The 72,089-nt window shown below is 34.5% G+C and overlaps 1 pseudogene; it reads left to right on the top strand.

Annotated features, from left to right (window-relative positions):
- The first annotated feature begins 32,017 nt into the window (after window positions 1-32,017).
- On the top strand, window positions 32,018-58,589 carry LOC149558217 (ankyrin repeat-containing protein ITN1-like; annotated as a pseudogene).
- Window positions 58,590-72,089: the final 13,500 nt, after the last annotated feature.

Genomic DNA, 72,089 nt, shown 5'->3' with positions numbered 1-72,089 from the left:
CATGTGGTTGCACAAAGGTTGGGTCATTTCCTCGATTTGGTCATTTCCATGTTGTGTTGCTCTAATTGCTTGTAAAAAGTACAAAGTTGTGTCACCTTTTAGGCTGAGTTATCAGAATGACTAAATGTGAGTATTTCTATCTAAATATCAATTTGGTTCAAACATATGATCTAAATAAATTCATTCTAGCTAAGTTATATATGGTCTTATACTTTTTCAATTAGAAACGTCTATTAAATGCATGTTTGTATCCAATTATTAAATAAATAAAATTATTTGAGAAAAGTGGTGCTTCAATAACTCTTACTATTTGTGATGATATATATTTAATAATAAACACCATTTTGTATAACTCAGAGTAGGGACTATTCTCATATAGACTTTATAGTGTTTTCATTAGTTATAGTATATTATAGTTAAAAAATTCTATAACGATGCAATTTAACACTCAAAAAAATGTCAGATTTGAGAAAGAAAAAAATATTAAATCATATTAAAAAAATTTAAAAAATTATATGACATTCTAGAGGAGAGAGTTCTCTTCTAGAATGTATAACTTTTCTCCCTGTTAGAATAGATTTATTTTGAAAAACGTGGTAGGAGATGAAAACTACCAATTTTAAATGAGTTGAAATTTGAATTATTATAAAAGAGAAAATATAGGTGTAAAGCTGATTTTAACTTTTTGATTGTTCTAGCTATATATGTTATCCATAACATAGTTTGAGATCAAAGGGAAATCAGTTTATTTCCATATGGTTTTGTGGTAGGAACTAGACCCCTAATTTTTAGTATTTTTTAGCAGCAAAAAAATTATATATAAAAATTAAGAAAATATATCAATTCTTATTCCAAATAATTATTAAAAATTATAATACTAAACTTCCTCCATTTCTACACATTTCATTAGTTTACTTCATTTTCAAATTCAAAATAATAATACCAATTTTAAGTCATTCAATGTGAACAATTATACTTTTATTAGTCTTTTCCTTTACAAAAGGGTGACATAGGTTTGTGCTTTGACTTCACTATCTCTGACTATACCCTACTTAATTAATGTTTCCACACAAGCAACCAGCTAGAATAAGGTGCTCAAGAGCTCTTTGTTGCTATTCTTATTTAGTTCATTCCTCCAAGCAGTCCACAAAGATGTATATTTGGGACCAAAAGCCAAATTGTAGACAATTCCCTTGTGATCTGTGAAACTTAGATGGAATTGAGCAATTATTATTCAATTGAGAACTCCATTGTCTCACTTATTGTGCCACAAGTTTCTTACTTATTGTTTCTTGCATTAAGTAGGATTGAATTAAATTCTAGAAGTTTACTGGATCGCTTGGAGCACCACTTTCACTAGTCGACCAAATGAAACATATATGTTATGTTATGGCATGTGGTGGCATGCATGTTTGAATGGTCCTCTAGAAATTTATGTCTTTGACATTATTAAAATTACTTTTTGAATCACACATTGAGACTATAAATGTGTGTTCTTAAATTCATTCAAGCACATTGAGTACCTTAGTACCTAGGATTATTATTGTGATATAGTAAAACTATGTTATTTCAAATGAGTACTTACAAAATTATATTTGAAATGTGTTCTTGCACTGTGATATATTCTTTTTATTGAGAAAGGCATAATAGACACCTTTATCTATTGATATAGAACCTTAGATCTTTATGAGAGTAAATTTGTAAGTGTAAGTCTTGCTTTCATGACTATGTAGATTAATGGAGTGTCCTAGGTAAGAATTATATCCAAAATATGAAGTCATTATTTGTTTTAAATTGTAGGTTGGATCATAGGGATAGTAAAGACTCTCTGTTTTATGTTTCTTCCAACCTCTTAGTGGTCTCTAGAATTGGTGTTGCTAATGGTGCTACTACAATTTACTTATAAATTGAGAATATCTCAGTATCCATGTTTATTGTGTAATATGTTACTAGTACACATCACAATTATTTTACAGTGAGATTGTCTTAAAATGCATATTTTTATTGAATTCATGCATATGAGATAGCTTAGACAATACATGTTTAGTGGAACCATGCTCTATTATGGTAGACTTTCTTATGTGATTAAGAAAAGTAAATGAGATTACTTCATGGTGCATTTGAAATTCAAATATGACAAATGAAATTACTTTATTAAAGCTTCTTATTCTCTTAGTGATGTTAGAAGTAATCAAATGTAGTCTTTTTAGTCATTAATATTTTCATACATTCGATTATGTAGTCATTTTATCCTTCATTCTAGTTATCATATAGATTGCATATATGATTTGATGATGATATGTTTCGAAGAAGTAATTTGAGAGTCTTATACTAATTGAGTGATGGTTCTATATGATATGTTCAATGATGTCACATTTGAAATTACTCATGATGCTTATCTTCCATGTTTCACATGCATTTATGATGGTTATGATGTGAATTGGAAATAAGGATGATAAATTTATATTTGATTTTGTTAAGTTGGATACTGACTTAATTATGTGTTTTGTGAGTGTCTCAATGGTTTTAGAATATGACTTCCTTGACCACACAATTCAATTATCACTCTTGATTTTGCCTTCTTAGACTTTCTCATTTCCAGGCTGAGCATCTTTCATGTTAGGAAAGATTCTAAGGAAGCTTAATAGCTTTGTGGTAGGGTGGTAAAGCACTCATACAATATTCTTGTCCCTCGTGTTCTTAGATAGGGTCTAGAGCTCATTTCAACTTGGTCATAATGTTTAGACCATTTGGTATCTAGTATATGTATTCTTTTAAATTTGATGTTAATTAAATATTAATGTTGATTGGTAAATATTCAAATTACCTTGACTCTCTTTGACCTTTTGCATTTTATGGAGATCGTTGATGTGGCATTCTAGGAAGGTCAGAGACCCTCCTATTTCTCTATAGATATGAAAATGCTATAATTTAATTTCTTTTCCTTTTGGGGACAGCATGTCTATGACCAGACTTTAGTGTTGTGTAGAAAAATCATTTGTAGAATCAAATCTAGAATCATGCTTGACATACCTGCTCTATAAGGTTTTTGTTTGTGTCCATCAGTTTTCTCCATTATTAGGTCTTTCATTTGACCGTTGATTGAGGTAAGTGAAATTTCTTAGCAAACAAATAAAAGGTAGCTTTTATTTTTTCTTGGCTTCAAAATTATATATTAAGGTTTTATTATTAGACAAAAAATGTTAAATTGTAAAAAATGTCTTACCTTTTTTATACTCACATTTTGGAAAATTATAATAGGTTGCTATCTTGAAAATAACAACTTCCTACTTCTTTGTCCATTTATACTTTACAAAATTTTGACACTATTATATTATATAATGAATGGCTCGCATAGAAATAGGTTGCTATCTTGAAAATAACAACTTCCTACTTCTTTGTATATTTAGACTTATACAAAAAATTTGCACTATTACACTTTATAATTAATAGCTTTTTTAAACATCACATTAAAACTTTATTTCTGAATAAAATTATCAAATAGTCAAATATGTAATTTATAAAGGTAGCACCCACATAAAGGTATATTAATTCCAATCAAAAATTGGATGGAAAAAAATGTTTTCATTGGGTTAACTGGACGATTGTGTATATTTTGTTCTCAAATTAAAGAGAGGCTTAGTAGTTTTAAAATGTTCCCAACCTCACATCGTGATTGAATGGATGATGACTCCATCCTCTTGCATTGAATTCAAGCCTTGCTATTTCATACCTGAAAATATTGTACTTTGAATTTTGTTCTAGGTTTTTGTAGGCTGGATCAAACTATATTTGAGCATAAGAAGAGAAAATAAGATGAATAAGGAGCTCTTCCTTGCTCTAGAAATTGGAGATGTCACCAAAACTAAAGTGATAGATAGGCAAGTTCTTCTTGAAGTTACTTTTGAGGGAGATACTCCTCTACATATTACTGCGAGAGAAGGCCATCTGCATATTTTTGAATGGATTATTTTAGTGAAACTCTCTCTAGATTGAAAATTAAATTAGTTATCAATTGTATTTGGTTGGCACAGTTGAAGCGCTGGCCAATAAGCTCAATCGTCTTCATCGCCAATGTCAACCACTTATCATTAATATTTTTAGTGAACTTCATGACATAGTGAAATAGCATTTATTATGTAGCATTTATTATGTATTTTCCTATAAATATAATGAATGGGGCATGTGTTTAGTAGAGCCCATTGTTTGGGTTTCTCCTTTGGCTTCATCTATGTGATATTATAATTGGGTTTCTCTCCTATATTGTGTTATGGTTTTTAACTTCTGGCATAATCTTGAAATAAGATTTGGAATTTGTCATTGCATGAAGCTACTAAATACGGTAATCTAGATCTAATAAGATATCTCCTTTAGCAGAGGAAATATTTTGTGTACAATTACAATATGTTCGAAGAGACATCAATGTTAATAGCTTGCAAGTATGGTCTAAGATGATGGATAGGCAGAGGAAAAAAAAAATGCATAGAATAATATGATGTGATGCTGCACAATAAACTATGTTATATTTCATTCCACCGTAATATCAAATGAGTACATACAACCTTTTATAAGAAAGCATACAATATTCTAGAGAAATCTATTATTAGCCGAGAAGATGAAACATCTACAAAATTCTAGAAAAAATATTACAACTGACTCTTTGGAAAAACCCTAAACCTAAACCTAATGATGTAGAAGCATAGTTTAAAATGAGAGATCTAGAACTCTCGATGAGAAGAAGCAATAAATGAAGTAGTTGGAGTAGGTAAGGGCAGGTAAGATTAAACTGACAACTAGAAGCCTACATCACCAACACTCCCCCTTAATCTTCACTGCCATGTATGTCTATAATGCCAATACTTTCTCGAAGATGTTCAAAGACATTCTTTGCAAGAGGCTTTGTGAAAATGTCTGCTAGTTGTTCTTTGGACTTGCAAAACTTAAGACATATGTCACCATTGTTCACTAATTCATGAATATAATGATATCTTATATCTATATGTTTACTATGTTGATGAAAGACATGAGTTTTTGATAAAGCAATTGCAGAATTATTATCACAATATATTCTTGTAGGTTCTTCTTGTGGATGCTTCAAGTCTGAAAGTACTCTTCTCATCCATATTGCTTGACAGGCTGTTGATGTTGCTACAACATATTCTACTTTAGCTGATGATAAGTTCACAATTGGTTGCTTCTTTGAAGCCCAAGAAATAGCTCCTGACCTTAGGTGAAAGATATGTCCTGAAGTGCTTCTTTTGTCATCAAAGCTACCTACCCAGTCACTGTCTGTATAGCCAATCAGCTTGTAATGATTTGAATGTGCATATAATATCCCAAAGTTCTTTGTTCTAGCTATATACCTCAGAATCCTCTTTCCAGCTTTCCAATGAGTTTCTTTTGGTTTATCCATGAATCTTGAAATGAGACTAACTCCATGCATTATATCTGGTCTTGTAGCTGTCAAATATAAAAGGATGCCAACTAATATTTTGAATAAAGTTGATTCTACATTAGCACTTTCATCATTCTTGCTAAGTTTTATACCCAACGCAACTGGTGTAGGGGCTGAATTCACATTTGACATTTTAAATCTTTTCAACAAATCAGTAGCATACTTACTTTGACAAATGAAAATGCCTTAATCATTTTGATTTACTCGTATCCCAAGAAAATATCTCATGAGTCCCAAATCTATCATATCAAATTCATTTTTCATGGTTGCCTTGAAATTGTTAATTGACATATTACCTATGAATATCAAATCATCTACATATAAGCAAACTATTAATATTTCTCCTTCATTGTTCACTTTGACATACAAAGTTTCTTCATAGCCACACTTACTAAAACCATTATTCACAAAATAAGAGTCTATTTTGTTGTACCAAGCTCTAGGAGCTTACTTCAAGCCATATAGTGCCTTCTTCAGCTTGTACACCTTATGTTCTTCTCCCAAAATTTCATATCATGGTGGTTGTTTTATATACACTTATTCTTCTAAAATTCCATTCAAGAATGCTAATTTCACATCCATTTGATAAACTTTCCAATTATTTTGATCTGCAATGGATAAAATCATTCTAATAGTGTCTAATCTTGCCACAGGTGCAAATGTCTCATTGTAGTCTATACCTGGTTGTTGTGTGAAGCCTTTGGCTACTAGCCTTGCCTTGTGTTTCTCTACTTTTCCATCAGCATTATATTTTTTTTTATATACCCACTTAACTCCAATCACATCCTTGCCTTTAGGAAGATCTACTAAGTCCCAAGTATCATTCTTTTCTATTGACTGAATTTCTTCATCCATGGCTGAAATTCATTTGTCATCTTTAATAGCTTCTTCAAAATAAATTGGATCAACATGTGCTAAGAGTGCAAAATTAATGCTTAAGTCATCATTTTCAGCCTCTTGTAATTCATCATATATATCTCTAAGACTTCATGTCTTCCTTGAAGTATTTATAGTTCTTGATCTTAATGAAGCAAGTGTTGGATTAGATGATTCACTGCTATTAGTGCTTGCTGGAGTAGTAGTGTTTTGAGTGGTAGGTGCCCTTGTAGGTGTTTTAGTAACATTTGTTTGTGTTGTAGAGTGCACATCTTGAGTTTCATTTTCCTCATTTGCTTGTGGAACACTAGTTGCAACTGTAGTTGACTTATCCAAGCTACCATCCCATGCTTCTTCTTCTACAAACTCAACATCACGACTTATTATTAACTTCTTTGTGATAGGATTGTATAGCATATATGCCTTGGATTGTTCACTATATCCCACAAATATGCACTTGTCTCCTCTATCATCTAATTTTTGTCTCACTTCTTGAGGTACCAATGAGTATGCCACACAACCAAACACTCTCAAATGTGCTATATTGTGCTTCCTTCTGCTCCAAGCTTCTTCAGGTGTTTTATTTATTACTGCTTTTGTTGGAGATCTATTTAGTATGTATGTTGAACATGCAACTGCTTCAGCCCAATACTCATTTGGCAAGTGTTTTTCCTTTAACATACTCCTTTTCATCTCCATAATTGTTCTATTTTTTCTTTCTGCTACTCCATTTTGTTGTGGAGTGTACCTTGCTGTAAATTGTTTCCATATGCCATTTTCTTTGCAAAAATTCAAAAAATCATTTGATATGTATTCTCCACCTTGATCAGTTCTTAATGTTTTAATAGAGTATCCACTTTCTTTCTCAACTTTTGCCTTGAATTCTTTAAAGACAACAAATACATTTGATTTATACTTCACAAAATAAAACCAAACTTTTCTGCTGAAATCATCAATAAATGTCAAGAAATAAAGTTTTCCACTTAAGGATGGTGTTTACATTGGTCCACAAAGATCTGAATGGACTATCTCAAGTGGATGTTTTTCTCTATAAGACTTTCTAACTGAAAATTTTTCTCTATGTTGCTTTGCCAATTTACAACTCTCACATGTTGTCTTAAGTGGCTCTATTGATGGCAACCCATAGACCATTTGTTTCTTACATAAGAGTTGTAACCCTTTAAAGTTTAAATGACAAAACCTTAAATGCCATAGCCAAGATTCGTTTTTATGGAAAGCTTTGAATGCAGATTCAGTTACTTTTTACAATTCATTTGGCTCTAAGAATAATTCACTTTGGATTTTAAGTGGGAACATTCTATTTTGAGTCATTTCAACTTTTGCAATCAACCTATTGCTTGGTCTTTTATCTAGAATCACACATTCACCATTTTCAAAATTTATTCTATATGCCTTTTATACTAGTTGTCCAATGCTTATGAGATTGTGTTGCAATTCGGGAACATAATATACATCAGGAATTTCCTTTTCTTCACCTTTCTTAGTTCTTATGCTAATTGACCCTTTTCCCATGACTGAGATTTGATGATCATTCCCCAACTTAACCTCTGATTTTACTAATTCATCTATTGTTGAGAATATCTCCTTAGACCCACTCATATGGTTACTACAACTACTATCTAAGAGCCATACTTCTTTAGAACTCTCTTGTGCAACATTGCATGTTATCAAGATGGTGTTTTGCTCACTAGTGTTGGGCCGAATTTCATTTGTAAAATGTGCCTTTTGCCTATTCATGTCATATTGTCTTCTTCTACACTCAGATGCAAAATGTCCAAATTTATTACAGTAATGACATTGGATGTTAGATTTGTCATACCTTTCTCCTTGATGGTGGTTGCTCCCCCTTCCTCTTGTTGATGTGAAATTGGTTTGTGAGCTTGACGTTGGCCTTCTACTCTCAAACTGTGGATTTTCTCTTCCTCCTCTTGGTGTAAAACATCCTCTACCTCTATTGTGATATGATCTTCCTCTAGTTCTTCCAAATGAAAGTTGAGTCTTGAAAGCATTCTCCAATGATGAAGTTCCCGAATGATTCAACCTTTGTTCATGTGATAAGAGAGAAACCATTAACTCATCTATTGATGGCAAGGAGAGATCCTTAGATTCTTCAATGGCTGCAACTCTTGAATCAAACTTATTTGGTAGACTTCTAAGTATTTTCTCTACAACTTGTTGATATCCAAGGGTTTCTCCATATGATCTAATCTGATTTACTATCCCCATTGTTTGAGTGAAAAATGAGTCTATTGAATCTGAATCTTTCATTTGCAAATTTTCTTAATCTCTTCTAAGATTTTGTAACTTTGAAGTTTTTACCTTTCCTGTGCCCTGGTATGTTGATTGCAACTTGTCCCATGCTTTCTTTGAGCTTGTGGTAGAAGCTACCTTTGAAAATATTGCTTCCACCACTTCTTGCTGAATAAAGAATAGTGCCTTAGCATCCTTTTTCCTATTTTCTTTTAATAAATCCTTTTCAGCTTGTGAAAGAGCTTGATATGCTTGCTGGTCTGCTAGTTCAAGGAACCCACTTTCAACTAGATCCCAAACATCCTGAGAATGAAAAAGTGTTTTCATTTTGATGCTCTAATAATCATAATTTTTGCCATTAAAAGTAGGAATTTGTGGCTGTGAAATACTTCCACTAGTTCCTGCCATGATTTGACAGTAAAACTTTCTGACTTGTAACCACTACAAACCCTTTCTCTTCGTTCCTCACATAGAAACTATGATCTCCTCCTTAGATATTTTTGCTCTCATTTGCCCTTCACCCATAATGACATCTACCCATAAAAACAATGCCCAGAATTTCTACGGCTCTGATACCAATCTGATGGATAGGTAGAGGACAAAAAAATAAACGCACAGAACAATACGATGTGATGCCGCACAATAAACTATTTTATATTTCATTCCACCGTAATATCAAATGAGTACATACAACCTTTTATAAGAGAGCATACAATATTCTAGATAAATCTATTATTAGCGAGAAGATGAAACATCTGCAAACTTCTAGAAAAAATATTACAGCCGACTCTTTGAAAAAACCCTAAACCTAAACCTAACAATCTAGAAGCATAGTTTAAAATGAGAGATCTAGAACTCTCGATGAGAAGAAGCAATAAATGAAGTAGTTGGAGTAGGTAAGGGCAGGGAATATTAAATCGATAGCTGGAAGCCTACATCACCAACATAAGACTCGAAGGTTGCGTGGGATATTTAGGTTAGCATGCACCTTTTTGTTTAAAGTTATAGAAAATATTATGTATTTATATTATCTATGTAAGTTAGTGACCATTGGGCTATGTGATTCATATGAGGCATGTTGGAAGCATTCATTTCTCTACCAGCCCCTCCTTCCTCAGTTGTTTACAACCCATTTTATGTATTCAATGCAACAGAGAATCCAACTATTTTAGTCTTTCATCGCCACTTGACTTCTAGCCTCCCTATCAGCCCATAATAAATTCAATGCATTGATAGAATATTTTTAAATATTTTTCGATAGGCTTTCATTTGTGGGCGAGATCAGCCCCTTGAATTCCCTCACGCTACAGCTTCCAAACTAGAAATTTGTCGTTGAAATGTTTGTTGCCGAGCAGTGCTAGCAGATGCTCTGACTCACAACGTCCAAACAGGTTTGCAGAGGAAATATTGTTCTTTGTGAGACATGGAGATGCTTTCAAAATTCGTGGCGTAGTGAACAGATAGTGATCGCCATTGCGTTCTCCATCAGGGATAAAGGCAAAATCACTGCTTCCAACGTATTATCCTTGAAAATTTCTAGGTACATCGCAGTATGTATATTATTATTTCAAGTAAATTGTATGGCTATAGAGGTTTTTTTTCTACAATAGTACATCAATTCATTCCACAAGGCATGTTAATAGAATGTGGATGAAGCTACAGGATATGGTCTTTGCAAATAAATTAGTTGGTATTTGAATATGGAAACATCTTACACATCTTCACCTTTAGTTTCCCATGAAACAAATAAAAAAGAAAGATATGAAACCGCTAATGAAGAAGAAATAGGCCCACTAACCTCTAATTCAATAGGCATGTTTTTAGCTTTTGTTTCACCCATTCTATGTGAAACCGATCTTGGTCTTGCTACTGCTATGTTGGGGATGCCATTGAATTTATGGTGAACACATTACTACTTCACCACCACTACACCCATTACAAATTGTAGGAATCAATTTCAACAAAATGTCATTTCTCCATTAACTATTAGTTCATGATTAATTTATTGCGCTTTTAGGTTACTATTTTTTATTATTGTATTCCAGACCCAGTTAATACATACTTTCAGATCATACTGTAAATACGCTTGCAAATGTAATTTGGTCTCTTTCTTAACCTTCTTGGTTCACCAAGGTAAGGGCCACATGGGTGAGTTCGACATGGTAGTCCCAATTTATCAAAACTTGTATGCTACTTCAATGTCTGATTTCATTTAAACATGCAACTTGAATTTGTTTGTGTGATGATAGTTCAATGATTTTCCAAACACCGTTTTCAATTCAACACCAACAATTGCACTAATAATTGTAGTATTTCTAGACAATACACTACAAGTTCACAAAGCAAAGAAGGATAGGGGAATGGCTTGGTGGCTTAAATTTTGAACATTCAAAGAGGATGGCCATAGAGAGGAGTTCTACGCACTTCCATTCAATTTCAATACATTCTTCCCTCCTACATGTGAAAATATTTGTTATCTTTTATATATTTGAGTGTACAGAGAAAACTGGAATGATTTCATCGCAAACATGAGAGTAGATATGAGGTTGATATGAATTATGGTAGCTCATTGATCAGTGCTTGTGTTGTTGGCAATTAAAATGCATCTTTCCTCAATTGGACTTATGAGATGGGCTTAAATTGTTTTTTGGTTATTTTGTTCATCAAACTTACATCCATTTTTAATCAAAATGAGTATCTCATTTAAAATTGAATTACAATTGCAATATATCTACGATATTAAATTATTTTATGCGATTCTTTTCATCTATAGTATCTCAGTAGTAAAGCTTGGCATGCTTGCTTCAGTAAGTAAAAACTATTTTTTTCCAGCTCCTCTTGTTGCTTCATTTGTCATCACCCAATCATCTATCCCCGAACCCAGACTAGTACTTTACCTTAACCTAGCCAATGAACCCATTCCCTTAGTAGCAAAGAAAGCATAGGAATAATGGGATGGCAATCATAAGAACTCGAGGAATAGGGTTGTTGATGTGTTGACAGAGAAACAGATGGAGTAGTGCTCTTGCTAATTTTTACAAAACAAAATTGCCTCAAAGTCGCTGCAACTTTTTAAATTTATTTTGCCAATTTTCTATTGTTTCTTGCAATTCATGTTGATTTAGATTCTAGATATGGATGCCTATCGGCTATACTCTTGGACCGTCCTGGGTTACAAGGGCTAGTTGTATTAATCTGTTTTTTATTCAAGAAGGTTCTCATACCTCTATAAATAGAAGATTTATATAATGCATTTTACAAAGCAATGAAATCATTTTTTCTTTGTTTAGTATATATATATTCTCTCTCATTTTCTTCAAATTAGTATCAGCACATGAAGAGTTGGGCCTAGGAAGAAACGAAATATTTGTTGATATTTATAACTATTGTAGTACTGAATGGATCTTCTAATGTTTTATTGATTGTACGTCATAAGCTTCTAAAGTTGGAGATTAGTGATTGCGAAGATCTAAAGAAGAGAAGATGTCACTTTAATATTTGAGAGGTGTGAGTTTGATTTCAAAGACTAGAGTCTATTGAGAAGATATTTGTTAAAAGGGGAAAATATGTATTGTATTGTTGTTTGTTTAAGCTATACTTCACTAGCTTAGAATTTCTTTGTGTTTTATCTTTGTAAAGAAAAATTTAAAATTGTTTACTATGGTTGTTATTGCAAGTATTAATATGACATCAGGGAGTAGTATAGTTCAACTAGAAATTCTAATATTTTCTGGTAATGATTATGAGTTTTGGGCTATAAAACTCATAGTTTTAATGAACCACAAGATGAGTCTGGTTTATCACAAGAAGAAAAAGAAAAATTGCAAGATAACAGGGAAAAGGATGCTAAATCATTATTTCTAATTCAACAATCTTTAAATGTATCATTTTTTCCTAAGGTTTCTACAACTAAAAAGTCTATAATTGCATGAGATATTTTAGAAACAACATATCAAGGGACATCAAAAGTTAAGATACCTAAATTGCAAACTTTAAGACATGATTTTGAAAATTTGTGTATGAAATATTTACACTAGTTCGATCAATTTCTAAATCAAGTAATGAGTGTGATTAATTAGATTAGATCATATGATGATGATTTGACTAATCAAAAAGTAGTTAAAAAGATACTTCATAGTTTGTGTAGAGAATTTGATGCCATTATCATTGGCATTGAAGAGTCTAATGATTTCACAATACTCTCTATTGATAAGTTAATGGGGTATCTTTTATCTCATGAATCTAGAATGAACAAAAATGATAGTTCTTCTTTAGAGAATGCTTTTAGATCATGGGTATCTTTTGGCTAAGGAAGAGGAAGATCAAACTACAGAGAAAGAGGAAGAGGTGGAAACATAGATGGATGTATAAGTTAAAATCAAGAAGAAAGGAAAACTCAATCCATCCAAAGTTTCAACAGAGGACATGTGAGAAGTTCATTCCAACATTCATCATCAAGGTTTGATAAATCTCAAATTCAGTGAAATTATTGTAAGAGATTTGGTCATTTTGCAAGTGATTGTAGAAAGAAACAAGAGAAGATTGTAAAGAATGGTGTTAATTACTCGGATGTATTTGATAACAATTAAGGATGTTTATTCATAACCTGTAATGTTTCTCAAGAAAGTTCTAGTGATATATGGTTCCTAGATAGTGGATGTAATAACCATGTGATTGGAAATAATGATTTATTTACTAGTTTGGATGATTTTGTAAAAATTGAAGTAAAGATGGGAAATGATAGTAAAGTCTCTATAATGGGTAAAGGTGTTATAAATGTCTTGACCAAAAATGGAGGAAAAAGGTTTATTGCTGATCTGTATTTTGTGCCTAGAGCAAAGCATAATCTCATGATTGTTGGTCAACTATTGCAAAATGGGTACAAATTTTCCTTTGATAATGATGTTTGCACAATTTTGGATAGAAATCCTAGTGCAAGATTAATTGCAAGGGTCAACATGACACAAAAAAGAATATTCCTACTCAAGATTAATTGCATTCAAGGAGAAGAAGTTAGTTTCAAGATGATATTTTTAGACCATTCATGGCTATGACACTTGAGGTATGGTCATCTCCATTTTGATGCTTTGAGCTTGATACAAAAAAAAAATATGGTGAAAGGATTACCTCAAATAGTGCAACCACCAAGTTCATGTGAAAGTTGTATATTGACAAAATAACATAGAGAAAGCTTTCTAGTAGGAGATTCATATAGAGCTAGAACACTATTGCAATTAGTTCACACTAATATCTATGTACCTATGCAAACTCCATCATGAGGAAGTGTATGTTTCTAAACATCTATTGATGATGTTGGCAGGAAGAGTTAGATATACTTTCTGAAACAAAAGAGTGAAACTTTTGAAGTATTAAAGGAGTTCAAGACTTTGGTAGAAAAGAAAAGTGGTCTATACATCAAGGTATTGCAATCTGATAGAGGTGATGAATTTAGTTCTAATGATTTTGTAGACTTTTGCACATGTTATTGAATTAAAAAGAAATTTATGACATGGTTCACACCAAAACAAAATGGTGTAGCAAAGAGGAAGAAAAAAGCACGATGGAAATGGTCATGAGTATGTTGAAGGCCAAAACTTTATTGAATTATTTTTAGGCAGAAGTAGTAGCATGTGTTGTATACATCTTGAACATAAGTCCTATAAAATGTGTTAAGAGCAAAATTCCACAAGAAGCATGGAATGGTAAGAAACACAATGTATCCCATTTTAGAGTTTTTGGATGTGTTGCATATTCATCGATGCCATCTGAATTAAGAAGGAAATTAGATGATAGAAGTGAAAAATGTATCTTTATTAGTTATAGTGAGGAATCAAAAGCTTATAGATTGTATAACCTTGTTTTAAATAAATTGAATCAGTAGGGATGTTAAATTTGATGAAGAAGATTTATGGGATGGAAATGATAATAAAAAATCAAGAAGAGGAGCACCAATATTTCAAACTAAAATTGAATCAAAGGAAGAAGGTACTCAAACACCACTTAGTACTCCACCAAGACACTTTGTGCAAGGAGCATTACCTATAGGTTCAAATGTAAGTGATGAATCAAATGCTACATTCTTAAAATCAATGTATGAATGTAAGAAATAAAGAAGCTTAAAAGAGATATATGATCAAGAAGAAGAGAATGTAGACATATGCTTAAATTTTACTTTATTTTCTTGTGATCCATTGTATTTTGAAGAAGCAATCAAAGAAGATAAATGGATTGAGGCAATGAATGAATAATTTGACTCTATTGAAAGGAATAAAACACAAATTAATGGATTTAACTAAAGGAAAAGAATGTATAGGAGTGAAATGGGTCTATAAAACTAAATTTGATGCAAAAGGTGAAATTATTAAGCATAAGGCAAGCCTAGTTGCTACAGGTTTTTCAAAACAATATGGGGTTGATTATAAAGAAAAAAATTCTCTAGTTGCTAGACTTGATATAGTTCTAACAAAATGATTGGAAAGTGTAACAAATGGATGTAAAATCATCTTTTTTGGATTTTTTTGTTAATGAAGTGTATGTCAAATAACCACTTGGTTATGAGGTTTGTGGGCATGAAAATAAAGTATATAAAGTAAACAAGGCACTTTATGGTTTGAAACAAGCTCCTATGGATTGGTATAAGAGGATTGATTTATAGATGATAAGTAATAAATTTAATATATATAATAGTGAGAGCACATTGTATGTTAAGACTAATAATGAAGATTAGAATTTGGTTGTGTGTTTGTATATTGATGACTTGATATTGATTAGAAATAAATTAATAGACATGTTTAAGTAAAAAATGATGAAAGAATTTGAAATGACAGATTTAGGGTTGATGAGATACTTCTTAGATATTGAAGTTATTCATTCTAACAAAGGTATCTTCATTTTTGAATCCAACTATATAAAGGATATTTTAAAGAGATTTAAAATGACAAATTGCAATGTAGTGCTAAATCCAGTTGCAACAAGAACAAAAATTAGTAAGTAGGAGAGGGCTCAATCTTGATCCAACTATGTTCAAAACACTTGTTGGAAGTTTAATGTATATGATAGCTACAAGGTTAGACATAATTTATGGTGTATTTTTTATCTCAAGGTTGATGGAATCACCACAAAATTGTCATTGGAAAGTTGGTTTAAGGATATTGAGATATGTTGTAAGAATAACAGGCTATGGAATCCTACACTCCAAATCTAATGGATTTGGTTTGGTTGGCTATAATAATAGTGATTTTGCAAGTAGCATTGATGATAGGAAGAGCATTTCTAGATATATCTTTCACTTTTTATCAGGAGCAACATCATGGGAATCAAAGAAGAAGCCTATAGTGACAATTTCATCAGCTGGAGCAAGATATGTAGATGTTGCTGCTATTACATGTCAAGTAATATGGATGTGTCAAGATCTCATAGATCTGCAACATAATCAAGAAGAACTAGCACCAATATTTTGTGATAAGAAATCAGCAATTACATTATCCAAGAATCATGTATTTCAAAAAAGTAGAAAACATATTGATACAAAGTATCACTTCATTAGAGAAATGACCAACAATAGAGAAATCTACCTTGAGTTCTATAAATCTAAAGATCAATTGGTAGATATTTTCACTAAGGTATTACAAAAAAGTAACTTTGAATGTCTACGAGAGAAACTGGGTATTATTGATGTAAAATATGTTAATGGTACTGTCATTACCAAATATTATATGGCAATGTCATTACATGTGCATCAAACCCTCAATCCAAAATTTAATATGGTATTAGATTAGATACAAATTCTTGGGTTATGATATTTATGAGAAAATATAATCCATTTTGATTTGAATATTAATTTATTTGACCTTTCTAAGACCAAATATTGGACATCTTTATTAATGATAACTGAAGTTTTTAATATCTACCACCAGTGTCTTCAAGCTTCAATGAGGAGTTTCAGTTCACAGGGGAGAATAAAAAGTACTTTAAATACTATTAATGGATCAAGGGTAGATATCTTGGGACATTACTCTGAATAGGGATAGTAAAGATAGAAAGGTTTAGATTCATAAATTGTGAATATATGGTGAAGAACAAGAACAGCAACCAAGCATAGAGAATGGTGTTGTAGAGGCTATAATTTTTCCCTGTGTAACAAGAAGAAATTTTTAGGAAAGAAATGGTGTAGAAACACTTTTTGAATGCCAAATGATAGGGAAATAAGAATTTAAAAAAATTACAAAAATGTACAAATTAATAAACTATCAAAAAATGTATCGGACAAAGGACACAAAGAAAACATAGATTTAAAATGGGAAACCATTCTAGGAAAAACCCACCAACCAAAACCTCGAGCAAGCTTTTGTATTACAGTAAAAAAAATTTACATACAACACTCAAAATTTTCTTAGGCTCAAACTGCTTTTATAGTCAACCCTATTTGATCAATATATATTCAAATGAATTCTTGCAGCCATTAAAACACCCTGCAAGTTTGTTACAGAATACCACAAATGATTACAGGAAAAATAGTCTTTCAACCATTTGTCACACATGGATGCCTTCAGTGAACATGGATAGCTTTAATCACATAGATGCTTCAGTTAATCCATCATTTATTGTACTGTTTGGCACCATGACACCACTGTACTATCACACCACTATACTATTTGACACACAACATCATTCACTATGTGTCGCACCACTGTACTGTCTAACACCACTATACAATATGATGTTCACATCCAATGTACACCTCTTTACATCTCTAATTATTAAAAAAATATTATCACTATACATTAAAAAAATATAACTATCATTGTATAGTGACTTACATCCACCATACAGTTGACTCACTGTATAGTGCACTTCATCATCATAACAATCTCCCACTTGACAAAGTGCAGAATCACTCTCTTAGTATGTTTAACAAAAGTCATGGGTATTAAGCCACATGGAGTTTGTGCGCCATTTGAACTTAGTTGTGTTCACTAGCTTTGTCAGTGCATTTGCAACATTTTGTTGAGTATCAACCTTTTCAAGATTTACTTTTCCATCTTGACCATGTCACGTACAAAGTAGTATTATACATCAATATGCTTTGTTCTATCATGAAAGTAGGATTTTTCACCGAACATATTGCACTTTAATTGTCACAAAGAATTGTAATTCTTCTTGCATTATAGCCAATATCTGAACTTAAATGCTTAAGCCAAATTGCCTCCTTCAATACATGAGTAGATGCCATGTACTCTATCTCCATTGTTGACAATGTAGTTACACTTTTTTGTTTTCTCATCCAACTGATAGCAACACCATTCGCCATGAATACATATCCACTGGTGGACCTTCTCCTGTCAATGTCCCCAGTCTAATCTACGTCAAAATAACCTTGAATGCTAACTGACCTATTAGATCCCACTAAATTACCTTGATAACATAACGTGTAATGTGACATACCCTTCAAATATCATAGAACTCTTTTCACAACATCCCAATGTGACTTGCCTAGATTCACCATAAACCAACTCAATATTCCCACTACTTGTGTAATGTCTAGTTTCATACTAACCATTGCATACATAAGGCTTCCAACAGCCCTTGCATAAGGTTCTCACTTCATCTCTTCAACCTCATTAGGATTTTTTGAACTGTCATTAACTGGTAGCTTTGTTCCATGTAATACTGGAACTACCTGTTGCTTGTAGTTAGTCATATTAAACTGCTCCAAGACATTGGTAATATATTTTCTATGGCTGAGCCAAATTTTTCTCCATACCCTGTCCCTTATGATTTCCATCCCAAAAATAAATTTTTTTGACCCTAAATTTTTCATTTCAATCTTCAGGGATAACTGAAATTTTAATTCTGAAATCATTTCCTTACTATTTCCTATAAACAACATATCATCTACACATAGAGCAATAATAAGTATCTAATCACCTTCAACTTTATAATATGCATAGTGATCTAATTTAGATCTTCTAAAACCCAAAGACAAAACATATGTATCACATTTTTGGTACCACATTCTGGGTGATTGTTCCAAACCATATAGAGATATTTGTACACCAAATGTACTTTACCTTTTTCTACAAAGTACTCTAGTTGGGAGATATATATCTCTTCTTCGAGATCACCATGAAGAAATTTTGTCATCACATCCATTTGCTCAATTTCAAAGTTATGTGCCACTACAAGTGACAGTAGAAATATGATAGATGTTAGCTTAGCTATAGGAAAAAATATTTCTCCATAATCAATCCCTTCTTTCTGAGAACACCCCTTCGCAGCCAATCTTGCCTTGTACTTGTCAATCCTTCTTTCAAGATTGTACTTCTTCTTAAAAACCCATTTACATCCTATGGGTTTCCTCCCATAAGGTAAAGGTACTAGATCCTAGGTTTCATTCTTTTCCAAAGATTTCATTTTATCCTTCATGGTTGGCAATGAGGAATCTAAATTTGGCATATTAATTGCTTCTTTAATAGTCCTAGGTTCATCAACATCTATAAGCAAATCATAGGCATAATTAACATTCAACATGGAATACCTAAATCTCTATGGTGAATAACCATACCAATCAGGTTGTTGCCTCTCCTGAGTAGAACTCCTCACTTGTTGTGGTAAAACTTATTGTTCTTCATCATCATGTTCAAGATCATGTTCTTCTTCAATTGCATGATCTCTCAAACTCTCCTTGTTCTCATTCTCAACTTCATTTCGAGTCTAAAATACCTCCTATTTGGAAGCTAAAGGGATTTGAACTGCTTCCTTTATCTTCCTAGTTTTCTCTAGTTGATCAAGTGAGTTAGGTTTCATTTCATGAAACATAACACTCCTACTATACAAGACCTTTTTAGTGAGAGGGTTCCACAATTTTTATCCCTTCACACCAATTTCATACCCAATGAAGGTACACGTCATAAATTTGTTATCCAACTTTGACCTTCTCACTTCATGTACATGAGCATACACCTTATACCTAAAAACACACAAATGCCTTAATGAGAGATTCTTACTAGACCATGCTTCCATAGGCATGTTGTCAATTAGTGCTGCCATAAGAGAATGGTTCAACAAGTAACACACTGTTGCCACTACTTTGGCCCAAAACTTTTGTTCTAGACTAGGACCTCCCAACATGCTCCTTGCTCTTTCCATCAATGACCAATTCGTCCTTTCCACTACTCCATTTTTTTGAAAAGTATAAGGCATCATCATATGCCTCTTGATGCCATGATCTACACAAAATTTTTCAAAATCTTCATTGTAAAATTCTCCACAATTATCTGTCCTTAGGCATTTAATCTTTCTTCTAGTCTAAGCTTCAGCAAGGCTTTTAAATTCCTTAAACTGACTAAACACTTCTAATTTGTTCTTCAAAAACTAAACAAATGTTCTTCTTGAATAATCATCAATAAATGATACATAATTTCTTGAATTAGATAGAGAAGGAACATCCACATGACCAAACACATAATAATGAATAAAGTCCAACAAACTAGAAGATTTTTGAGAAATGGAATAAAATTGAACATGGTTTTGTTTTCCATAGATGCAATGTTCGTAGAAATCAAATTCAAGATTACAATCAACCAACCCCTCAACCAAGTTTTTATTTTTCAAGGTTTTTGAACCTTTCTCGCCAATATGGCCAAGCTTGTGATGCCAGAGCATTTTTTTCTCTATAGGAAGTTTAACTTCCATAGCATTTGCACTATGGGTTGTGTCATTACTTCTACAAGACTTTATAGAGATACTATTACATCATACAGGTTTGGCATCTAACTTATATAGTGTTCTACTTTGTTCACCATTAGCTAAAACAATAGAACCCCTAGTCATCTTGCAACCACCATGGACAAACATTACCCGAACTTTGACATCATTCAACTTGCTTATAGACAGAAAGCTTCAAGCTAGTTTGGGAACATGAAGCACTCCATCAATTCCTTTTATTCTGCCATTAGGAAACTAAATTCTAGCTCTTCCTCTACCAACAATTTCTAGTGTAGAATCATTCACCAAGAATACCTTTCCACCATTGTATGGTTCACATTTTGAGAACCATTCTTTATAAGATGTCTTGTGGAATGATGTTCCTAAATCTACCAACCATATGTCATCAGACATGGGCACTTCCAAGGCTGTTACAAAGGCATCAACATCACTTTGAGAAGATTTAGTGTTGGAAGTAAAATTTTTCTTCTTCTTTTTCTCCTCCTTATAGTCCTTTTGAAAATGACCTTTCTGCCTGCAGTTCCAACACTTCACCTTGGACTTCTTTCCAAGAGTGATAGATCAATCCTGAGACTTCGACTTCGTGTCCTTTTTCTTACTCTTTTCCTTAGATCATCCTCTGACATTTAGAGGTTCTTTGGTTTCCTTACAGAACTTCTTTCACATCTCCTCCAATAGAAGTGTAGCAAATATTTCGTCCATTTTCAACTTGGTAGTCGTACATCCGAGGGTTATTACCAAATGATCCCACCAATTAGGCAATGAGCATAACAGTAATATGCATCAATCTTCTTGATCAATAGACACACCAATAGATGTTGACTATGCAATCACCATATTAAATGAGTATAGGTGATTTTCCACAGCCGTTCCTCTATCCATCTCCAAGGAGTTAAGTTTCTTTCTCAAGAAAATCTTGTTTACCAAGGATTTTCCCTGATAAATGTCTCCTAATTTTTTCCACAAGGAATTGTGGTTTTCTCTTCATGGACATTTAATAAAACTGAGTCTACAAGACTCAATCTTATCAATCCTCTAGCCTTTTGATCAATTAGTTCCCAATCTCCCTATTTCATGCCTAAAGGCTTAATGCCCGACATGGCATTCCATAGGTCTCGATCAACTCACAAATCTTCTACTTTAGGTTTCCACAACTCAAAGTTTGTGACATCAAACATTTTAGTTTCTACTCATCCTGATGTACATTTCATCTCAATTTACAAACAAAAAAAATGGAAAATCCCATTGAAACCAAATTGGCACAAAAAACCAAACCCTACCTAAGAAGGATAACACAACAAGCCAAGCTTTGATACCACTTGTTAGGAAAGTGATGATGTGGAAATGCTTTCCAAATGCCAAATTAAAAGGAAATAAGCATAAAAAGTTTTATAGAGATGTGCAGATTAATAAACTATCAAAAACGTATCGGACACAAGACACAAAGAAAACACAAGTTTAACATGGGAAACCCTTCCAAGAAAAACCCACCACCCAAAACCTCAAGCAAGCTTTTGTATTATAGTAAAAAAAATTTACATACAACACTCTGGATTTTCTCAAGCTCAAAATGCTTTTACAATCATCCTAATTTAATCAAGATATATTCAAATGAATTCTTGCATCCATGAAAACACCTTGTAAATTCATTATAAAATACCACAAATGGTTATAGGCAAAATGGTTTGCCAACTTTTTGTCACACATGGATTCCTTCAATGAACATGGACATCTTCAATCACATAGATGCTTTAGTCACTCCATCATTCATCATATTGTCTGACACCGCGACATGACTATATTGTCACACCACCATTTTGTCCAACACACAACATCATTCACTGTGTCTAGCACCATCGTAGTGTCTGACACCACTGTATAGTACAATTTTCACATCCACCATACAACTCTTTACATCTCCAATTATTAAAAAAAATATTATCACTGTACATTTTTAAAAAAAAACTATCACCGTACTATGACTTATGTCCACTGTATGGTGCACTTTGTCACCATAACAAAAATCACATATGATGTATTGTATAGTTTGTGGCTATAAATTATCCAACCTGAGTGGTGCATCATGAAGAAAGGAACTCATAATAGGAATTTATATGTTGATAGAGGATCAAAAATATAAGAATAGCGACTTCATCCAAGGGAACCATGGATACCTTCAATTTAGAAGTGGAATTGATAGATAACACCTGGAGGAATTCATTGTCATTGATTAGGAATTTATTTATGTGTGGTACAAATTTGAACTAGAGGATTAAACTCATATTTGAAAGAAAAACATGATATTATGGACCATATTGTCTGCACCACCATGCCAAAAACTATGTATGTCAAAGAGGGAGTGAATGTCAAACAACAGTCTACATGGATAGTACCATACAAGGGGATGTGAGGCATAACTAAAGAAGAGGGCATCAAAGGAATTGGAAAGAAAATGAGAGGACTAATTCATTTTTATATTGAGGAATGCAACCAAAGGACATCCATGATCAACTCTTTGTAAATGAGAGGAATAGATACACTGACTTCAAATCTCAAATAGGGTGCTAACATAGTCAAAGGTTACAAAGGTGGCAATAATAACTGAGAAATGTTGCATTGAGACTTTGGTATGATCATAGACTAGTAAGATGAAAAATATGAAGACATAACAAAAATTGCTTTCTTTTGACAAGGGATGTATCAACTACCAAAAACATCAATTACAGAGTGTTAGATTTATTACATTAATCAAGCTAGTTTCTAAGTTTAGTTTAAATAAATAAATTAGTTAAATGTATAGTTGCTGGAAGTTATTCTCATAACTAGTTTTTGTAAGGAAAAATAAGGCTATATAAAGATTCTCAGACATCAATGTATATAATATTAAGTATCATTTTAGTATCAATTATGTTTATATCAGAATGTATCTAGAAAATTTAAATCAAGTAAATCAGCATTTTATATTTTAGCTCTTTCATTTGATATCGATGGGGAGAAGAGTGCTTTTAATGGATTTTTGATGACCATAACCTAATTTTTGTGAATAAATAAGGAGGTTGGAGGTAATAGAGGTTGGAGGATTTTTATCATGTTGAGCTAGCTTCTTGCTCAGAGATGATTACTACATCGGAAGCACCTATTTGTGTCCTTATAAAGTCAAGGCTTGGCAAACTCATCCTTGAAGATAAGAAGGAGCTTGATAGATTTGTGTCCTTCTATGAAGTGAGGAGAGGTAGGATTTGAAGAATGGCATTAAAGACACTCGGAGGAGATGTTGACTTTTAGAGGAAAGGCATCCATGACATATTAGTGGTGATTGTTTCTACAACACTTGAGGAGGTGTTAGACACACTCGGAGGAGATGTGGACTTTCAAAGGAAAGGTGTCTCATGTGCAACACCAGAGGAGGCATCAAGCACACTCTATGGTGATGTCAAATTTTGGAGGAACTATGTCTCCCTATGTAAGGGAGGTGGAAACAATGTTATTATGAGGACAACTTCTGGATTTGTAGTCTAAAGTTGGGATATGAGGGCAACTTCAGGATTAGGATTTGCAATCTGAAGTTGCAAAGAGAGATCTACTTTCAAATATTGGTGAATGAGCTTCATCAAAGTTTCTAGAGAAATAATATTGGTAAAGGCTTTCACTTTTATTCGATTAATGTAATAAGGGGGAATGTTGGACTTATTACATTAATTAGGTTAGTTTCTAATATGTGAGAATGTTGGATATATTGGATTAATGTAATAAGGGGGAAATGTTAGACTTATTACATTAATTAGGTTAGTTTGGGAATGTTAGATTTGTTGGATTAATGTAATAAGGGGGAATGTTAGATTTATTACATTCATCAAGCTAGTTTCTAAGTTTAGTTTAAATAAATAAATTAGTTAAATGTATAGTTGCTGGAAGTTATTACCGTAAGCAGTTTTTGTAAAGGAAAATAAGGCTATATAAAGATGCTTAGACATCAATGTATATAATATTAAGTATCATTTTAGTATCAATTCTGTTTGTATCAGAATGTGTCTAGAAAATCTGAATCAAGAAAATCAGTATTTTATATTTTAGCTCTCTCACAAAGGACATCAAATCACCATTTCTATATCTTGCAAAGTGACCACTATTTTGGTCAGTGATAACTGTCAAATGAGAATGCAAGTCTTATGAATGAAGATAGCCCAAGCATGGACTAAGTAAGGAACAATAAGGGATGAAGTGAATATTATAACTATGTACAATTGATCATTTCTAGTAGAGAAATATAGTAGCAACGATTTCATAGCTTGGTCATCAACGAACATTCTAACAAATATTATCATTCATACAACATAGGCATACGACATCAAGCATCTCACAATTATCATAACTAACATATAATAACCATAATGTCATCAAAGGATTAAGATCACCATTCATCACATCCTACGTGAATGTATATTAATGTGAACGAAGACTTATACAAGGAGATAGAAGCTTTAGGAATAAATATTATGGACGTGATTTTAAAAGGTCCCAATATAGAAGCAAAACTGTTAGATACCTCCCTTGCCATGAAGATTAATTCCATTAGAATATCTCCAAGTGGACATCATATGGATATAATGATATGATCATAAACTGATGGCTCATTACCGTATGCTATAATGGTAGATTAAATTTAGATAAGGAATGCCAACAGACCAAAAGGTAGTGAGCAGATTTACAATCACACAGATATATTGAAAAGGCGACTAGATTATTATGCATCCATGTATGCCATACCAATCAGGCTCCGCATGCAAAGGTGACAATAAATCCAAAGTTGTCATTCTACATGGAGTGTGAAAATTCATAAAATAATAGAAAGAATTATTTTTTCAAAAATTGAGAGCGATGTGAGCAAGAAGACCGAGCACCTCAGATTAGGTGAGTTGAATGTGGACCCAACAATTGACCAGACCTAATGACAAAAACATTTTCAAATCATCCAACCTACCCACTGCGCGGAAATCCTATAGACTGACCACTCTAAATTGAAAGACTTCCAAGACAGTTGAAGGGACGGTCATGAGCAAGCCATGTGACGAAAACATTATCTTTCATGCCCAAGGACATTGATTGGTCTAGGATCAACATCGGTGAATAACCAGACCTCGCACATAATAAGTGATCCTTAGAAAATAAATATCGTATCATTAGAAAAACAAATTATATTTTCCAAAAATAGAAACATTGTAAATTGTCTATTCGGGCCACGTAATCTGATTCCATTCAGACTGGTTACAGTATATTATATTGTACACAGGACAGAAATGTAGCGCTCTAGGAAGATGTGTAAATGATATTTTACTTTTTTCCGTCTGGGGACAACGTGTCTGTGATCAGATTTTAGTGCCGTGTGGGGACTGGGTAAATCACTTGTGCGATCAGATTTAGAGCCGTGGTTGACAGCCAATGGCTACGGCGGCATCAAAATGGCACTTCCCTGTTTTTAATAATTAAATTTAAAATTATTTTAGAACTGTATCTTAAATTTAAATTTAATTATAGATTACTGTTTTGATGCCGTCCAATGATTCCAAAAAGTCGGTGAGAATAGTCTTACCGATCGACTGTGGACATTTCCTAATCGATTTTAAGAGATGCTTACCGACTGGTGCCTGTAAAATGTTCCCAACTTCACATCCTGACCGAAATAGATGGTGATTCGATCCTCCTCCCCTGAATTTAAGTCTTGTTGTTTCATCCACATCTCTCAAAAATCAACTTTTGTTCTACATTAGTAGTTATTTTGGGCGGGCATAAGAAGAGATAATAAAATGAATAAGGAGCTCTTTCTCGCTCTAATAGCTGGTGATGCCTCCTTCATTGAAGGGTTAGACAGGCAAGTTCTGCTTGAAGTTACTTTCGAGGGAGATACTCTTCTGCATATTGCTGTAAGGGAAGGCCACTGGCCTATTGTTGAATGGACTTATTACATTAATTAGGTTAGTTTCTAATATATGAGAATGTTAGATATGTTGGATTAATGTAATAAGGGAGAAATGTTAGACTTATTACATTAATTAGGTTAGTTTGGGAATGTTAGATTTGTTGGATTAATGTAATAAGGGGGAATATTAGATTTATTAAATTAATCAAGCTAGTTTCTAAGTTTAGTTTAAATAAATAAATTAGTTAAATGTATAGTTGCTGGAGGTTATTACCGTAAGCAGTTTTTGTAAGGGAAAATAAGGCTATATAAAGATGCTCAGACATCAATGTACATAATATTAAGTATTTAGTATCAATTCTTTTTGTATCAGAATGTGTCTAGAAAATCTGAATCAAGAAAATCTGTATTTTATATTTTAGCTCTCTCACAAAGGACATCAAATCACCATTTCTATATCCTGCAAAGTGACCACTATTTTGGTCGGTGATAACTGTCAAATGAGAACACAAGTCTTATGAATGAAGATGGCCCAAGCATGGACTAAGTAAGGAACAATAAAGGATGATGTGAATATTATAACTATGTACAACTGATCATTTCTAGTAGAGAAATATAGTAGCAACGATTTCATAGGTTGGTCATCAATAGACATTATAACAAATATTATCATGTCTTATGAATGAAGATGGCCCAAGCATGGACTAAGTAAGGAACAATAAGGGATGAAGTGAATATTATAACTATGTACAACTGATCATTTCTAGTAGAGAAATATAGTAGCAACGATTTCATAAGTTGGTCATCAATAGACATTATAACAAATATTATCATTGATACAACATAGACATATGACATCAAGCATCTCACAATTATCATAACTAACATATAATAACCATAATGTCATCAAAGGATTAAGATCACCATTCATCACATCCTACGTGAATGTATATTAATGTGAACGAAGACTTATACAAGGAGATAGAAGCTTCAGGAATAAAGATTGTGGACGATGATTTTAAAAGGTCCCAATATAGAAGGAAAACTGTTAGATACCTCCCTTGCCATGAAGATTATTTCCATTAGAATATCTCCAAGTGGACATCATATGGATATAATGATATGATCATAAACTGATGGCTCATTACCGTATGCTATAATGAATGATTAAATTTAGATAAGTGACGCCAACAGACCAAAAGGTAGTGAGCAGATTTACAATCACACATAGATATATTGAAAAGGCGACTAGATTATTCTGCATCCATGTATGCCATACCAATCGGGCTCCGCATGCAAAGGTTGCAATAAATCCAAAGCTGTCATTCTACATGGAGTGTGAAAATTCATAAAATAATAGAGAGAATTATTTTTTCAAAAATTGAGAGCGATGTAAGCAAGAAGACCAAGAACCTCATATTAGGTGAGTTGAATGTGGACCCAATGATTGATCAGACCTAATCACAAAAACATTTTCAAATCATCCAACCTACCCATTGCGTGGAGCCCGTGGCTAAACAGAATAAAATATGCATCTGATATGACTGTTTCTGCATTTTATTAATTAATTTATAAATCACTTAACAATAGTTCTGTGATTTATAAATTAATTAATAAAATGCTCCTGCGTGGAAATCCTATAGACAGACCACTCTAAATTGAAAGACTTCCAAGACAGTTGAAGGGATGGTCATGAGCAAGCCATGTGACGAAAACATTATCTTTCATGCCCAAGGACATTGATTGGTCTAGGATCAACATCGGTGAATAACCAGACCTCGCACATAATAAGTGATTCTTAGAAAATAAGTATCGTATCATTAGAAAAACAAATTATATTTTCCAAAAATAGAAACATTGTAAATTGTCTACTCGGGCCACCTAATCTGATTCCATTCAGACTGGTTACAGTATATTATATTGTACACAGGACAGAAATGTAGCGCTCTAGGAAGATGTGTAAATGATATTTTACTTTCTTCCGTGTGGGGACAATATGTCTGTGATCAGATTTTAGTGCCGTGTGGGGACTGGGTAAATCACTTGCGCGATTAGATTTAGAGCTGTGGTTGACAGCCAATGGCTACGGCGGCATCAAAACGGCACTTCCCTGTTTTTAATAATTAAATTTAAAATAATTTTAGAACTGTATCTTAAATTTAAATTTAATTATAGATTACTGTTTTGATGCCAGTCAATGTGTTACATCTCAATTTTTGCCCTAATTTATTTTTAAAGGATAGTCGTTGTGATCATGTGAAATGAATATGGTTTATAGCCGTTGTGTTCATGTGAAATGAATATAGTTTATAGCCGTTGTGTTCATGTGAAATGAATAGAGTTTATAGCCATTGTGTTCATGTGAAATGAATATAGTTTATAGCCGTTGTGTTCATGTGAAAATGAATATAGGTTATAGCCCAAACGAATATAATTTTTCTTTAACCATTGTTCAATCAGTTATTATGTATGATGAAATTCCTAACGATATTATTTAATTATGAAATTGACGTTTTGGCGAGGATGATTGTTTTTGAAGGTTGCAAGATAAAGACTCGAAAAGGAGGGGAAGCATTATGAAATGAGGTCATACGGAAATGGAATGATCATATGATATAGTTATCAAGAATATCAGGGTTGATCAAAAGTCGCCATGGCAGGACTGTCAAAGCTTGACAACAAATAACAAAGTGAGAATTTTCATGAGCTAAAAATAATATAAGATTTTTTTTAAAAAGAACTAAATAAGAAAATTCTTACTTTTATTTAATAGTAATATCATTTAATAATATATCATTATTTTGATTAAAATCATAATTAAATATTTATAAAGTGGCACTATTATATTAGATTTATAATACAATAATGTCACCTTATTTATACTTAACTATAATTTAACCAAAATAATAATACAACATTAAAATTTATATTAGCAAAACCTTTATCCACCTCTTGTTCCAAATTTTTGTATTCCAATCATTGGAATTTCAAAAACGCAATGCATTCTTGTAACGGCCGAAGATGTAAAGTCGTGCATACGAATTTATATGTTGTCTTGTCATTTTCAAGAGATAAGAAGGAACATCTGCCTATTCATGTTCTTGCCTTGGTCTGAGTTTTTGTTTTCTCTATAACCCGAGCTAGTGCATGAAGAAGTCTATTTCTCTCTGCTGCGAGTAGCCAGCCCTGGGTCTTCCACCCAAATATCCTTTGACCTCTCTGATCAGTCTCCAACATATTGTTTTAAGATCTGATTCCATTACCAAGCATTCAACAGTATTTACGTGAAGCATCCTTGCATACAATTTGAGCTACGAATTTTAGTGTGGGCGGTAGACTTCCTCAATCTGAATGCACAGTATATTACAGACAAGTAAGAGTGAACTAAAACATTTACATTTTCTTGCATACGATTCATTTTTACATCTCATTTCCTGTCCTCTTTTCTGAGCCGAGTTGGATCACTGTGAATAAGATAAATATATAGATTGAGTCATATTTCATCACTTGTGCTTATCACGTTAGTTGTTCAGCAATAACAGTGAGCAGTGTCTTAGATTGAGTTGATAAAATTTTATAAAACCTTTGATCTCTTTCAATGTCCGACTCTGCCTCAATGATATTTCTTTCTTGTGTGAAAATTTTACCAATATCAATCCATGACATAAAACTGTGAAGTTATGTTTTAAATTGTTCTGTAATAAAGATCAAGTCTGAATACTAAGGAAGATCTAAGTAGGTAGAACCAAAAATCTTATAATTAAGATGTAATGGATTCAGGCACCAAGGAATCACTGATCTAACGATCTGTTGATGATAAAAAGTGTAGACGAATCTATCACAAGACAAATAAGAAAGGTTATCAGTAATTGTTATTAAGAATATAATTTGATTTAGCTCATGTAAAAACCCACTTTGAAGAATAAATTGTCAAGCTGAGCGGTGGAGATCGGGTTATAGAAACCCACCTCTAAAATTTCTGGCCAGGGCGATAAAAGGGCAAACATGCCACAACAAAATGATCATGGTGTTGTCCTGATACTTCAACTATTCAATCGAATAGTTTTTGGGACCTCAACCCACCTGAGTACTCCGATGACTGGATCGATAAACATCCCAAGCCTGACCTCAAGGTAGGGAGGGCCATTCTATTTATTTAGAACTTGTGAGGATAAGTAAAAAGGTCCGTGGTTGGGAGGTTAAGCCTATGTTAATGCTTCTCCTCTCTCCAAAGTCAGAGCTTGGTCAATTCATTTGGAAAAGTCTTTCAAGTAAATCAATACGTATCTTTGTTTCATTCTTTCTTTCTTTATTTCTATAACTGATAGATTCTTCCCTGTAATTAGATGTTTTATAAATTGATTCTTAAAGTAGAATGGATATAGTTTCCTGTCAATAATTTAGAATAAATTTGATGATCAGTAATGAAATTAGATGTAGAATTTTAGGTTAACTTCAGTAATAGTTTAGATATTTCTTATCAGTTGAGTTGTAATTGTAGAATACTCCAATGTAAGATATGGAGGTAGAATACTCTGATGTTACACAATGATTCCAAAAAGTCGGTGAGAATAGTCTTACCGATGGACTGTGGACACTTCCTAATCAATTTTAAGAGATGCTTACCGACTGGTGCCTGTAAAATGTTCCCAACTTCACATCCTGACCGAAATAGATGTTGATTTGATCCTCCTCCCCTGAATTTAAGCCTTGTTGTTTCATCCACATCTCTCAAAATATAACTTTTGTTCTACCTCACTAGTTATTTTCGGCGGGCATAAGAAGAGATAATAAAATGAATAAGGAGCTCTTTATCGCTCTGATAACTGGTGATGCCTCCTTGATTAGAGGGTTAGACAAGCAAGTTCTGCTTGAAGTTACTTTCGAGGGAGATAGTCCTTTGCATATTGCTACAAGGGAAGGCCATCGGCCTATTGTTCAATGGATTCTTTCAGATAAATGTTGTAAGGCTATAAGGGAAGGCCACCCGCCTTTTGTTGAATGGATTCTTTCAAAGAAATATTGTATGGCTGCAGCGAAGAACAATGATGACAATACTCCACTGCATGAAGCTGCTAAATGCAATAATTTAGATCTAGTCAAAGATCTCCTTCAACACAAGAAACAATCTGTCTACTGTTACAATAATTTCGGAGAAATAGCCATGGTAATAGCTTGCAAGTATGGTCATGTAGAAACAGTCAAACTCTTGTGTGATGCCAAGAAATATATTGACACAATGGAGATGCAGAAGTGTCTTAGACTGGCAGGTTATATGGAATATTCAGGTCAGTTCACACTTTGATTTTTGTGTGTTGTATGAAATATTATATTTGTAGGTTGTCTCCCAAGTTACTAACTATGGGCAATGTGAATATGAGGCAGATATAGTGACTGCGATACTTGATAAATCAAAAGTCCCTCTGTACTCTAATTCTTGTCATTGGTTACTTGGCTTTCTAATCAGTTTATTGAGTGGTTCACTTGTTGAATATCAAGGTAAATTTCTACATCATTTGCACATATTGAATTGTACTTTTTAGTACTATAAATAAATATATTGATTTTAGGTAATGTAAATGTGAGCAGATGAAGCTAGTATTGAAAATAGAAGGGCAATACCAAGTTTGGTTGCAGCCGTCCATGGAGGAAATCTTGAGACTGTAAAGGCGGAGCTAAAGTTGGTTTAAAGCCATCAGGATTTAATGATAGAAAAAGATGAATTCAAAATGTGCGCAATTCATGTAGTAGACATCAAAGACTGTTCGGACATGATAGAGGAATTTATATCGACATGGCCAGATTGTGATGAAATTCGGACTTCAGATCATAAAACAATTTTCCATATTGCGGTGGACTATGATAAATTTACGGTGGTGCAAAAATTACTAGCATATAAAGGAGGACTGCTTTCACAATACAGCACTACATTTGGCAGCCAAAAAAGGAGTCGATCCCCAAGTTTCACAGCCTCAGCTTCCTTATCTTTCTGCTTCTTGCTACTTACCCTTGCTTAATTAAAAAGGTTTACTATTGAAAAAACGTTGACAACCACATATATATATTTATTTAATGTTTAAAATAAAAATAAAAATTAAATAGTTCATTTCTATTAATAAATTAATAGACTAGTTACAAATTTACAAAAGGGGGCTGGTGTATACAAGATCACCCCACGAAAATTCATATGGCCGAAGCCGGAATCAACAACTATTCATCAAAAAATCATATAAGCAGCTCCTTCAGGCCACAAGAGTGCTAGCTGAGGGAGGTGGGTCATCACAATTATTATATCCCTAGGAATATCTAGGATTGACATATGGATTAGGAACAATCCAGCCATCAGTAGCGCCATCATCAACAGCTTTTTCTTTGTCTTTCTCCTCCACCCACAGCGGAGAAATAGTCAATCCAAGTGGGGGAAAGATCACTTAGAGCCACCAAAGCTAGGAGGAGCAACAAGAGGGGGAGCCACAGGCAATAGGGACCAGCCAGAGCTGCGATAAGGTGGGGAAGCCAAGTGTTGCCACCAACCAACATCACCACCACTTGGAGAGCACTAATGGGGAGCTTGCAAGCCCAATGTATGCGAGTGACGAGGAGAAGAACTGTGACCCTGATGATGGCCTCAGGGTGGAGTATGGTTAGTCGAGGAGTTAGTAGAAACTTTGGTGACCATGCAAGGCACATGTTACCCTAATGATTGAGCAATTCCTAAAGGTGGGCCACCTTGAATGCCACCTTTTTGGCTTAGACCTAAATCTACAACCTAACATTACTAAAAATGCATGCTTTAGTGTACATAGCAACATTGATATGAAAAAAGTTGTGAGTAAAAAGAACAACATTCCTATCCTTCCACAAAGTAAACAAAATCTCCATCGTGAAAGTGTGTCAGATTTGGGTAAATTGCCTAGGAATCCTAGGGGAATCACCTAGTACAATCATGTGCCAAGAAACGAATTCTGGCCTAAAGGGCTTAAATTTTTTTTTATCCATTGCCAATAATTTTGAGCATGCCTACAGAACCAAAAAAATGCAAAAATGACGTAGGATGCCCACAAAAAGGACACCAAGGATCTAGAACGCTAATATGCTTGAGCCATGACCCAAATGGAAGCCCTTGAAATAATAGGCACCAAGAAAAATAGGCAATCTTAGGCTCAGCGATAGCACTCCAAATAATATCAAATCACATCCTCCAATGATAAGTAGAAGATTGAAGATGTCAGCATTGGTTGAGAGTATCCAACATAGGGAGATGGGGAGACTGCCATTGATATCCTACGTTGAGCTTGTAACTAGTGAAAGGTGTGGCAGGATACCACTTCTAGTCTTTCCACCAAGGTCGCATAGACTGGATTCCCATGTTGTGAATAAAATGATCTGGAATTGCAGAGAGCAGAAGATCAAAAGTCTGTCAATCTAGATAGGCAAGACAAAATTGGACCCGCATATCCTCCCAAGATCTAAGACTCATAGAGATCTTGGAAAAAGGGTTCTTAGGAGTCTTCATGCTGCGTTTGAAAAAACACAGAGCATTGATGCCTTGAGTCTTGTCCAAAGAAACACCCTAAATGGAAAACAACAAGGACCACCAAAGGTTCTATTGATCTAAAGAAAGCCCATCATGAAACCCATCACTATCCTAGCAAAGCCAAGGCTTCACAACTTCCCAAGCTTTCCAAATGCTCTTGATAACTAAAAAGCCTTGGATATGAATAGGTTCCCGCATGATGAGAAGGGTCTAAAGACCGATCCCCTTCCACACAGGTCTGTTAATAGGAAACACATAAGAGATAAAATGTTGAACCAACAATTTCCAAGCTTCAACACTAGTGAGAGCACGAAGAATCCACTTGGCACAAATTGCAAGCCCATGCTTTTGAGTGAAAAGAAGGCCAAGACCTCCAAATTCTTGGGGGAGAGAAGAAAAATTCTAGGTGACCTTGCGAAAGCCACGATGATCAGAATTGGAAGCCCAAAGAAAGTCATAGAGAAAATGTTCTAGCTTGAGGTAGGAGGATTTGGAAGGAGCCCAACAAGAGTAGCTACCAGCACCTTCGAGCAAATATGGAATTTCCCCAAAAGAGAAAGGGGTTTAGTAATCTAGTAGTCAAGCTTTTTCTCAATTTTCATGAGCACATCATTCCACAATTCCATTGGAGAAGCTTGAAAGCCAAAGGGGATGCCCAAAAAGTGGATTATATCACCACAAGTGACCCATTTCCACTCAAATTGAGCAAGCCAGGGTGGAGCTGAAATAAAATATTTCCTTTAATAGAGCATCTTGTGCCATTGAATAGCCAAACCACAAGCTTGACAAAAAGGTGTCCAAGCATTACAAGGCATTGGTGATATTCTCCTTGTCCTCTAGCAGAGTGAGAAAAGAGTTAGCAACAAAGTGACCATTGACAAGCTAGGAAGAAGACTCGGGGAAGGAAATGCCATGAACTGAACCAGAAGAAATAGAGTGGGCAAGTAAGTAACCAAACTCTTCAAAATCAAGAACATACAAAGCCGAAGCCAGAGGGCAACCCTAGCAGATAGATCGAAAGAGCTCAAAGGTTTTAGATTGAGAACTATTAATGGTAATGATACAAACATTAGCATCTCCAAAAGGAATCTCCATAGACTAAAGAAACTTAGGGCCAAAACCCAAAGCTTGAAGCACAGCCAAAAGGAAGGGTCATTCAATTACATCATAAGCTTTGACAAAATCAATTTAAAAAAATAATCTCTATTGATTGGACTTGCGAGCCAATTCCATGCCTTCCCAAATAGCAATAATGTTGTCAAAAATATACTTGGACTTGATAAAACTAGTTTTCTTTGGTTGCATAATTAAGGGAAGAAGATGCAAAATTTTGAGAGCTAAGGCCTTAGCAATAATCTTGTATGACACATTAAGCAAGGTGATGGGCTAGTAGTTGCAAATATCCTCAAGGTCATCAGCTTTAGGTATGAATTTAATGTTTCATTTTTTAACAATGGCTCCAAGAATCTTACTGTGATAAGCTTCAAGATTGACTTTGTGTAGGTCTTGACCAATAGACTCCCAGAGGTTCTTGTAAAATTCATAGGGGAACCTGTCACACCCAAGGAGCTTGTCATCTGCCATAGAAAAGACAACCTCCTTGAGGTCCCTAATTGTGAGAAGCTAATCATAGAAAGCTCATTGCTCGACCGTCAGGCAATTTGGAGTAACATAAATACACTTTCTAAGAGCTCCCTCTTGGGAAACTAAATTTCCCTACGAAGCAAAAGCATTTTCACAATGATGCACAAAAGCTTGCAGGATGTCAGGGAGATTGGAGAGAATAGTATTGCCCTGTTTAATCTTTTTAATCCAAAAATTGGTATGATGGGCTCTGAGAGCCTATAAGAATTCTTTAGAAGCTTTATCGCCAACCTCCAATCAATGGAGGTGAGCGTTGATTTGGGCACCTCGAGTAGAATAGTTATCAATAATTTGTATATCATGATGAGGCTTGGCAAGCTAGACTTGCAATTCAAAATCAAATAAGTTTAGGGTAATAGCTTTAAAAGCCTTCTTGAGAGCCTTGGTATTGGTTTCACTAGACCTTTTTTAGAAAACAACCAATTGCCTCCCATTGATGCGAAGAAACCTAGTAGTTTTGGTAACAACATCATTCCACCATTGAATCCAACCTATTTGAGAATGGGGTCATGGCTCCAAATTCTAGACACGTCGGATATCAAAAATAGTGAAAGCATGCATCAACACTGACATGTTAAGGAGAAATTGCATTCTAATAGATCATTATACATTAGTTTGCCACTTGAAATGGTAAAATTAATGGGATAGTGGTCTAATAGTGTCACATCCTATAGAGGAATGACATGTAATTCTCAATCTTTAGAAAAAGGAGAGAAATGATTGTGTAGTAATCATGGTATGATTGAGACATTTTAATAAACTATCAGAGCTAGCTAAAAAATTAGACAAAGTGTACATGACCCCACTTTGCTAGTGGCAGTTAGCATTGGGATAAAAAAGGCCCAATTTATTGCACATAACTTAGTACCACACTTCCCTTTTTGTAGTTGTCCAATGAAAAGGCTAAATACCTTCCTTGTTAGAAGCCAGCTCAAATATATTAAAATCACCACACATAACCGAAGTAGCTGGAGGCAAGTTGTCATCCATCCAACACTAAAGTTGAGATCTTTCCAAAGCATCATTGGGGGCATAAATAGTAACTATACCAAAGGAATGATTATTGATAGAAAGAAAAATCCAAACAATTTTTTGCATGGGGTCATAACCATGCAAAATAATAACAGAATTAAGACGAGATGACAAGAGAGTAACTACCACCTCTACTAGCTTTGTCTTGAGAAGAAAACACAATTTCGTCTGGCCAAATGGTGCGACATGAAGATGAAAGCATAAAACTAGAGATTTTAACCTCTTGTATACAAAGGAAATCTAGATTACCAAGTATATGATGGATATCCTAAACATAGTACTTTCTAGAGAGGTATGTAAGACCTCACACATGTGCCATGATAAAAAATTAATGAAAACTCTTCCATATATGTTTTGTCCTCAAGGGAGGAGTAACTATTTTGCAAAAAGGTAGAAATTGGGTTGAATCCAGAGGGAAACCCTTCAGGTGTGATGCCCTGCTGCTTCTCTTTTGGTTTCTTAGCATGCTTGGGAGGATTGCGAGAATGTTACAAATTGTGTGTCTTAATGGAGGATGTAACAAGCAGAGTGTGAACCACTACAACAGTGGTGGCCCTCGCAGCCACCTTGATCCCCTATGAACCGACATAGTTTGAAACATGTGAAATAATAGGAATTGACTCCTATGGAACCATCATCAACCTTGCAATGGCCGAGGTTTGCACTCCATTCTACATAGGAGGAGTGGATTTATTTAATGTTTAATTAGTGCATATTGTTAGAATAGGTGAAAAACCAATCTCCCAAGAACACTTGCATGCATAAACCTGTCACATGGATGAAGCAAAGAACAAAGGCAAGGAAAAATCAAGGAGGCCAAAAAGCCAGATCCATCTTATGGACATGCAAAGAGCAATATCTCATATAATCCAATAAGTGAATGTATAAAATACAAAGAGGTGAATCCTTATAAAGGAATCACGAAACCCGAAAAGGGAAACTAAAGCCTAAGAAAGCTAGGGTTGCACAATATAATTAATAAAATATTAATTATATGCACCTACAAGATAGCTTAAGAAAACTAGAGTAATAGGAAACTTAATTAATTAAATCAAAGTGATTTAATTAATAAGTTAGAACAAATAATTACTCTAACACCCCCCCTTAAGTTAAGCTTGGGAGGAAGCTAACCTAGCATAGCTATGAAAGAGAATTGGGTCCCGGCAACAAGGCCAGATTAGGTACCCAATCACAACAAAATCTCTATAAAGAGGAGAAATAGAGAAAACCACATGGGAAAAACCCTACTCCAAAAAGAGATAGCAAAGAATGTTCCAGAAGAAGGAACAAAGAGATCAGAAGAGAATCATTGAAGCATGAAGAACCGCAAAACTCTGTCAAAATGCTGATCTGTAGAACCTCCATGGAAATAGAAGGCACGAACCATCAACCAAAGGAACCTCCACGGAAATAGAAGGCACGAACCATCAACCAAAGAAGCATAGAACAGCAATATAACCTCCCCTTAAGGCAGGTGAGGTGACAGGCAGCTGAAAAGATGGGCCAAAAATCTCCTACAACACAGGAGCCAAACACATCGAGAGTGAGGTACAAACACAAATAAAGGCATGTATCATCGACACTGCATGAGGAATTAGAGAAAGAGGGCCTATAAGCGGCAAACAACTATCCCCCCCATGGCACTTTATATAATAGTGCGAGTACAACGAATCACAATGATGAAAAGGATCCCGAAACGCAAGAGTGGCACTTTATCTCAGTGCGTTGCATAAAAATGCTTACAATGAATATCAAAAATGATCAGAAAAGACATAAGGTTGAAACAATAGAAGGTAGAGCCCAAAACGAAGCAACTGAAGCAACAAAATCGATCTCCGGACCTGAAACAAATAGGATATCCACCAGAATGCTAAAATGCAAAAGACTGAATAAGATGTGCCTGGAACAAAATCTGGAACAACAACCAGCATCACTGGAAAGAGCACAGAAAGATCTTTCCAGTGATATAAAGAAGTCCAAAATCGGAGATCGGAAGCTCAAGATACGCCTCCCGGAGTGCAAAATAGAACATCTGGCTTTGACTGCCAAAATAGGCAACCAAACTGTATCAAAAGTCCAAATAACTAGCACCATCATGACGGGCTTGGAAAGAGCTTTCCGACGATATAAGATTCATCAAAAAATACCTCCGTATGACAAAGATATGGCCAAAAAATCACAAACAGCTTTTAAAACAAAACAAATTATAGAAATGATGATTTGAAAGCCGTCAAATTTCAGCCCAAAGATGGATGACATCAGCACCTGCGGCTGTCAGACCTGCTTCAGTACCTTGCTGATGTCACTTCTCTGTCATACTTTGCTGATGTAGCGTCCTTTTTTGGAAGATTTTGAAAATGTTTTTTTAAACAAAAAACAAAAAACTTTGAAGAATTTTTGCAAAAAAAGCAAACGCTTTTTTTAATAAAAAACCATGAGCCTTTTTTTAATAAAGCCTTTTGATTTTATGATTTATTTTTTTAATAAAAAAATAAATCTTTTCTTCAGAAAGCGTGCCCAAATCTGGTAACAAATTTTTGCATCAAATTTCAACTGTGTCCAAATTGGACAAATTTTATATGGAAACAGGGGTTTTTGGGTGCTACGAATCCAATGGTGAGGTCCATTTGGGCTCAAAATGCACTGAAAAAATGACCCCTCCAAATCCAATACAAAATAACTCTAAAAATTGAAACTCTCTGAAAAATGCAACTTCTGAAATGCTTCAACAAACTAGGAACAGCGAGCAACAAGCTTGCTCTGATACCATGTTATAATAGGTGAAAAACCAATCTCCCAAGAACACTTGCATGCATAAACCTGTCACATGGATGAAGCAAAGAACAAAGGCAAGGAAAAATCAAGGAGGCCAAAAAGCCAGATCCATCTTATGGACATGCAAAGAGCAATATCTCATATAATCCAATAAGTGAATGTATAAAATACAAAGAGGTGAATCCTTATAAAGGAATCACGAAACCCGAAAAGGGAAACTAAAGCCTAAGAAAGCTAGGGTTGCACAATATAATTAATAAAATATTAATTATATGCACCTACAAGATAGCTTAAGAAAACTAGAGTAATAGGCAACTTAATTAATTAAATCAAAGTGATTTAATTAATAAGTTAGAACAAATAATTACTCTAACACATATATCATTCTTTGTAGAAAACAAAAAAATTGATTCTCTTAATCCTTAATCATCTAATGCTTCATGGATTAACTACAATCAACTCAAAATAATGTAAGAGCCTAACATGGTTATATGTTGCTTTCTTTCAGTATATATAATCAAATTGATAAGCCACATTAACCTGTATATATCTATTTATGTGTAATTTTAAGTTCTCAATTTGTTATACTTGTTTAACAATGTGTATAAGAGCCTGAGGTATTTAGAGAGGGTAAGGAAGAGGGCTATTGTGACCATAATTAGAATTTGATGGTCACTCCTATTTGCCATTTGTGTTTTTTATAATGATGGGTTGGCTATGATACTAAAATTTTATTTAAATTTTAAGATAAATATTTATCATAAAAAATCAACACTATATAAGTATAAATTGGTAATATTTCTAAGAATCTTTCATTACATGTTTTTAAATTCATACTTTTATAAAGTAATATAAAATCCTAGAAAGTTGTTATAAATTAGTAATTTATAGAAACTTAATTTTTAAAAATTATGGAGGATTTATACCTAGGAAGTGACCCATCTAGGCACAAGGCAACCCATCAAAATATGAGACCTACAAACTACCAACCAACAAAGGACACCACTAAAATGATTTAGGAACTCGATATGGGTCCACTCATCCCTAAAACCTCTTTTGACTAGAGCCAAGGGCTAGGGGACATCCACACCATCAAAATCATCCAAGGCATGATCATGACTTCATCCCTTATGGTGTCCAAGCCTTGCACTTAGCAAGACTTGAGCCTTGGTGGCTCTTTATGAGCCATTCAACTTCACTTGTAGACAAAGGGTCCATTGACATTTCTAAGTTTTTTTTTAACTTTTCATACTTATATTATAAATTGTAAAACTGTTTAATGGACTATGTTTTAAAAATATTTTCACATACTAATTTTTTATAGTTTATTGATAAATGTAAGTATAATATTGATGGTTTTATCAAAAATTACCTTGTCAATCAATATGATCCAAAAAGCCAATGGGAGCTAAGTAAGATTGATGTCATAAAATGATCGACATGGTCCCATCATCCATTAATTGAATCTTGGAGGGAAAGTATCTCAAAAAGGAGAGTTCTTATAAGCTGAAGATGATTTTCTAGATGGGTTGTGCTTGAAAGTATCTATGTTAATGCAGTAGAAATTAAACTTGGGCTTCTATTTCTTGTATTTTTATGTAAAAGAAGTAAGGTATCTATATTTTTTTTTGCTATTGTGAAATTTTCTAATTGATTCCTCTATTTATCGAATTGAACATGTTGAATAGCATTTCTTTATCTTCACTTTCTATACAAGTTTTGTATTTACTTTTATAAGGATATTGAGCCTAATTATAGGAGAAAATTATAAGGTAACCATTTTTTTATAGTAATGATAATTGAGAAATGGTGGTTTATTTGTATGTTATTTTTTAATTGATACTGATATGTAAAAGGTATCTTATATTGGTATTTTCCTTCCAGAAGTAAGGCTTGTTAGAAAGAATAAATAAAAAAGATTCAAAGATGTTTTCACCTAGGTGGGGCATATTTCAATAAAATCAAAAGAAAGTGTTGGATTTATTGATGGTTATTGCTGAACCAATTGGAGCTTTCCAAAGTCTATGCGGGTATGTTTGATTGGTCTTGAGTATATAGGGTAATAGAGAGTAATTAGAGCTTTAGTTATAAAATTTTACATTTATAATGTTGATATTATTTTCAAAACATTATTCACCACATTTACAAATATGACTATTACTAGTATATTAGCATGTTAGATCTAATGTTGTTCCAATATTTCAATCTTGAAGGTCTACAAACTATCTTCAAAGGGGTGGTGATTGGCATATTTCTACTAGACATTTAACATTCACATTTGATTGGAAATTCTTTGGCAATTTGAGTTGTATTTTTATGAGATGGTTATATTCATGTTATTGGAGATAATCATGCTATGGATGACTCTTGATTCAATTGTTGGCATGATACATGTTCTATTGACAAATTCTACTTTTTGAAGTATGTGGTCTTCCTTTGCAGATATGTTAGGTTATGTTCTAGATTATGCAAATGTGTATTGGGAGATCCCAATGGTGGTTATAAGAATATTAGTTATTTCGTTATGCGGTCTTCCTTTTTGAAGATGTTCAGCCATGAATCTCCCATATGAAATTAGAGCCAATTCTAACAAGAGATGCAACTGTGCACTTTATCCCATAACCCCTTCTTTCCAAGACTCAAGAGTGTTGGCCATGTTCTCCTCCCATAACCTTTTCATCCTTCCATTTACATATATTCTCTTCATCCTCCTATTCCTCATAATTCCTCCAAGTGGAGCTTTGGTTCTATGTTTAGGGCCAATTTTATTTCCTGAATTATCAATGGACTCAAATTTTTCTGGTTTTTCCTTACGTAGCAAAGGTTTTCTTCTCTCACAGTCTTTTTCTTGACCTAATATTTCCCTACCTAGTAGTGGTACTAGTACATCCAACATCTAGGATACCTTGGACCGGGACTTATAATCGGCGAGAGGGCTCAGATCAGGAGAACAATTAGGTGTCGTCCACGTGGCACATTATGGCCTACCTTAGTCCTATGTGGCTAGGGCTAAGGTCTACCTTCTATTTCATCAGCACCGGCACTACCGTTCGTTCGGGCTTCTCTTACCCCTACCACTTGGGCCGCCCACCAGGTTGCTTTTTCAGGAGGTCCTGGGGAAAGTGTAAGTTACGGGGAAACCAGATTAGAGCGCGATAGCGCACAAGAATGTGATCTTGCAGTATGTATAGGAATGCTCTACCTTCTAGCAAAACAAATATGAGCACACCCTATGAGTAGGAATTCTCCAACAATTGCCAATCTCTAGTAAAAAATAATAAAGTATTTAAATAGTTTTAATTACTGGGCTACCAAGAGTTTAGGTGAAGGATTTCATTTTTGCCGTGTTTGATCATTTTACTAAGTATTCCCATTTCTTTGTCATTTCCACCAAATACCAAGCATCTAAAGTGGTAGAGTTGTTCTTCCATGAGGTTTTCCATTTACATGGTTTTCCATAGAACATAGTAACTGACAGGGAGAGTCATTTCCTTATCACTCTTTGGATGGAGTTATTTAGGCTAGCAGGAATAAAGTTGTCACCAATTATGAGCTACCATCCATAATCAGATGGATAGATAAAGATTGTGAATAAATGGTTGGAGGGCTATCTAAAGAACTATCTTTTAGCATAGAAGAAAGCATGGGTGTCTTGGTTATATTTTTGTGATCATGTTACAACACTACTTATCGTATATCAATAAGCATTGCACCCTTCCAAGTATTGTATGGTTATGAACCTTCATCTATAATGACCCTTTCCAATAGGCCACTAAAAAAAACCCTAAATTTAATACACTGCTAATGTATATTGCTAAAATAGGGAAATAATAGTGCCAATGTATTCATTCAATGAAAACCAAATGTTTTTACAAATGATATGGCAATTTTCAGCACCAAAACATTATGACATGGCACATTAAAAAAAAACCCTAACTGGTTGTACACAATTGAAAACTTGTTACAACTACAAACTGAAATGAAGAACCTATATTGATCAGATATCAGAGACTGAATTTTGAAAATGATATGGTGAAAGTGCAACTCCACTTGAAACTCCAAACCAACAATTAAGCACAAGTGAAAGGACTAAAATATCCTTCCCATAGCTACAATAATTTAGGTGATCTTTCACACCCTCAAAATTGTGTACCAATTGAGAATTTTCGTTCTCAATGGCCAATTGTGACTACTTGTAGAAACCCTAGGCTCCACAATGCACATCAGCAAAAATCAATAATAAATCTCCATGATAGGAAATGAGCCCTCAATGCCTATTTATTATTTTTTCCTTGATAGGTCGGGCTCTTTTTTTAATTATTTCTCTACTCCTTCCAGCAACCTCTAGAACATTATTTTATTTAATGACTTTATAGGATATATCACTTAATTAAATATAAAGTTACGTTGTAATTTTATTTTTTATCGATAACTTTATAAATAATTAACTCCTACAAAATGGGGAAATTATAGGTCTACACCCCCTAAAATTGCTTGGGCTCAAGCAATCTTAATGCTGAATGCTGCAAAATCACTTCTCCCTCCCAAGTAGCATCTTCAATAGGTAAATCTTTCCATTTAACTAGATACTCTTGGATTACTCTCTTGCGAAGCTGCTTCTCTCTACTATGCAGAATGGATTCTAGCACTAAGATCAATTTTCCCTCATCATCCAAGAGAGGTAATACTGCAAAAGGCATCACATTCTGACCCAACACTTTTTTGAGGCATGATACATGAAACACATTATGCACTCTACTATCTACAGGAAGCTCCAACTCATAAGCCACCTCACCAACTCGCCTGATGATCCTAAATGGTCCATAATAGCATGGCTTGAGTTTCTCTACACCACTCTACTTGAGAGTGGACTACTTATATGGATGCAACATGAGGTAAACCATATCATTTACCTCAAAGCTACGCTCAATCCTCTTCTTGTCTACATACTGCTTTTGCTAGTTCTCATCTCTAGCAATGTTGTCTTTGAGAGTAGCAACTATATCCTTACTTTCCTCTAATAGTTCACCTACATCGAGTACCCAACTGCCTCCCAAAAACAAATCTAAGAAACTAGATGCCTCATAACTGTAAAGTGCCATGAAGGGTGTCATTTGTATAGTCATATGGTATGTAGTATTATAACAATACTCACAGAGATATACCCATCGGACTCAAGCTCATTGTTTATTCGCCACATAATTCCTGAAATACCCTTCCACCCATTTGTTTACAATCTCTGTTTGACCATTAGTCTATGGATGATAACTAGCACTATGTGTAAGCTCAGTACCACACAACCAAAATACCTCCTGCCAAAAGTGACTCATGAAGTGGCTATCCCTATCACTCACAATGCTCTGAGGCAAACCATGTAATTTGAAAACCTCCCTAAAGAAGACCTCTACCACCTGAGCTGCTGAGTATGTAGTAGCGATAGGGAAGAAGTGAGCATATTTTTTCAGCCTAGCCACCACCACATAGATACAATCACACCCTTGGGCCCTGGGAAAGCCCGTAATAAAATCCATAAAGATGCACTCCCACTTCCTATCAGGAATAGGAAGTGGCTGTAGGAGCCCTTTGGATAAGTGTGCTCTTGTTTGTTCTACTAGCAAACATGACACTCATGCACATACTACAAAACATCAGCATTAAGTCCCTTCCAAGTGAACCATTCTTGTAATAACCTATAAGTCTTGAAATGCCGAGGATGGCCTGTTGTAGGTGAATTATGGAATGCTCTCAAAATTAACTTCTTTACTTTTGATCCTGGGACTAAGTAAATCTTGTTCTTGTAAATGATCAAATCATCTATGAGAGTGTATCTGGTGTCGATTGTTGTTCCCTCCACTATAGCAAAAGCACACGTGTCTTTGGCATTTTCTACTACAATCAAGTGTTGCCAATCCTCTAATGTCTAAATCATAGAAGTGAGGTGTGGCCTATGGGATAAAGCATCTGCAACAATATTCTGTCTCCCCTTAACATATGTGATATCAAAATCATATACCTGTAACTTACCCACCCACTTCTGCTGACAATCATTCAGGTCTCGTTGTCCCAAAAAGTGCCTCAAACTATTATGATCAGTTTTAATACAAAATTTTCTACCCACAAGATACTGTCTAAATTTGGCCAAGGCATGCATGATGACCAACATCTCCTTATCATATATGTTGAATAATCTCTCAGGCCCTCTAAGTTTTCTACTCTCATAAGCTATAGGATGCTTTTCCTGCATGAGTATAGCACCAACTCCCTCTCCAGAAGCATCACATTGAAGCTCAAATGGCTTCATGAAATTAGGAAATGCTAATGCTAAGCATGTAGTCATTATTTCCTTGAACCACATAAAACACTCCTATGCCTCTCGAGTCCACACAAATGCCCCTTTCTTTAGAAAATCTATCATGGACATTGCATTCCATGAGTAGCCATTGACAAACTTGCGATAGAATCCACATAGACCAAGGAACCCTCTTAACCGTGTCAGGTTCTCTGGTGGTGGCCAATCAACAATGGCACGAATCTTTTTAGGATCCATTCGCACTCCTTTTGCACTAATGATGTGTCCAAGATACAACAATTCTATCATCCCCAAATCACACATACAAGAACTCCCTCTATAAAATTCTCAATACTATCTCCAAGTGCTCTAAATGTTCCTGCCATGTCCTACTATAGATCAAAATATCATCAAAGAACACTAGCACAAATTTCCTCAACTAATGGTGGAAGACCTTGTTCATAGTGGACTGAAAAGTGGCAAGTGCATTAGTCAAACCAAAAGGCATGACTACAAACTCAAAGTGCCCACAATGACACCTAAAAGTAGTTTTTTCAATATCCTGCTCTCGAACTCTAATTTGGTGATAGCCTGATCTCAAATCAATTTTTGTGAAATAAAAAGCCCCATGCAATTCATCTATCAACTCATCACTGTGTGGGATGGGATACCTATTCTTTATAGTTCTCTTATTCAACACCCTGTAATCAATACACATTCATAGAGTACCATCCTTCTTTTTTACCAAAATAACAAAAGATGCAAAAGGTGACTTACTTGGTTTGATGTGTCCCATTGATAGCAACTCCTTGATGGTCCTCTCGATCTCATCTTTGAGTCATTTTTGGTGCCACTATGATGTGATCATGACAGGCTTAGTGCCTTCCTCCAGCTTGATAATGTGATCAATGCCTCTATCTGGTGGCCTACCTAGTGGAATTTCACTAAAAACCTTCTCATACTTGATTCTCAATTTTTGAATATCTAGATGATATTCAGTCTTATGCTACTCTTCCTAGGTAGGCGTCAAGGCACATATTTTTGCCCACTCTATATTATTATGCCTAGCTAATCTCTCCATCCGTCTAAGTGAGATAGTCCTGACATCACCATTATGAATGGCCTTCAGCACATGAGTCTTGTCATCCACCTCAAACCATATCTCCATATCCTCTAGTCTTAGAGTAACCTCCTTCAAAGAATTTAGCCATTGCATCCCAAGTACTATGTCCATGTCACCCATGTTGGCCACATGATAGTCCACCTTGAATTTGGAGTTGTTTAAGGACAAAGGTAGATCTTGCACCATCCTATTACAGCGAAGAGTATATCCATCAACTACCTTGACTCTCAATCCTTCAAACTCCTCAGCAATGAGTCCACACCTCTCCGAAAATTTTGCATCAATGAAATTATGTGTGGCACCTATATCCAATAGAGTAATAACCTTCTACCCTACCAAGACTCCCCAGAGCTTGAAAGATCCCTCTCTTTGAATACTAGACAGACATGCCTCCTGTAAATGTAGCTCTGGAGCCTCTTTTTTCTCAGCACTATCTATCTCCTATTCACCCTATACCCCATTAGGATCCTCATCATGGTACTCTTAGCTATCTAAATCTGAACCATCATAATAAGCCCACATCACCTAGTTAGCCTTCCCCTTAGGCCTCATAGGACAATCATGACCAAACTCATAGGGACCTTTGCAAAACAAGCATAGCTTCTTCCTACATAGGTCATTAAGTGTTTCCTTATCCAAGGGTATAACTAACTTGCCTTTTGAGTCACTAACCTTCTCTTTACCCTTGCTGAATTTCCCTTTGTTATCTCTAAATGATGAAGAACCCTTCGAACTAAACCGGTTTTTTGGAGCAGCAAGTTCCATACTGTGGGCTTTCTTCATGGCTTCCTGTAATGTAGGAGGATCAAAAGCCTTTACCCACCCCTTGAGTGGTTCAATTAATCCCTCTGTGAATAAAATGACTAGCCTCCATTCTGAAATGTCAGGCACCATCACTCTAAGATTATAGAAGTCATTGATAAATTATTCTAAGCTTCCTGACTGTCTCAACTGGGCTAACTCCTAGAAATAAACTTCAAGATTTTTTTATCAAACCTTTCTATCATTCTATCCATGAATTCTTGATAAGTGGTTATCTAATTGTGTTGCAATGTGATCATGCCATGTGTCCACCAATCATGTGCCGCCCCATCTAAGTGTAAAGTGGCATACTTGAGTGCTTTAAATTCTGTCATAGTCTTCAGAGATAGGAAAGTATCCACCTTATGAATCCAAGCACGAGTAGTCATTTTTCCACTACCATCAAATGTGGGTAATACCAACTTGTTGGTGACCTATTGCAACTCACTATGTTTATCTGTCTACTTCTACCTGGCAGCTCTGTAGTTTAGGTACCTATCAAATGTCCACCCATCCTATACATATGTTGGTAATGAATCACACTCATTCCTTTCTTGTCAAAGTTCATCTACAATATATGTTACCATAGTATCAGGTGTGCGTGCTAGAGTTTCTTCCTTGAATGTAAGATCTGTGGGTCTATCAACTATTCCAGACTGTATCTTGTGTTGTGATCCTACTATGCTCCTATCATCTTGGTCAGTATCATGATTATTTCTCCTATTTTCCCTAATCAAATGCTGCATCATAACCATCATTTCCTATGTACTTGCCTCTATTGATAGTAGAAGCCTCTCCTGATGCTGTAAATTCTCATCATCTCGCACACTTTTGGATGGGCTTTGAGAATGTCTCTCAGCCATATTCTTACTTATGTTGGTTCCCTGTGTAAATTGGCTAGATAAACCCTATCAGGCTGGTAGGAAACCTTCTCTGATACCACTGTAATGACCCTTTCCAATAGGCCAGTAAAAAAAACCCTAAATTTAATACACCACTAAACTATATTGCTAAAATAAGGAAATAATAGTGCCAATGTATTAATTCAATGAAAACCAAATGTTTTTACAAATGATATGGCAATTTTCAGCACCAAAACATTATGACATGGCACATTACAGACAAACCCTAACTTGCTGTATATAATTGAGAACTTGTTACAACTACAAATTGAAATGAAGAACCTAGATTGATTAGATACTGGAGACTGACTACTGAAGATGATATGGTGAAAGTGCAACTCTAGTTGAAACTTCAAACCAGCAATTAAGAACAAGTGAAAGGACTGAAATATCCTTCCCACAACTACAATAATTCAGGTGATCTTTAACACCCTCAAAAATGCGTACCCATTGAAAGTTTTCATTCTCAATGACCAATTGTGACTACTTGCAGAAACCCTAGGCTCCACAATGCACATCAACAAAATCAATAATAAATCTTCATGATAGGAAATGAGCCCTCAATGCCAATTTATTCTTTTTTCCTTCATAGGTCGGCCTCTTTTTAAAATTATTTCTTTGCTCCTTCCGGCAACCTCTAGAACATTATTTTATTTAATGACTTCATAAGATATATCACTTAATTAAATATAAAGTTACCATGTAATATTTTTTTTTATCGATAACTTTATAAATAATTAACTCCTCCAAAAAGGGAACATTACAACATCATTCTTGAATTTGGCATTGGGTCATTTCCATGTACTGAGGGCTAAAGATTTTCTATAGGAGAGTTAAGATATCATGAGATCTCTCAAGGAAAATCTATAAAGGGCTGAAAACCAACAAAAGATGTATACCAACTGACATCAGGTTGAGAGAAGGTTTTAGGTTGGTGATCCGATATACCCTTCACAATAACCAAATAGACAATCCTCCATGAAGTCATTTGGTAAGGAAAAACTAAAGCCCTACTTGTATGGACTGTATGGAGTGGTTTAAAAGGCAAGAGAAGCTGCCTACAAGTATGAGCTACTTGAAGGGAGCTGAATCCACAATATTTTTCAAGTGCCATGACTGAAGAAGGCTATTGAACAATATGTCATAGTGTACAAGGAATTGCCTCCCATTGAGAAGAGGGGAAATGTAATGTCCCCACTTTAGTAGTTAAATTAATTTCTTATAAAGTCATTAAATAAATTAAAAATTAAAAGGTGACTTTATACTTAATTAATTATTGTATTATAAGGGAGAAGCTTTTAGAGTGTGTATTAATTATTGGAAAGGGGGAAGCCTCTAGTAATTTAATTTTCTAGAAGCACAATTAATTATTGTATTGCATGGGAGGAGTTTCTAGAGAGTGCATTAATTATTGGAAGGGGGAAGCTTCTAGTACTTGCAATTAATTAATATTTGATTTCCTTCTAGAAGGTGTAGGAAAAGTATAAATAGAGGTAGGAGAGTCATTGTTGAGCATCGTATGATTGTGAATTGCATTTGATAAGAGCTTGGATGTGTGAGTCACATATCTTTCTTGGCATTACAGGACATTCATCCTCTCTTGTAACATTCTAGACGTCATTCCCTTGGGGTTTAGTCTTTGGAATACATTTCTATGTACTTGATTTTATCATTGTGAGAATGATTCCCAAGCTTGATAGATTATGCTATAGGTATGACCAAGACGAACCAGTAGGGATACTTCAACCACTACTAGTACCTATTCAATCCTAGGCAAGTGTAAGAATGGACTTCATTACACAATTGCCCATTGTTAAGGATTATTCAAGCATTATGGTCGTAGTGGAAAAATTCAGCAAGTACACTACATTTGTTCAATGTAAGACCCCCTACTCAGCCAAGGATGTGGTCGAGCTATTCTTTAAACATGTTGTAAAATACTGGGGTATTCCTCTATGCATAGTAAGTGACAAAGATCCACGATTTACTTCAATATTTTGGCAAGAGTTATTTTAAATTGTTGGTACTCAACTATTGATGAGCTTGGGCTTCCATCCCAAAACTAATGGACAAATAGAGAGGATAAATGGGATTCGTGAAGATTATTTGAGACATTATATGGCATCTGATCAAAGGAATTGGCCCAGACTATTGGATGCAACCCAATTTTTTTATAATCTTTAGAGCGAGTCTTCTCAATACAGCTCATTCGAGCTTGCCACAGGATAATAGTCTATCACACCTCACACTATCTTGCCTGGTTATCAAGGTCTTGATAAGGAAGTGACTAAACTCCTTTCAAGTTGGAATGAAAGGGTCAACCTGGCACAATATCATTTAACCCAAGCTTCCGAGAGGATGAAGAAATTTGCTGACAAGCATAGGCAGAAAGTTGAGTTCAAACGGGGAGACAAGGTTATGTTGTGGATAGATCAAAATCAATTCAAATCTCCAAAAGGACTAAGGGCGTCAATGGTAAGGCATTGGGATGGCCCATTTGAGGTGGTTCAAAAGATCACCCCTCTAGCCTACAAGATCAACTTGCCTTTGCATATGAAAGTGCATCTGGTCTTTTATGTTTCTCAGCTAAAACCTCACTGCCCTAATGAGGAAGACTTAGTGAGAAATATTTCAAGTAGAGGACCTGCTAATTTATTGGACAATCTAAATCAGTGGGTAACCCAAGTATTGGCTATAAAAGTATGAGTTGGAGGAAAATGAGGTATCATAGAATTTTTGGTTGTGTTCCATGGATAGGGTTGAGAGACTGCAACATGGGAAGGCAGAGAGACCCTGTGGAAAGATGAAGAAATCATTATGGAGTTCCTTCTAGGGAGGAACCCCAACCATCCTAACTGATACTCAATCTCCTAAAACTCCCAGTGTGAACAGGCTGAATAGGCATCGGGATTGTACCACTAGGTAAGTGGGAGAGGATGTAAAATACTTGCACTAGTTCCCAACTCAGCCCTCTTATTTTTCCTTCTGTGTAATGGCTAACTGGGCCAACTCATGTAATGATGTGATGTAATGGCTAACTTGGCTAACTTAGGAATTATGCTTAGGAGGGTATCATCTCATTGGGCATTGTTGTAATATCTAGGACCATGTGGGCTAAGCCAAAATGTGTGGTATCCTTAGTTGAGCCCTATTTTATTAAAAGGGTTAGAATGAAGTCGACCCCCTTATCCATTGTTAGTGCTACCTTGGTGAATGTGATTGATAGGTCAGAACCTATCCTGATAATGGCTATTTTTGGGATCACTACTGAAGGAACTCCACTATAAAAGGAGACCCAAGGCATTTCATTTGGCATCATCCAATATTTAGCAATCAAGCTCAAAGGTGAGGCAATGAACTTGGAAGCTTTACTTCTTGGAGTAGACTTTGGAGCCCTTGGACAAGGAGCAAATCCAAGCAAGGAAGTGCAAGGTGGAACTTGTCACCTATTGTGTTGGGGCTTCTTGTATCTGAGGCATTTGAGTTATTGAGCAAGGAGCTCTTTTTGTAATAACGGACTTGTCAAGATCTTTTGGCAACACCATATACTCGATGGCAATCCATGTTTGTGAACATGGCATTCTATCTGGTATCATTGTAATTGGTTTACAATATATATATTGGATTTTGGGGAGCTCACCCCACCAAAAATCTTGGTTCATGTTATTGCAACATTGTGTTCATCATGGTTGTTTAATCTGACTTGAAACATAATAATTTGGAAGATCTTAGATCTGGATACACTTCTACATTGCATGTTTGGTAGGCATAGTTTGGTATTCCTAGTTGAGCTTGGCTACTTAACCATTCTGCAAGGAATAGTCAGTGCCACATAGGCTCATCCCAAAGGTCTGTGCCAGTATGCGTCAAGTTCTCCATACCGGTTTAGATGATCCAATCCGAGTTTCTTGGATGAAATTGATCATGTAAAGCCTACTTCAGATCTACCCAAGTCGTAATCTCCTTAACAAGTTTCCCAGCACATTCATCAGCATGATGTGTGTACCACCACAACTTAGTGCTCCCAGTCAAATGTGTCGTAGCCTCCTTGACTTGAGCCTTAGGGCTTAAGTTTGGTGTTCCTGCAAGATACTCTTCTACATCCCAGAAGAAGTTGTCCAAAATGGTGTCATCTCGATCCCCATCATACTCTCCAATCCTAGAAGCCTTAGATAACTATCCACCTCCCTGAATTAGTGAGTGATAGACCTTCTAACTTTCTTGTAGAAAATGCATGCTCTCTTTCAGTGTGTTGGTCTACTTAGTAAGAGAAGCCAACTCCCCATTTAGCCTTTCATCCATTCTTTCTTCAAAGTTGAATGCTTCCAAAGCATCCTATCTTTAGTCATGAAGTAAAAGCCAATCCTTGCATTTAAGGCTCTTATTCTTGTTATCATGGGCCTAGACCTATTCCATCTTAGCTTGGCTGTGAGCATCTTCCATGCTTCCACTCGTCTTAGATCTAGTCTCCAAAAATGATGATCCAATATCTCCAAGATCGCACTCACTCTGATACCAACTATCACAGACCTTTGGGATGAGCCCATATGACACTGGCTATTCCTTGTGAAATGGTTAAGTAGTTCAGCTCAACTAGGAATACTAGACTACGCCTACCAAACATGCAATGTGGAAGTGTATCTAGATCTAAGATCTCCCAAATTATTATGTTTCAAGTTAGATTAAATAGCCACGATGAACACAATGTTGCAATAACATAGACCAAGATTGTTGGTGGCGTGAGCTCCCCAAAATCCAATATATAGATTGTAAACCAATTATAATGATACCATACACTTGGTGAAGGTTTTGCAAATGGGGTTGCAAGCTTTGGGTTTAACTGTGGAGGAAACTTCGTAGTTAAGCGTGCTCAGGCTAGAGTAGTACTGGGATGGGTGACCTCCCAGGAAGTCCCGGTGCTTCACCCCTGTGAGCATCACCTAGATCCAATGAGTGCTAAGTGTTCCATTTATTCTCATGAGAGATGGATTCATGTTGAATCACTACTCATGAAACATGGGTCATCGAGTTTGACTCAAAATCACACAGTTAAATCCTGATATTCACATCACAATTTGACTAGCTGTGGAAATCATCTCCTACTTATCAATTGATGAGCTTAAGGGGCTTTCTAATGAATGGTTCATAAGGCACAACACTTGGTGAAGGTTTTGCAAATGGGGTTGCAAGCTTTGGGTTTAACTGTGGAGGAAACTTCGTAGTTAAGCGCGCTCATGCTGGAGTAGTACTGGGATGGGTGACCTCCCGGGAAGTCCTGGTGCTTCACCCCTATGAGCATCACCTAGATCCAATGAGTGCTAAGTGTTCCATTTATTCTCATGAGAGATGGATTCATGTTGAATCACTACTCATGAAACATGGGTCATCGAGTTTGACTCAAAATCACACAGTTAAATCCTGATATTCACATCACAATTTGACTAGCTGTGGAAATCATCTCCTACTTATCAATTGATGAGCTTAAGGGGCTTTCTAATGAATGGTTCATAAGGCACAACACTTGGTGAAGGTTTTGCAAATGGGGTTGCAAGCTTTGGGTTTAACTGTGGAGGAAACTTCGTAGTTAAGCGCGCTCAGGCTGGAGTAGTACTGGGATGGGTGACCTCCCGGGAAGTCCCGGTGCTTCACCCCTGTGAGCATCACCTAGATCCAATGAGTGCTAAGTGTTCCATTTATTCTCATGAGAGATGGATTCATGTTGAATTACTACTCATGAAACATGGATCATCGAGTTTGACTCAAAATCACACAGTTAAATCCTGATATTCACATCACAATGTATAAGGGGGTTGACCCCATTCTAACCCCTTTTATAAAATAGGGCTCAGTTAAGGATACCACACATTTTGGCTTAGCTCGCATTGTCCCAATTGTTACGACAATGCCCAATAAGATCATATCCACCCAAGCATAATTCCTAAGTCAGCCAAGTTAGTCATTACATCACAACATTACATGAGTTGGCCCAGTTAGCTGTTACACCAAAGGCTAAATAAGAGGGTCGAGTCAACCAATAGTGTAGGTACATTACATCTTTAATGACTTTATAAGAAATTGATTTAACTACTAAAGTGGGGACATTATAGGAAATTACTTTTAGTGCCAGTTTAGATCATCGATGTGACCCAAGAGAAGAGGCTTAGGTCCTGCACCATTAAGTAGTTTCTTGTGCGATGGAAAGATTTTCTAGTTCTGGATGCCACCTAGGAAGGTGAGAAAATTCTAGAGGATCCAAGTTTACAATTACTTAAGGGTAAGAAAATTGCATGCATGGAGTACTGTGATGTCCCCATTATTATTAAACATTATTGTTTGCTTATGGCCAAAAATGAATGTTTCTATCTCTCATGCCTCCTCTTTATTTTACTTTTGTTGTGACATGTCAGCCTGTTAGTATTTTTGCAATCCTTTAGGAAGCTTCCCCAAATCCCTTTATAAGGTCATCTTGTAGGTTGTTTTAGGAATGTGATTTGGATTATTTTATTGTATGTCAATGCTTGTTGGACTTCAATGTTGTTCATTATTTTGGAAGTGAGAGATCTTACCTACTTGGCTCTTGTGGTTTCAGTGGGAATTGACCCTCACCCTATTTCATTCTTTATACTACTTATTTGAAATTGGCAATTCCAAGTGCCATCTTTGTCTGCAATATAATATTGAAATTTGTCTATAATTTATTACATCACTATATGTGTCTTGCTTTTGGTATTTGGTGAATATCTGGTATCAAATGGTTCATAGTTGTCTTCAAATAGTTGAATCTCAAATTAATATCTTCCTTCCCTATGGCCTTCGCCTCCCTTTTCATAACCTTTAGATTCCTCTAGCACACTTTCAAATCCCTCCCATGCAGCATTAGGTTCCCTCTAGCATGGTATCAGGCTCCCTCTAGTGCAACCTCATCTCCCTCTAACACAACCTCGGGCTCCCTCCTCGACTACCTCCAACACGGCTCCCTTAGGTAGTTTCCCCTAGGTGATTTCTATCATGGAATCTCCCATGGGTGAATCCTTTTTGTTGGTTTCCCTTGGCTAGTTTCCCTTAGGCACTTTCTATTGGGTGGTCTCCCTCGAGTTCACTCCCTTGAGTAGTTTCCCTTAGACACTTTTTTGTCAGGTGGTTTTCATCAGGTACTTACTCTTAGTTGTGTTGTCTAGGATATTACACCATAAGAGATACATAAGTAGCTTTTATTTATTATAATGGTCACCACAAACTACACCAAATGAAGGATACTCTTAGTATAATGAGATGAACTAGCTTAATTTTCAAGTAGACCTAATATCTTTCCTCTACTTCAATAATTAGTTCGAAGGCATATTTGTAAGCGTAGTATGCTTTGACAGAAATAACTATACTAGGACTCACTTGAATCAAAAGTATCAAAAATAAAATTGTAAAGTTTACATTCTCATGTTAATTTATATTCCTTTACATGCCCATTTTGAGATAATGGATTTGATGACATTGCATATTAAAAAAACTCTAAATAGTGTTGAGTTGATTCTACAACAATGCAATTGATTTTTAAATTTTTAGAAACAATTTTATGTGGATTGTTTTACTCATTGAAAGATCTATTCTAGGTTGGTTACACTAATATTTGCAAAATTTAATATTTGTATTTAAATATTTCAATTGCATTGTTTTTATCTTCAAACTTATATCTAGACAATATTGAGTATTATTTGTAAAAAAAAAATCATACTATAACCTTTTACTTAAAGCACCTAAAAAGAACATAATTGTATATCATATCATTCTATAAGATTGTTTTGGCCTCAAGATATTTCATAATTATAAACTCATTCCTCTTCATAAGTTCAACCTAAGAGAACAAATTCTTATTTGACAATCTCCCATAGTTTTATGAGAACACCATTAGTCCTTAACATTATAATACACATAAAAAATTAGACAAATAAAAATATAAGATTATGCATTGTACTAGATCAAAATCCATGAGTTATAGATCATATAGAAATGATTAAAAGTTTTTAAAAAAGATCATCTTTATTCAATAACTTTCATGATTTTAAATTCAGTCCTCCTAATAAGTACAACGTAAGGGAACAAAACCTTATTAAACATACACAAATAAAAATATATAAGATCATCCATTATATTAGATCCAATGAGTAATAGATCATATATACATATCTAGAAATTAGAAATGTTAAAAAAATCAACTCCTCACATTTATAGATTATTTGGTTAATGAATATATTTAGTTTAGAAATACAAATTTTAAAAAAATTAGTTACTGTCATTTAAAAAAAAATCGGGCATTCATGCAATCATATTTTACAGTGTAACACTTAATTGTTCAATTAGCTAAAATCAAAGTTGATATTCAAGAGGTTGTACGAAAATTTTCTAGATTTTTGAAATTCTAATTTACTTGAAATAATTGATTTATATTAGATCATGAAATTAAATTTGACATTAAAGAAGAAGTATCAAATGTTAAGCCTGTATTTTCCCATTGCACAAGTCCAATATTCCATTTTCAACGATCATCCAAAACATTTTCTTTTACAGTTGTACATTTTCATCTTGATGATAGACGATAGATGAGCTCGATCTAAAATGATAGTGGAAAAGTTTTTACACAATCGATTCCCAGAACGTTTTATGCAACAACTTATTTCGTTTCCTTTGTATAATTATTGATTTTGAATATTGACAAGTTTCTTCAATAATTGGATCGATACAAATTCGGTGGTAGCTGAAGCATCAATGCTGGTTCTCGGTTATATGTACTAGGCTACTTCATACGCTACTGACGATTGTTGATGTCACATAAGTTGAGTAGGAACAAAGAATAAAATAAGTGGTGTCTAATCAAATGAACAATGTTTGTACTTTAATATCTTCTTTCAAGAATTATATTTGAATAGTTGGAGATATAAAGTAGTATCAATTGAATCCAACAAAAATGTACTGAAGAGAAATGCAAATCATAAAAATCAAATGGTAAAATTTTCAGAAAAATTTATGTTGTACTTTTTGATTTTTTGAGAAATGGTCAAATGTATAGTTTGTAGGGAGGATAGCCATGACCCTATAATTTTAGGTCACTTTTAAACATCACACACTAAGAAATTCAGTTTTGAAAAATAAGTCAACATTAACTATTAACATTTTTAGTGTAGGAATCAAGTCTTAATGTGTGATGTTTATAAGCAGTCACATAATTTTGTGGTATGTGCAGCTCGTAGAATACCTTATCTCATTTGAAGGTGTAGACGTGAATGGCGTGAACGGTGATGACATGACTGCACTTGACATTGCATCTGCAGCAACCAATGACAACCCCAACTCCAATTTTGCCAGTATTGAAGAACTATTGGAGAGTGTAGGAGGCATTCGATTGAGTCACAAACCAAAATATGATGGAAAAATTTGTGATTCAGAGAAAAAGGAAGACAGAGATATCATAAAATCTAGGACCGCCTCTGAATCGCGTCGATTGCAATATAAAGATATTGTGGATACACACACGGTAGTGGCAGCACTGATTGCTACCGTCACATTTGCGGCCATCCTTACAATTCCCGGTGGAATTGAAGATGACAAAAACAGTGTACACCACGGAGCTGCGAAAATGGCATTTCATCATCTTTTCATATTCTTTCTATTCTCTAACACCGCAGCATTCACCACTTCCTTTGCACTGGTTGTTGCATGGTTGGTTAGACAGCTTATAGGAGACAGTTACTTTGAAAGAAGATCGATTTTATCCCATATGTTCGTGGTGACCTTGATAGTCTCCATATGTTGGACGACGGCATCATTCGTGAGTGCTACCATTATCATCATACTGCCTGCTAATTATGAGGATTTGAGAAGTACTCATAAGGAAGCTTTCTCCAAGTATAAGTCACTTTGGCAACAAGAGATCTATTTTGCATTCTTATCGTTTCTTTATCCCTGCATACTGCTTCTATGTTCGATATTGACCGTTAAGAATAGGAAAATTTTGATGAAGAATAGGAAAATTGGAATACGGTTTCGTTTCATACAACATAGAAACGAGATAATCGGCACGACGTATTTAGCATTGTTTGCGATCACCGCCATGATTATTTTTTTAAGTCATTCCACCCTTTCAAGCCTCATTTTTGAAAGACAAACTTTCTCATCTATGTATAGCCAATAAAACATCTTGTGAATCATGTGAGCTACTGCTTTTTTATACTTTGCCTGTAGGTTATAAAAATATTTGAATACAATTTTTTAAATTATATTTAATATTTTTTTGAATTCAGTGATGTTATTTTAGTAAAATATAATTTTATTCATAGAAAGTATACAATTGTAATAGTTTGAAATACATGTTTGTAAAAAGTTATATTTAGAGGTTATATGTTTTTCTTTTAAAACATTTTTAAAAAAAAATCATAATGAATTACAAAATTTAAATATAATAATAATAATTGAATTTTTTTTTTTTTTGAAAAGCTTATATTTAGAATTACATTGTTGTGGAACACAAATTTTAAATGAATTCATGCACTTCTATAAGATAACATAAAAGTTATATTAGTCATCATTTAGATAGGTACAAGATTCAGTGTATTGGAATTATGATTCAAGACTACAAGGATTCTATCAAACATTTATAAAAAAAATTCACCATGTCATAACCTTGTGTCTCCTACATTTTACGGTCTTGAATGTTACTTCAATATTTTTCATTATGTGTTCCTAGTCAAAGATCTCAGTTGATTATGCCTATCTATTTGTTTGACTACTTGATGATGTGTTTTTTTCTCAGTTACACATTTATGAGAGATGCTTATTCTATGTCATGTTGTTTCGACCTAATTTATGATGAACGTTATACTCTAATTAAATTTTTTATTCAAACTGATGCATTAATTGTTATGTGTACACATCATTGTTGAATACAATGAAAAGTTGTTTAAAATACATGTTAAAGAGATTTGGGATATTTGCAATGGACTATGATGCAATTTGGATTTTGGATATGGTTTTTAGTACAAACCTATGATGCAAAATTTAGAAGTTGAGTTGATTTTTAGGTTGATGTGAGGGTGTTGCCCACTTGAAAAGGGTTAGCTTATTAGTGGTTAGCTGAGATAGACTCAACACACACCAAGTCATATACATTTGCAAGTTAGATTTATGTGTTTTGGTTTTGAATATGTCTCAATAAGGCTAATGTGTATTCGATGATATTTATTTCATTTTGGTCACCAAAAATGAATTAGGTAAGTCATAGTTAGATCTCTAAGTGGATCAATGAAGCATAAGCATTTATTTACCATATTACAAATATATTTTCTTTACAAGATTTTTTTTTGAATGAATGATTTTTTATTTAATATAACATATATGTAAGAGTGAACTCAATAGCCTACATCAAAATAGTAAATTGTGAATCTTTCAATTATTTTAATTTACACTTTTAAAATGGTATTTATATAATTTTATTCTTTGAGACACTCAAATTTATTTGTATATGCTTGTATCTTTTTTCTTTATGACATCTGAATTTAGACAATAATAAATGGATAAATCAATATTATCTTCATTTCTTAAAATTTAGCTTTCAATATGAACACTTCTAAACCTTATCAAGTGTGAAGGTATATGATTCTAGATGTTGTTTTGGTATTAAATTTGAAAGAACATGTGAGGTATAATTAATTCACTAGTTTAGGCTTTAGTTTATTTTTTTCTCAAAATATAAATTCATTTTATTTTTGAAGGCTATAATAATAGTGCATGTAAGAAAATCATTGTGAAAAATCCTCTTTTCATGTTCATTTATTAATTTTTTCTCAAAATATAAATTCATTTTATTTTTTAAGGCTATAATAATAGTGCATGTAAGACAACCATTGTGAAAAATCCTCTTTTCATGTTCATTTATTAGTATGATTCATAACATTTGGGATAAAAAATCATACGTTACACAATGCGTATCTACACAAACCTGGTTGATTTGGAGATTTTTACTAGCAATTTTCCTTTAAGAGTCGAGTACTACAATTTGAGATGTTTGCCTACTTGTTTTTTATTAAAAGAGAAAGGAAAAGGGTCTTGAACCTAGGGGACAAAAACAATACAGAATATTTTTGTGCTTGGCAAGTGCAATGAAGACATGGAAAAGACCATCACTAACACAAACTATTATAGAATCACCACCAACCATAACTTAATAAAAAACCGAAGTTATAACTACTAATACTAGATTCTTACTTATCGGCCAAAATGTTGTTGATAATCACAAAAATAACTAAGTCTTGGATTATTGTGGATTAACATAATTTAGTTTTAAAATAACAATATTAAAAGTGTATCCAAAAATTACAAGTAGGAGCACAATAACCCACACCAAAGCTAAAGAGAATAAAGAAAATATAAAACCAAAGAGAACAACAAACCCAAGGCTAAGAAAGCTATGTTGGCTATATATTCTCCCAGTCCTTGATCAAGTACCTAAGATCTTCAGTCCAATTATGAATATCCTTTACGCTTTTAATTTCCACTTAAATATTGTTCTTATACATTATAGATTTTTTAACTTTTCTAGGTCCAGTATTAGTACCAAAGATCATAGCCCTTTGCATCATCTCTTTCTGGACACTGCATAAAGTGGAGATGGCCATGCCCATGGCATTATTAAAATTTTTACTCAAAGACACCACTTTTTTTTTTTATTAAGGGCCTCAATTTGGTCTTCTAGGTTCTTTTTTATCTTTCAAACATTTCCTTCTTCATCAGTGGTAATAGTCTTTGAGATTTATATATTTGCCCACGCAGAGTTGTCATCATTAGGGATCTCAACTTCAAGCCCTAAAAAAAATTCAATACAGGCTTGTTGAGAATCCTACTCAGCCTCATCTGAGTCTTCTCCATCACTTTTGGCTTCGAAATATTCCTCAACTACACTATTTTCAAATTTCTTAGGCATTTATTCAACCTCACTATCATAGGTGTCCTCCTCACTTTTATCCTAAGTTTCCCCTCTACTAACTTCCTCATACTTCTTGCCCTTTTCAAACCCTATTCTATCTTACTTTCGTTCACAAGAGTTGGTCTCAATATGGTTCCCTTGAGATTTCAAATTATTATCACTAACTTCCCTATCAAAATCTTTAGAATCCTATTCATCCACCTTAATAACTTTTCTAAGGACTTTTATTTTTTTAAGGGTACCAAAAGGGCTTAATTTAGTGGCATTTCTTTGTTTAGCTAGGGTTTCAAAACGAAAAGGATTCTTCAAGCATTTTGGTTTTACCCTAGGGGTTTATAGATCTTTTCTTGGGATTAATCTACTCTCTAGGCTCAAGTTGAGGGGCTTCTTTTTCATTATCTAGCTCAATTTCTTCAATAAATGTAGATCTTTTAAGGGTTTTGGAGAGCTCTCTTTACAAGTAAGAAACCTAGCTAAACCCAAGTGATGGAAAAACACATGGTGGTAGAGTATGAAAATCAAATCTTGGCGAATGGGAGCATTATCCCTACTTTTAATACTATTGGCCTGAGAGGAAAATAAAAGGAAAGGAATGCCAATATTTCAACCATGTCTTAACATGTTTAGGAGTGAGAAGTGATATCCATGATAAGTAGTAAAATTTCCTTCTAAGTTGAGATAAAACATAACCCAAAAGAAAAAAATTACAAAGGGGCAAGGGAGAGAAGTGCAATAGTAGCCATTACCAAACTAAACATTGACCAACTATTTCGTACCTTCAAAAAACTAGTGCTTGAATTTTCTATAATCTCTTGTACCTTATCCCTCCACCTTCTCCCTTCATAGCTCAATCCTATCACCTCACTAATCAGTTTGCGAGTCACCACAAACTTAACACTACCTATGGTGACCTCACCTTTGTACCAAGAATTGGAAAACTTAGTAGAAAGCATGGACTAGTGACCTTTCATCACTTCAATGTAACTGCTCAACCACACCTTCACAAAGTAGTTCCATATTTCCTCATTTTGCAACAAATCCTTGCCTAGTTATTGAGTTTCTTTTAAGGATTTATTATAGTTATTGGCTTTTTAAAAGGATTTAGTCTACATATTTTGACATATGTAATTAAATTTGTCTTGTATACAAATTAGTGATCTCTATTTTTCCCTCTTCTCATTTTTTTAACAATTTATTCTCTATTGGTAAAAATGCCATAGGTAAATTTATTTTCTATTGGTAATTTACATTACAAGTAAGAAATATTCCAAAATGTCATTCGTATATTTAAGTCTACTCAATTGATTTGTGCATACTCTTCCATGAGTCAATTTGTCAAATAGATTGCATGCCCTATTCTTAAGTCCATGTAATAATATATAGTTGTGGCATACCTGATGAGATCAAAATTTGCCTTTATTTTATGATGTTTAAGATACTTTGTTGATACTATGTTTATCTTTCTTAAAACATTTGTGGACCTATGTTACTGAACCTATGATAAACCTATGGGGTAGAAACTATGCCATCTTTTGCTAATATTATATTAGTATGTTGTATTTCATATAGTTATCAAAATATTCTTTCTTATATTTGACTTTAATTTGATAAATGTTTATTTGAAAACACGTTTTGTGTTATAACTAGTTTGTTAATGAAGATTGAAAGATGATTGGAGGAATTCAAAAGAAAAGCATCAACAACATTTAAGGAGAAGAGAGTGCCAAGGAGCAACCATGGTGGAGGAAGTTGTAACAGTTCCAGAAGACACGGTAGCAAGTAAGGAGGAACTATGAAGACTTATTACCTTCTCTACATTTACTCTATGGCGAGCGAATGTTCAGACTTTATTATTCCTGCCATAAGTCATTATTCATTCTTCCCACATTTAGTTGTTATCTTCCTATTTTCTCTCTTGCAGATTTTAAGCTAGGTCATTTACTTTTCTATTATGGAATAAATGGTGATTTCCTATATATATAGGAATTGACCCAAGTGTGTTAAGTTTTAGAACTAGTTAGAAGAAATAGTTTCTAAGAATAAATTGTTAACTTTTACAGTTGTGTTTTTACAATTCTATGTTATGTAATGAATTTCTAAATTGAATGAAATGGTTTTCAGCTTTTATCTTGTGTTTGTAGTTTAGAGAAGTCGACCAAGGGGCCCACTTGGAAGGTGGACTAGGTTAGGATAGAATAGATCTATTTCCAAGCATTCATAGTATCTTAGTTAAAAGTTGTGAGTTCCTTCCTGTAGCATCACACTTTTTGAATGTTCCTACAACATATGTGAGAACAATTTTAGTGGATGAGCCAAGTTAGAATATTTGTTATCCTTTTATTGTATTTCTAGTATTCATAGAGTTAAGTGTGTTAGTTTCCTGTAGCAATAGTGTAAGTTTGTTTCCTTGCATTTTTACTTTCCTGCAACATAAGCTTAGTGACTCATTAAGAGACCTAGTGCACATACTTCACTGACCATTTCAAGTATATGTCCCTAGGTTGATAAGATTAAATGCACCTCATAGTAGGAAAAATAGTCCTTAGTTTGAATATATTATTCCTAAGTAAGGCCTAGTGCATGACTATGATACACCTATTGTGAGGCAGTCATTTTTGGCACCGTTGTCGGGGATGGTGTCAAGCTAGGAGCATTTTTGAGTCATAGTTCCTAGATAAAGTGTTTTTAAAATCTCTAGTTTGAAGTTTCTTTCACTAGTGTGAAAAGTTTAATTGCATGCATCGAAGAGGAAGACAAGGAGATGAATATGGAAGATTTCTTCCATGAGGATCTGTTAATTTGAATGAAGAAGTTGAAGAAGAAGTTTAATTACCTTTTGAAGATGCAAGCCTTGTTTTTCCTATAGTATCATTATCAAGAACTGAACCAATAGATAGATCTAGTCTTCAATCCTTCACTGAAGTATTGGCCAATTTTCTTGACAATACTGCTTTGAATCCACTAGTTATTAATTAATCATCCAATATCCAATGTCCCTTTTTAACAACAACCTCATAATATGATACCTCTAGTCATGACACAACCTACTTTTCCATTTCCTTTTCCAAGTCTTGTAACCAATGCTAATTTTAAGAACATACCTCCCACTGATCTTCCAAAGTTCTATGGCCTTGCAACTAAAGAGCTTGATACTTTCCTGTTTGAATTTGATATCTTTTTCCATAGTTTTGACTACAACATTGATTCCTATAAGCTTAATTTGTTTCCAGCAACATTGAAAGAATCAACTTTACAATGTTTCATGGGCTTAGGAGCCAATGCAGCATGAAGTTGGGATGAAATGCAAGCTCTATTTTTGGATAAATATAAAGAATATTACAAAGAATTTGGTTCAAGAGAGGATGATATCTTCAGGATATTAGAAAAGGAGGAAGAAATATTGGAAGACTATGTTTTAGGTTTCTTATACACACTGCAAAAGAACCCTCAGCATATATTGTCTAAAGATTCATAAAAGAAAGTTTTTCTGAGAGGTGTGAATGATGACTGTTTAGAAGCATTGGACTTGATGGCTAGTGGTGATGTATATCAAGCTTCCTAGGATGATCTTAAGAAGATCTGTTAGAACTATTCAAGGTCAACCATGAAGAAAGGCTGAGGACCTCATTCCACAGTCACTAAAGGAATCATTCAAGGCATTCTGAAGCTTGAGATATCTAACCTATTGTCAGATTTCAAACAAGATATCATCAATGATGTTGCTACACATCTAGATACAATGATTGCAAAGAAGAAAGAAGAAGAAGCTGAATTACAACTAGTTGAGTGCTATCCTCATTGCCAAAAGAAAAAGAAGGATTGCCAATGTAAACTAGTCACAAGCATGGAGAACTAGCATCTTCCAACTGAGTACATCAACATAGATGGAGATGATGAGAAAGTATTATTTGTTGCCCAACGTCAACCATGGGCCCAACATCAAGGCATGCCTTAGGACCCCTTGCAAAGTTCAAATTCATATGCTAATCAATTAAAAAACCATAATTTCCAAGGTCCTCAACAAAAGCAATCCAATTGCAACAATGCTGGGCAAAATAACCCACAACAATCCCAATGGCCTCAGAATTCCCAACCACCCTAGCCTAATAAATAAACCAATGGCCACAAAACTAAAAGAACTATTGGAAAAACCAACAAAACCAATGGCAACCACCCCAAGGGAATTGGCAGTCTACAAACCAATGGAAGGGATCTCAACAATGCCTAACCAAAATACTGGTGCTCCACAATTACCCCCTCCAATTCAACAACCTACTTTAATGCCACCACCTATAAATCCTAGACCTCAAAAGAAAACATAATTACCAGCACAACCTCAGTCAAATCTGAATAGTCAACAACCACAACAGCCCATGTATAGTGTTGATGCTCAGTAGTATCTTTTTTACACCCTAAATGTTGTTGATATATATATGAGATCTGGTACAACATTACCAGCACCTAAACCACCTCTTATAACTGAAATACCAGATTCTCCTGCAACATCATAACTTTCAGTTGCTGAACCTATTGACTCACCTAATGTCACCATGTCAACCCAACTCAACCAGTAATAGAACCTCCTTTTCCGAAAAAACTAATACAAAAGAAACCTGAACAAACTAAGGAACAACCTTTTGACATTGTTGATCAGTTGAAAAATATACATGTCTAAATACCACTATTTCAAGCTATTAAGGACATTCTAGTCTATGGAAAAGCTATTAGGGAAGCTTTCTTGAAGAAACCTAGAAGGAAGAAGAACGACCCCACCACAGTCCATGTTGTGGGACAATTGGCTGACATCATGCTAGGGAAAGTGATTACACCAAAATATTCTGATCCAGGAAGTTTAGTAGTTAATGTCAGTATAAATGGTCAGTTTGTTAAAAATGCTTTAATAGACCTCGGAGCTACTATAAATTTAATGACCAAAGATAACATGAAGAAGTTGAAAATAGAAGGACTAAGGGATACACCAACAATTCTATAGCTTGTAGATAGTTCTATTATCACCCCTGATGGGATGATAGAAAACATAGCTATAACCTTAGATTCTTTGGAGTATCCTGAAGACTTCATGATTTTGTCCCCTAAAGTTAATCTATTTGGTTATCCTGTCATCTTAGGTAGACCATGGTTAGCCATAGCTGATACAAATATAAGTTGCAGATTAGGGAATATGACTATATCAAATGGCCAAGGATCAAAGCAATTTGATTTATATCCTCCAGCCCAATCATTACCAGATTTGAGTACATCTATTTGGCTAGATTTAGGAGATGAAGAAGATGACTTAAATTCTATACTACAACTCATGATGTTGCATAGACAGTCTTTTCTAAAATTTCAAGAGGAAGATTCAATACTTTATAGTATCCTCACTAACACCTGTGTGGTAGAAAAAGATGTATCTAAAAGTTCTGTGTTAGAATTGATCACATATGAAGAATGTGATAAGAACTGTACTTTTCTCAAACAACCTAAAATTCTTTATCCACTTTTACCTTGTGAATTAGAAGCAAGTCCAATTTATGAAGCTACTATTATAAACTCCATTACTACTATTGAATTGACAAAAGGTCACAAACTTCATGTTAACCCTAAATTAACACCCACATAGATGGAATAGTTAAAAGGATTGCTTCAAAGGCATGAAAAAGCCTTTGCATGGGATTATAGTGATATGAAAGGGTTGAGTCCTACATTATGCACTCATACGATATACATCAATGAAGGTAGTCTACCACTCCATCAACCCTAGAGAAGGATAAATCCAAGCCTTATAGGAATAGTTAAAATTGAATTGCAGAAATTGCTTGATGTTGGTTTAATTTATCTCATATCAGATAGTAGATGGGTGTCACCCCTAGTTATAGTGCCTAAAAAGGGAGGAAAATGGAGAATCTATGTAGATTATAGAGAATTGAACAAGGCTACTAAAAATGATCACTTTCCTTTACCATTCATAGACCAAGTTTTGGACACACTAGCTGGAAAGAAGTATTTCTCTTTTCTAGATGGGTATAGTGGTTATAACGAAATTAGTATTGCTCCTGAAGATCAAGATAAAACCACATTTACGTGTCCATGGGGTACTTTTTTATACTCTATTTTACCATTTGGTCTATGCAATGCTCCTACAACATTTCAAAGAGCAATTATTAGTATTTTGGCTGATATATCACATGCTTGTATGGAAATCTGCATGGATGACTTCACAACATTTGGAGTCACTTTTTAAGAAGCAATGGTGAATCTTGAAAAGGTTTTGGTAAGATGTCAAGAACATAATTTGGCACTTAACAGTGAAAAATGTTTCATGCTCATTTAGGAGGGTGTCGTACTTGGTCATTTCATATCCGATGAAAGAATAGAAGTGGATCCAGCTAAGATAGAGGTAATTCAAACATTGCCCATACCTACAAAATCAAAAGATGTAAGATCCTTTCTAGGTCGTGCTAGATATTATAGATGTTTCATAAAAGATTTCAGCAAAATAGCTAGTCCTTTGTATAAGTTACTCACAAAAGAAGCTGAATTTAGTTGGACATCTAAATGTGATGAAGCCTTCTTGTAGCTTAAGAAACTTCTAACCACAACCCCATTTCTACAAGGCCTTGATTAGAATTTACCTTTTCACATATATACAGATGCCTCTAATTATTCCATAGGTGCAGTCTTAGCACAACAATCCCAAAATCTTGAAAACACCATCTATTATATTAGTAAGAGCCTTCATGGTCCAGAGCTAAACTACACTGTGACTGAAAAAGAATTGCTAGCAAAATTTTATGCCCTCAACAAAATTTGGCATTACATAACTGGCTATTCCATATTTGTTCATACTGATCATGCAACAATTAAATATCTCATGAACAAACCTACTATAACAGGTAGGTTAGCAAGATGCTTACTATTGTTGCAAGAATTTGGTATAACTATTGTTGATAAGCCTAGAAAAGCCAATGTTGTAGCTAATTATTTATCAAGAATCTATCACGATGATGCTAACACTACTTTGGTCATTAATGCATTTCTAGATGAGCATTTGTTTCATATTGGTGTTCAAACTCCATGGTATGCAGACATTGCTAACTACATTGCAACCAATAAAATACCAACACATTTTTCTTACAAGGAAAAGAAGCTGCTTGTAGAGAAAAATTTGCATTTCTCCTGGATAGACAATCTCTTGTTTTACACTAGACCTAATCAAGTTATGAGAAGATGTGTGAGAGAAGATGAGACATATGAAATTTTATATGCATGTCATAATGAACCATTTGGAGGACACTTTGCAACAAAATGAATAGCTTTCAAAATCTTGACAACTAGTTATTATTAGCCTACACTTCATAAGGATGTAGTCAACTATACAAGAAAGTGTGACCAGTGTCAAAGAATGGGCTGACCATCTAGAATAGATGAAATGCCTCTTAATCCTTAGATGTCATTAGCACCATTTGACAAATGGGGAATGGACTTCATTGATCCAATTGATCCTCCATCTAACGAGAAGTCCTATATTCTAGTGTGCACTGACTGCTTGACAAAATGAGTTGAAGTTAAGGCTATGAAGCATACCCGTGATAAAAAAGTTGCTGAATTCCTGTATGAAGAGATTTTTACTCACTATGGTAGACCCAAAGAGCTACTCACTAATCAAGGTGCACAATTTACCTCTAATATGATCTTAGAATTGATGAAACAATATAAAATCAGGCACCGAAAATCCAGTCCTTATCATCCACAAGCTAATGGACAAGTAGAAGTTACAAACTAGGAGCTGGAAAATATTCTAACAAAAATAATCTATTTGCACCATCAGGATTGGACCAGCAAATTACAAGAAGCTTTTTGGGCTTACAAAATAACCTAGAAGACTACAATAGGATTCACACCATTTGAGCTCCTGTATGGAAAGGTGGTCATGCTTCCAATTGAATTTGAATATAAAACTCTAAGGACAACCTTAGCATTGGATATTGAACTTCCTATAGCACAAAGAGAATGTTTTCTACATCTTAACTCTTTGGATGAGACACACAAAGTTGCTTTGGAACATACTTAACTAATATAAAAATAAAGGAAACACTGGCATGATTCTCATATTATCAGTAAATAATTTCAATATGGTGATTGGGCATTATTATATGATTCCTGATTCAAGGATATACCAAGGAAGCTATAGACAAGATGGCTAGGACCATATGAAATTAGTCATGTGTCTGATAATGGAACTATTCAACTAACTATCATTGATCCGATACCTTTCAAATTGTTAGTCAATGGTCACAGAGTCAAGTTATACAAACATCTACATACAAAAGTGGATTTCCTGTAGCAGTTTCAACCATTTTATTCAAATACAACTCAAGTAGCTCTTCCTACAGCCGAAGGTGTCAACCTTCCGACTACTGCTCTTCAACATTAGTTTTTTTTTTTTTAGTGCATGCTCATAATAAAAACATTATGTTCACATAAAATTCATTTTTTTTTCTATTCACCTTTTCTTTCCATCTCATCTCTTTACCTTCCACCCATCCACCTCATCTTATTTCTTTATCTTCCATCCACCCACTTTCCACATCATCAAATTTTCCATGTTTTTAATAAAATTCTATGAAATGCCGATGGATGCTACTACTGATTTTTTTTGCCACCTTTTGGTATGTGTGACAATCAAATTGATAGGTATAACATTTTCAAATTATATTTCATTTATAGTCCACAAATTTTTTTAATTATTAAAATACTGCTTAATCTATATAATGGTAGCATTATGTCAATCCCTTACCTATACTAGGTCTTACAAGTGAGGACACTTGCCTAAATTTAGTAGGGGGTAGGGAAGGTCATAATATCCAAAGGTGTGTCTATTTATCTATGATGATTTTCTAAATCTTTGCATTACCCTTCATTAATAAAAATTTATTTCCATAAGTACATAAAGTGAAGTGTTGTACTCCCTATTTTTGAATGATTTTCTATGTCAAGCTATGATGTGACCTATGTTTAAATATTTTTCATCATCCAAACCCTATTTCTGGATTATTCTCACACAAATTTATGATTTACCTTCATTCAAAACTTAATTATTGTGCATAATAATTTTTTATGACAATTAATTACTTCCTAAAACAAAGAAGTGTGATGAGCCTAAAGAATAATGCAACAGTTTGAAGCTTCAATCCAAAAAGGGAGAAAATAGAGTAAATAGAGGAAGTGCTAAGGAAATGGGTGGATAGTTGCAAAGGAGAGAGCCGATAGAGCACACTGTGTTTCTCTCAGACATAGAAGCTATAAGAAGGACTAAAGCATGTGGATGGCTAGGGTATTTCTTGAGTTTAACCACATATGATGAAGAGGTGATTGCAAAATTTACAAGGAAATTCAATGAGGAAGAAGCTTTTGTTTGGGGCTTAATAGTAGTTGCAATAGAGGAGTGCATCACTCTTGAGATAATGGGTGTTGCACACATTGCATAATATTGTTATTTTATTATTTTAATTTATTATGTAATGTTGTACCTAGATGGACGTGCAACATGTAAAGATTCCCATGGAATATTCTTTATGAGTTGTATTGTAACATTGTAAAAATATTTTATGTAATTATTTAATATTGGGGAAAAGAATTAAATGCCCAATATTAAATGTGGGGTCAGTGGGTTAGGTAGCACATGGTTTATGTAATACCACTTGATGGTTTTGTGGGACTTGCTACTATATAAGCAGCCACAAGGGTAGTTGTTGTATAAAGAGTGAGAGAGAGTGACAAGGAGTAGACAAAAGGCAAGAGTCGAGCGGGACAAGGCTTGACAGGTTAGCCAAGGGAGCATTTGTGAAGCTTGAAAGCATGGCATGGGATGTGTGGATTCATGCTTGTTCACATAGTTTGCTCGGTTGTGGCTATGGCCATGAAGGCTTCCATGGTTGTATGGCAATGGCTATTTTGCTGAATAATACATGGTGATGGATGCTTTTGGAGGCTAGGTTTTTTTCCCTCAATGAGGGTTTCCCAGGGTATATCTTGTGTCACAATTTTGTGGGTATGTTGTCTATTCTCTTGCATGTGGATTTTAATTCCATATTTATTTTAGATCTATTATGGGTTATGTGGAAACGGTTATATTCTTTGTTGTCAAGTTTCCTTACAAGTGGTATCAGAGCTATGGTTTTATTATTGTAACCCTAGGTTGAATCCATGGGAATGCATGAGAGGATAAAAGAAAGGGCAAGATATATGAATGATTTATTGCAGATTTGAGGGGTTTTGGATTTGCTGTTATGATGGGATGTTAAAATATTTGGGCATGGGAAATTGTTGGACAAAAAGATTTTTCGGATGTTTCATTTAAATGAGGGTTTTGGGGGGTAGCTTGCAAAAATGACCTCTTGGGTAAAAACAAACCTCACCATTGGATCCGAGTCAACATTTTCATAAAATTTGATATATAATATGCCCTAGTTTGGCCATGTTCAAAAGAAATGAAAGAGTTTTTTGGTTTCAGCCCATGATGGCCGTCAAATTTAATCCTGTCAGAATTTTCGTCACTGAAAAAAATTAAAAAATGAAAAATCATACTGAAAATGGTAAAAAGACTGTCTTAGTAAAATGGCCATAACTTTCTCTCAGAATATCGGATTTCAGAGTTCTTATAGACGTTGGAAAGCTAATTCAGAGCACTACAAGATGGTATAGGTTTGGTTCTATGATTTTAAAATTTTGTTAGGTTTTCAGAGCCCTAATGTAAGATATTTTTTA

Source organism: Cupressus sempervirens, chromosome 5, assembly GCF_028749045.1.
Source record: "Cupressus sempervirens isolate cs-2001-9-10 chromosome 5, ASM2874904v1, whole genome shotgun sequence".
Taxonomy (NCBI): domain Eukaryota; kingdom Viridiplantae; phylum Streptophyta; class Pinopsida; order Cupressales; family Cupressaceae; genus Cupressus; species Cupressus sempervirens.
Note: the sequence above shows the minus strand (reverse complement) of the source record. Positions and strands in the feature narration are given on the sequence as shown.